This window comes from Lactuca saligna, chromosome 2 (assembly GCF_052625555.1).
Source record: "Lactuca saligna cultivar CGN05327 chromosome 2, ASM5262555v1, whole genome shotgun sequence".
Taxonomy (NCBI): Eukaryota; Viridiplantae; Streptophyta; class Magnoliopsida; order Asterales; family Asteraceae; genus Lactuca; species Lactuca saligna.
Genome location: NC_136418.1, coordinates 35,263,870 through 35,335,958, shown reverse-complemented (window position 1 = coordinate 35,335,958; position 72,089 = coordinate 35,263,870). Strand labels below are relative to the sequence as shown.

The 72,089-nt window shown below is 36.0% G+C and overlaps 2 protein-coding genes across 4 annotated transcripts; both read left to right on the top strand.

Moving 5' to 3' along the window:
• The first annotated feature begins 19,182 nt into the window (after positions 1 to 19,182).
• LOC145028833 (uncharacterized) lies at positions 19,183 to 24,385 on the top strand. 3 transcript variants are annotated; one of them, XR_013676205.1, is made up of 8 exons: positions 19,183 to 19,716; positions 20,158 to 20,242; positions 20,515 to 20,593; positions 20,686 to 20,768; positions 22,154 to 22,288; positions 22,753 to 23,511; positions 23,744 to 24,029; positions 24,187 to 24,385. XR_013676205.1 is itself a non-coding variant. In XM_078977558.1 (6 exons), exons 2-6 carry the CDS (start codon positions 20,240 to 20,242, stop codon positions 22,861 to 22,863), a joined length of 411 nt encoding a protein of 136 aa, XP_078833684.1. In that variant the 5' UTR covers positions 19,183 to 19,716; positions 20,158 to 20,239; the 3' UTR covers positions 22,864 to 23,735. The 3 variants fall into 3 exon arrangements, 1 of the variants encoding a protein (XP_078833684.1); XR_013676206.1 differs by lacking the exon at positions 19,183 to 19,716 and adding an exon at positions 19,732 to 20,075; XM_078977558.1 differs by lacking the exons at positions 23,744 to 24,029; positions 24,187 to 24,385 and having other exon boundaries at positions 22,753 to 23,735.
• Positions 24,386 to 31,610: 7,225 nt separating this feature from the next.
• LOC145029648 (uncharacterized) lies at positions 31,611 to 32,081 on the top strand. The gene has a single exon (XM_078978140.1). The coding sequence runs from the start codon at positions 31,611 to 31,613 to the stop codon at positions 32,079 to 32,081; it is 471 nt and encodes a 156-aa protein (XP_078834266.1).
• Positions 32,082 to 72,089: the final 40,008 nt, after the last annotated feature.

Sequence of the window (72,089 nt, the reverse complement as noted above, 5' to 3'; positions counted from 1 at the left end):
ACTATGTTTTCTAAACACTATTCATGCCATACACCAAGTATGCATACTATGTTTGTCTATGATCTTTACTTTGTGAAACAGATCAATTGAACATAACTCCAATGATCCTCTTTTCACAGTCCCAAATCCTTACTACAAATGCAAAAATTCCAAATTCATGCCATTTACTGAAATCTATTAGGTTCTAAACTTATATGCATTGACCCTCTTGTAATGATTATGCACAAAGTCAGAAAGACTTGACAACAACCATTACAGACCATTCCAAAGGAGATCATCTCCTTGGAAATATCCTTTTTGCATTAAGTTTCATAATCTTACACAGATTATATAATTTCTAACTTTAAAACACTTCCAGATTTCATTTTGACTATCACTTCTGAACATGAGTTACCTCCTTACAGATTATGTCAATATGGTCCTTCCAAAATTATCACTATACTTCCAACTGTCCTTGAGTAACCAATCTTTGGTAAACCTTAGATTGTCTTCGACAATTGTTTAATCCTTTTAGTCATATCCAATTCTAGACCTTTTCCTTTCTTAAATCCCCAGGAATTTGGAAATTTTTAGAAAGGATGAATATAGCACATGTAATCGATACTATATCTGAATCATATGGGACACGATTCATGATGTCTCACATAAAGACTAAACCAGTCTTTTGCAATAACATTTCCATTTCTATTTGCCATGTTCTCATAATTCAGATTATGAAAAGGGATGTCGTAATCATAATCAAAATTTAGAACGCAAATAATGGACCCATATACATAATTTCCTTATGTTGAGCCATTCCAACATGAAATTCATATATATATATATATATATATATATATATATATATATATATATATATATATATATATATATATATATATATCCTTGACTAAATACGATTAAAACCACAATCTAAGCTTTAGATTTGAGATGACGTATCATTTCCTCTCCCTTAATTATAGCAAAACAACTCTTTCCCAATTGAAACTTTTTGTTTTCTATAATTAACATTGCTAACTTGCAATACTAATCATAATTCTCATGCTCCCACTAACATGATGATTATTAGCATAACACTTATGCTCCCACTAGCTTTGACATGTACTCAGGAATCAACTGGACTTCTAGAAATTAATACTTTATTGACTTTCTTACCAAAGTTCAGATTTCTAATACTACATTGCTTTGATAAAACTTTATCATAATCATACACCTTATCTTAGATAGCTCACAGGTGTGTCTAAACAATTTTAATAACTATGAAAAGGGATGTCGTAATCATAGTCTTGATTGTTTAGACCTTTGCCACTTCTCATAAGTCCATGTTAGTGTGCCGGTAAACCACACACACTCCACTAACGACTTTGAGAATGCAAATATCACAATTGCTATCTAGCTAAAATCCACGTAGTGAAAGTGTTTCCTCACCATCATTTTCATGAATTGGAGAGAAACCTTATGACACTTAGATTTAATGGTGTATGTGTTATTATCCTTGTGAATTGTCAAAACCATAGTCACAAGACAAGGATAATGACAAATCCAAACTCATATGGACTGAACTCAATCTTAATTTCTTGCCACCTGGAAACTCAAGGGCCTGCCATTGCTTCCAAGTTGTTTTGCAACCAATTAAGAACTCTAAGAACTCATATGCAAAACCAACTTTAATTGGAATGGGCACAGAATATGTCAACATAATAGGTTATGAACCTCAATTCGTGTGCTAGTGAATAAATTTAGGTTTTATTCTTGATTAGTTCTTGATACTTTCAAGACCTTTAAGACTCCCACTGTTCTCTTGACATATAAGACTTTCTTGTTAGATATTCAAGAGAAAGTGTGTATTCTAATCAAAACAAACACTTCACACAATTGGCCTTGGTTGGTCTTTGTTTTATCCAAATGTAACATCCAGATTCCTAGGTATATTATTTTATTCATTTACTTTGGAGTTTGTAGAGGGACTCGGCGAGTTGGTGCTTAGACTTGTCGAGTAGGGTCGCGGATTCTCATCCGGGTTCATGACCAGACTCGGCGATTCCATGAGTGGACTCGGCGAGTCCACGCTGTTTAATGAAACCCTAATTTCCTGGGTTTGGCACCTATTTAAAGGCCCTTAGGGCCGTCATTTGCGGCTACCAAACCCCAGAGAGAGATCCTAAGAGATCTAGAGCGTTTGTGAGGGAGGAGAGGCCACTTTTGATCATTTTGTTGGTGTAATTTCAAAAAGGAGGTGACCAAGGCAGGAGGAGGTTGAAGGAGGAGCGGATCCGGCGATTTCAGAGTTTAGAGACTTCATCTTGAGGTGGAGGCTAGATTGTATTTCTACCGAGTCAGAGATTTACCGAGACATCTGAGGTGAGTCTTTTCACTATACTTTACCTTGAGGGGTAATTAGAGTCATGTGATAAAGTTATTGTATGCTATTATGTGATGTCTTGCACTACATTATGTCTATGTGATTTATGCCATGTGTATATTAGAGTATATCAGAGTTAGAACCGGAAGGTTCACAGAGCTAGGACCAGAGGGTCCACAGAGTTAGGTCCCATGGGCCCACAGAGTTATAGCATCGAGTGGCTAGTATGTGTTATGTATGGTATTTTGGGGAACTCATTAAGCTTTATGCTTACAGTGTTATGTGTTATGTGTTTCAGGTACCAGTGATGATCGCAGGAAGGCGCCAACATGATTCGTACACACGCATGGGTTTTATGTATGTTGATCTTGGGAAACATTTTGTGAAACAAAGTTATGATACAATTGGATTTTGTTTAAAAATGAGAAAAATTATTTTAAATTTTACGTTGTTACAATTTGGTATCAGAGCCTTGGTTTGAGGGATTCGGATGCATCTTCGGGCGTATCTGAACTCAAACTGAGGATTTGAGGAAAAATTTGATAATAAAGTAAATTGTTAAAAAGAGTAAAAAGAGTTTTGAGACAAACAGAGAGGAACCGTGTGTACGATCAACCAGCGCCCGAACGGTGATTTCCCAAAATACCCTTATAATAAGTTTTAAAAGAAACGTTATGATATGCTATATGATGAATTATATTATGCATGCTAGAGTATGACTAGGTATTCTTATTAGGACTAGAGTGGCTTGATATATGATGCCTTAGTCTAGGGGTTTTGCTACTAGGGATGCTTGAGAGTGTTTAGATAGCAGCAAGGAGCATATGAGAGATCTGCTAGTGAGTAGCACATGATTAGAGAGAATATGGTACTTGAGATTTGGGACTCTCGGAGGAGGAATTAGTGTGAATGCTGAGTCGGTGTGGTCGGTAGTATTGGGCCCGTACTACCAAAGGCCTTGGGTCGGTGCGCCACCCAAGTAAGAATCCTTAGGGTACCAGAGATCAAGTAGGGTTGGGATATCGAGTGTGTGTACATCCGAGCAAATTACTGATATCTTATGTTGTATTTCAGATAGGCATCATGATAGGGACACGCCACAGACCAGGGACCAGTGGAGGGGGTGTGAGTGACGAGGAGCTCCGCCAGATGATTCATGATGAGGTGGTTGCTGCCACCCGCGATGAGATTCCAGAGATGTTCGGCACATCTCATGTCTCTCAGTTGTGGAAGTGTTTGGTGGATAATTCCGCAATTGTACCATTGGGGGATATTCAGGTGGATGACCGCATGAATTAGATTGAGTGACACATGGTGATTTTTACCGGAAGATGAAGACCCTGAGAAACAAGGCTGTCGAATTGGTGAAGGTTAAGTGGTAGCACCACAAGGGGACGAAGTGAACTTAAGGACCCGGGGACAAGATGAGAGAGCACTATCCAGATTTGTTCGGGGCAGCGGACTTTAAGGACGAAGTCTGATTCTAGTGAGGGAGAATTGTAACGCCCAATAATTCTAAGGTATTTATTTAAATTTGCTTATTTAATAATTTTTATTTTGGGCCTTGAAGTCATTGGACTTATCCATTTTCGGCTTGGGTTGTACCATACATGCGACGTACCACCCCATATACGCAGCGCGTACTAGAGTAAAAGGAACGTGGATGTCATGCACGTACACACAACATATGATTTTGTACGCGCGGCGTATGTATCCAGAACCCAAAACCCTAATATTTAGGGTGTGAGCACTATTTAAAGAACATTATGTCCCAGTGATCTTTTCTATAAGCCTCCTTGAAGTCCCTAATCAACCTCTACGAAACCCTATCTCCATTTTTGAGTGTTCTTGAGCTTGGAAGGCCTTTTTGAGTGTAATTTGGTGTGTCAAAAGAAGGAGATCACATTGAAGCTTCATTGGAGGAGTGAGAGCTTGTAGATTCAGAACATCTTCATCATTTGGCACTCATTAGATGTATAAAGCTCTGAACTTGTTGTCTTATAGCTTAGATCTAGTTCTAGCTTGGTTTTGGTTAACTTTTGGTCCCATGAGAGAGATTTGATGGCTTGATGCAATTTTAGAAGTTATGAGTTGCCCCTTTGTTGTTTTAAGGTTTCTAAGCCTTAAGTTAGCATCTTTTGGGTTGAGAATCACCCATGCATGGGTTTAGACCCTTATTGTGGAAGTAGATTGCTATATTTTGAAGTTGGGACCTTTTAAGGCATGCAGAGTCAACAAGTCGGTGACTTTATGGTTTTAAAGGTCAATTAGGAGCTAGATACCTGATTTGGACATTTGGTATTAAGCATTAAGTGCTTAATGGACTTTTTGGCCTTTTGACGGTTACACCCAACGTAAATGGGAGTATGTTGTGCAAACTCGTGAGACTTCCCGATCCAGCAAAGCAGCCTGGTACGTGGGGCGTGCCAGGGTGGCGCCCAATGTAGCGCAATCAATGGGCTTTGATGTTGGGCTCGAGGTTTGGGTCGTGTTTTGGTATTAGAAGGTTGGGATTTAGATGAGCCATTTGAAATGTAGCTTTTGGGCAAGCCCCGATGATGGATTCGTATGTTATTGTTTTAAGATCAATATGTGATATGTATACTATATGTGAATAGTGGGTGGGGCCCGATGCTAGGTGGGCCCTAAGAATAACAGATACGTATACCAGGCAAGGCTCGAAGTTGGTCGGGGCTTGAAGCTGAGTGGGACTTGACACTAGGTGGGGCTCGGTGGAGGCTGGGGCCCAGTGTATAATTTATTATGTATGGTATGGGGTACTTTGGGAAACTAACTAAGCTTTGTGCTTATGGTTTTCAGTTTAGATTTCAGGTACTTCCGGTTCCAAGGGAAGAGCTCAGGATGACTATATCGCACACACGACATGGATTCCGAACTTGATATTTCACTTTGATTTTAGAATATTTGATAAACTTGTTTTAATTGGGATGTATGGATGATGAGGAAATACCTTTTTACTTAAATTAAAAATGAAATTTTGGATCATATTTTTGGGGACATTTCACGTTTAATGGAGCATTCGAGTTAATTGGAGCTTGGAAATTATGAAGGATTCTAAGCAACGCTTGGAAATTGTTTTGGTTAAAAAAATTTGATCGAATTGATCCTGTGCAGATAGATAGTTGCGTTCTAAAACCTAAAGGATGTTGTTGGTAGCTTTGACCCCTTTTGGACATTTTGACCATACCTCATGACCCGTAACTCCGATTGACAAGATTCAAAAGGTTCTCGAAACAAGAAAAAATTGTGGATAATGTTCATCTTTGTGAAAAAGAAAAAATGTGATCGTATTTCTACAAAAATGTGATCGCATTTCTACAAAAATGCAATCACATTAAGTGGTCGTGGTTTTGTGGGTCGAAAAAAATCAATCTGGGGGAAATTTTGGGAAATGTGTTCATACAACCACTATGATCAGTTTGAATGATAGACAAGTCTAGACAACGAAAAACCCTTCTGAATGCGATTTCTGATACTTTTCAGCATTTTCTGAAAATTCGAAGGCTGTGAATCATCTCCTACATTTAGTTTAGCAAGATTAATCAGTTAGTTTATCTTTTTATTAGTTTTAGTCAGATTTAAGCCATGATTGCCTAAAACCCCTAGTTTTCCTTTCTGCGATAGACTAGTACTTTTCATGTGATCAATTAACAGGTTTGATTTTCATTGTGTTCTTCTATCTACTTGTTTCAGTTTTGAGCTTAATGAATGTTTGATTTTTAATTCTTGGTAGTCTAATCCCTTAGCTAGGGTTTAATCAATCAAGTTAATCAGTTAATAAAATCCATAATTGTTCTTGTCAACTGGTAATAAGTAATAAGTATCAGATTGGTTATGTGTTGCGATTTAACTATGATATAAACTGAAATTTCATACCTTTACTTTTCCATGCTTGTGAGAAGTATTAGGTATTGTTGCGAATAGTACATATATCTTACTACAACTTTTCTAATCTTAATTAAGAACTTCTTTAATTACAAAGTAAAAAGTTAGGGTTAACTGAAGAGCTTGTTTTGGTTAATTTAACTAGGTAAAAGAGATCATACTAGAGCTTGTTAGTTTTTCCCAATACCAGATTAGATAGAACACATTTTGAATAACCAACTCCAAGTTGATTTCATGATTAGGAAATTGCAGTAGATCTGAATTCATTTTTATTACTAATTTCATTTGGTTTATTTCACTGTAATTTTTTGTTTTAGTTTTAAATCAAAATCCATGTTTTTTAGTTATTATTTTTTCTTAAATGACTACTATGTGCCTTTTTCAAAGGGGAATTGAACATTACGCTATGTCCATGAGGATTCGACCCTACTTTCATGTACTATCCTTTAGTGCAACCTAGCAGTCAAAATATTGTTTGCTTAAATCATACGTGATAGCGGTTTAAGCATCGTTGTCGGGGACGCGGTGCTTCTAATAGTTTGTATCCCAAGAACTTTTTATATATGTACACCTCTAGTTTCTTATCCAAAAACTGAGAAAACTAAAATAAAACTAAAGAAAGAAGCAACAAAGCAACAAAGCAGAAACAGTCAGTTGGTTTCTTTGGTTCATCATCTTCCTTAAATCCAGTGAACAGCTCACCACAAGACAGTCCCTTGTTGAATGAACCATATCCGAACTTTCCATTCTTTCTGAAAGTACCACCATCTTCATCTTCTAACATCCTGCATAAAAATATTCCCCACCATCCTCTGGAAAATCTGAAAGCACAGACTCTTCTGAAACTGAATATGAAATATCAGTCATTAGAGGAGACGAAGTAGAGAGAACTCTCAGAGAAAGGGAAACACAAGAGGTTAGTCAGCAACATCTCTTCATCACTTTTCCAAAATCCTATAACTTTGAACTCAAATATGGGCTGATACGTCTTCTTCCTACGTTTAGAGGCTTCGAAACGAAGACCCACTTAAATTCCTTAAAGAATTTTATGTGGTATGTTTCAGAATGAAGCAATATGTCATTACTAAAGACTAGATAAAGATAAGGGCATTCCCTTTTCTCACTTCCAGACTCAACAAGAGAATGGTTTTACAAGTTCCTATCTTGGTCGATAGCTTCATGGACTAAATTTGCAAAATTACTATGAGAAAAATATTTTCCAGAATCACGAGTTTCAATCCTTCACCGCGAGATCCTTGGTATCAAACAAGGAAAAAGAGAAGCTCTCCACACCTACTGGGAACATTTCAAGAAGCTACATCGTTGATGCCCATAACATAGGATAAGAAATTATCAGTTGTACAACTATTTTTGCGAACGGCTGACAACCATGGAGAGGCGTCTGATAAATGCTTCAAATGGCGGATATTTAGGAGATATGAAACCAACTAAAATCTGGGAGCCGATAAAAAATATAGGTATTGAGTTTAAGTTTTTCGGGAACGAAGACAAGTCATATGTTGATCAGCCAATGGGTGTTAAAGAAGTCAACTCGCATCATATGGATGCCTAAATCTCTGAATTGATAAAAGCAATTATGTTGCTAACAAAAGAAAAAGCAGTTGGGAAGAAGCAGTGTGGAATTTGCCTAAAAATTTACCATCCCCCTGACATGCGCCCAATATTGCAAGAGGATACAGTTGTAGTAAAACTTATTAAAGGCTATCAATAAAATTATCCGAACAATTTTCAGCAACGACAACAGTACCAAATTCCATCAGGATTTCAGTAGCAACAAAATTGTTAGTCGTCGGGTTTTCAGCAGCAAACTTACAGCATTTGAATCAACAAATTTATCAGGAACAACAATGTCAAAACCATCCTTCAAATCAACAAGTTAGTAGTTCCAACATGGGGTTGGAAGATATTGTTAAAAGCTTAGCCACCAACACCCATGCATTCCAAAATGAAACCACAACTAGTATCAAGAATTTGGACCAGCGGGTGTGTCAACTTTCCACTTATGTGGGTCGACTAGAGTCTCAAGGAAAATTATCGGCGCACATTGAAAAAAATATGAAGCACAATGTGAATGCAATTTCCTTGAAAAGCGGGATGAGTTATGAAGGCCCAAGCAGGTCTGAACCAGAAGATGAACAAGAAGAAGAATCTAAATTTTTTTGGATTATAGAGAAGCTAAGAAGATGGAATAAAAAGAAAATCCAAGACCACCTAAGCCAATTCTTAAGGAGTACAAGTTGGTGTTCCCATTCCCATCATGACTGAGAAGCACGAAAAATGAGCAACAGAACAAGGATATCATGGAAACCTTTCGTAAGGTGGAAGTAAATATTCCTCTTTGAGATATAACTAAACAAATTCCTTGTTATGCGAAGATTCTAAAATAATTGTGCACTTCAAAAAAAATTGAAGCATAACGAAACCATCAAAGTTAGCGAAAATATTTCTTCTATTTTGTAAAAAGGTTTGCCTCGAAAGTGCAAGGATCCGAGAATTCTCTTGATTCCTTGTATATTGGGAAACCTTACTTTTTCAAATGATAGGCTTTGATTTGGGTGATCAGTCATTGTCCTCCCATTTTCTATTTTTGAAAAATTAAAATTGGGATATTTACAAAAGACCAAGACAATCACTCAGTTGGCTGATCACTCGATATTAAACCCAAAAGTTTTATACTCTGGACATGGGCGATGTGGATGTTCTTCATAAAAACTACAAAAACTAAAATTGATGTTTTCAATGGCACATTTTTAATGATGTTTGATGGGGGCGTCGTAAATTTCAAAATAAATGAAGAAGAAACTCCAATAGATAAATTTTATATTAATTATCTAGGTACTAGTAGTCCTTTATGTGGGGACTGCTATGAGTATTCTAATGATTCTATGTAAGAAATATTTTTAGATAAGAAGTTATCTGACACATCAAAAGAGTTGGAGAAGGGTAAGCTTGGGGAAATAGAGGAGAAAGTGGCTAATATGCATATGGCAAAAGCAGATAAGCTTGGGGAAGAGAAGGGGAAGATGATTTATGTTGAGGAAAAATAAAAGAAAAACTAAAAAGGAAAAATCTTTTGGAAAAGAAAAGAACGTTGCTAGAAATAGAAGGATTAGAAAAAGGAAAAGATTTAAAAATATGAAGAAGGACTCAACTAATAAAAATTTGAAACTTTTTTGTGTTGAGCAATCTGGTTGGAGAAAGGCAAGTGAACGACTTTAAAAAATGGCAACTTTCTAGGAGGCAACCTACGGAGTTTTAGTTTATTTTACTACTTTCAATAGAGAGATGATCGCAATCCCAAGCAAGCTTGGGGAAATCATAGGATCTTCAAGGTTGCTGAAGTTCAGATTTTTCGCCAACATCTTCGTCAAAATCAGAAATTTCTACAAAACTTATCAGGTACATTCTTTCCTAACTGCAACCTTTTTTTATATGCTTTATTAAGTTGTAAATTCCTCTATGAGCACTAACAACAATGCATCGTTTTAAGCGTGGAGATGGGGGTTAGTATAAAAATTTGCATTTTTGTTAAAAATTTTAAAAATTGTAGTTTTTCATTTAAAAATTTTCAATTTCTTTTAAGCATTTTATTTTGTTAAAAATTTCATGTTTATGTTTTTACTTTTTTTGCTTTCATTAAGAAAATCAAAAAGATTTTTGTTTTCGATATGATGACATTCTTGTATTCGATAGTTCTATATAAATGGAAAATGAAAGAATGAAGTGATTAGATCGACATTGGTATGTTCAGTAATAGTTCTCATAACTAAGCGTCACAAAAGACCGTGATTTGAGACGTCGGATATAATACAAATAAATAAATAAATTACTGAGGCACTGCATGGGCGGTAATAAAAATTCAAAATTATTTGTTTTGGATTGTTTAAAAAGAACCTTGATCGACAAGTCTGCAGCCACAGCACACGGGCCTACATGTTGACATGCTCTACCTTTGCAATAACAAAAAAACTTATATCAGATCGACACACAAAAAAAAAAAAGCAAAGATACAAAAAAAAAAATCAAGTTGAATCAAATCAGAAGCCATATCAATGTCAAATCTGGCACTAATGAAGAATTGTGTGATATGATATTTTCCATTCTCAGAAAAGTGATAGCACATGAGTTGGGCCCCTACGGGTGTGGCCCACTGCTTCAACGAAAGTTGATTTGACGTGACACCTTCTTAAGGATGCGTTGAGCTTGGTTCTTAATTATCTAGTTTTGAGGTCATGAAATTATGAAATGTGTTATTTTTGCTTTCACGACTAATTAAGGTATAAAGTTTAAATAAAAGTTACAACTGATTTATTGATTCACACCATCAAGATTCTTCCAGAATTTGGGAATCTGCGAAAGATGGAAGGTATTGTGATGATCGTCTAGGTAGTGATTTCTTTGGAGCTTCCCTCGGTGTTAAGTATGATCATGTGAAAAAAAAAAAGAGTGAAGAGTTTTTAATTCAATTTTTTAGTTTCCATTTGTTTATTTAAGTTTTTATTTTAAATTGTTTTAGGTCATTTACATCTTTCCGTTTGTTTACAATGTTTAATCATTTTATTACGTGAGGCAAAGTAAGGTTCAAGTTTGGGGTGATTTGATAGATTCCATTTTATGTATATTTTTGGGTAGTTTTTATTAGCATTTAGCATCATAATTTGCACATTTGCATGACATTAGTTTAAATAATGTTTAGCTCGTGTCTTTCATCAGTATTCCCAAGCTACTAGTGTTTTTATGTCTTTTTTCAGATAATTAGAGAGGAGCAGTACTTTGGGAGTAGCTTTGGATGTGTTTAATAGAGAACTGGACTTAACTGGAGCTTGGAACTTATGAAGACTTATGAGGAATTCTTGGAAGCTGTATTGGTCAAGAAAAATTTGATCGAATTGATCCTACGAAGATAGATTGCTACATTCTAAATCCTAAAGGATGTGTTTGGCAACTTTGACCCTTTGTCAGTGTTTTGACTATATCTCATGACTCGTAACTCCGATTTACGAGATTAAAAATGTTCCACAAACAAGAAAAATTCCAGACGACTTTTGTGTTTGTGAAAAAGCAAAAATGATATCGCATTTCTCCAAAAATGTGATCGCATGAAGTGGTAGAGGTTTTTGTGGGTTGAAAAACAAATCTGATGAAGATTTGGGAAAATGTGATCATATAAACAAATATACGATTGCATTTTCTGATAAATTTGATCATGTTTCTCGATTTCTTGCTCCGAAAGCTTCTGATTTGCATATAAATACAACCTCTCTAATCATTTTGACGACATGCGATTCCAAACCATGAAAAAGCCTTTTGAAGGCGATTTTTTATACTTTTCAGCAATTTTTGAAGATCTTAAGGTTGTGTATCATCTCCTACATTTAGTTTACCAAGATTAATCAGTTAATTTGTCTTTTTGTTAGTTTTAATCATATTTTAGCCATGTCTAGCTAAAACCCTAGTTTTCAGTTCCACAATAGACTAGTACTTTTCATGCAATCATTTATCATATTTGTTTTTCATTGTGTGCTTCTATCTACTTGTTTCAGTTTTGAGCTTAATGAATGTTTGATTTTTAATTATTGTTAGTCTGATCACTTAGCTGCGGTTTAATTGTTCCAGTTAATCAGTTAATAAAATCCATAATTGTTCTTGTCAACTGATAATAACTAATAAGTGTCATATTGGTTCCGTGTTGAGATTTAACTCTGATATAAAACGGAAATTTCATACCTTTACCCTTATGAGCTTGTGATAAGGTTTGGGTATTGCTGAGAATTTCACACATATCTTAATGAAACTTTTCTAATCTTAATTAGGAACTTCTTTAGTTTGACGGTAAAAAGATAAGGTTAACTGAAGAGTTTCTTTTGGTTAATTTAACTAGGTAAAGATATTATACTAGAACTTGTTATTTTTCTCAGTACTAACTTAGATAGTAAACACTTTGAATAACCAGATCTGAGCTGATTGCATGAATAGGAAAGTCGCAACATAACTGAATTCGTTTTATTACTAATTTCGTTTAGTTTATTTCACTGCAATTTTTAGTTTTAGTTTTAAATCAAAATCCCCTTTTTTTTATTTTATGTTAAATGACTAGTATGCTCCTTACATAAAATGCCATTGACCATTAAACTGTATCACTGAGGATTCCACCCTATTTCCCTATGTTATCCTTCAGTGCAACCAAGCAGTGAAAAAATTATTTTCTTAGATTGTACGCGACAGTGGTTTGACAATGGCACTAACTAAAAAGGTAGACAAGACACCTTATGAGATGTGGTATGGAAAACATCCATCCTTATGTTATATGAAGGTTTGGGGTTGTGAACCTTATGTTAGACAAGAAAATTCAAGCAAACTCGAACCTAGATCTACAAAATGCATCTTTGTAGGATATCCTAAAGATTATTTAGGATATTACATCTACAACCCTTGTTAGAATAAGATCTTTATTTTAAAAAAAAACTTAATTCTTTGAAAGAAAATTTCTAATGGATGAAGCAAATGGGAGGCACGTGGAACTTGAAGAAGATTAAGAACCACAACCTGATGCAACTCTAGTTAGCACTAGTATTGAACAAGAGGTTGTTGAAAATGAAGACAATGTTGTTGTTTAACCTAATGAAACACAAGGCATTCACAGGTATGGTAGAAATTATCATGAACCTGAGAGATATGGATTTCTCATTGACAATTTCTTCATGATGATGAGCCCATCATCTATCGATACACAGTGACAGATCCTGAATCTGAAAAATGGCTTGAGGCGATGAATGCCGAAATGAAATCTATGAGAGAAAAGCATGTTTGGGATGTGGTTGAACTTCCTAGCTGGTGTAAGAATGTTGGTAGTAAGTAGGTCTTCAAGAAGAAGACTGCCATGGATGGCAATTTACACACATTTAAAGAAAGAATTATTGTTAAAGGATTCACTCAACCCCACGAAGTTAATTATGATGAAACCTTTTCACCAATCTTTACGATTAAATCCATTAGGTAACTACTTATCATAGCTGCATATTATGACTATCAAAATTGGAAAATGAATGTCAACACCATTTTTCTAAATAGACACTTGGATGAAGATGTCTATATAGTTCAACCAGAAGGTTTTGTTGATCAAAAGCATCCTAATAAAGTGTGTAAGCTCAAGAGATTCATATATAGCTCAATGAAAGCATGTCAAAATTGGAATCAAGGTTTCGATGATGAAATCGCAAAGTATGTCTGTGTTAGAAATGGAGATGAATCTTGTGTTTACATGACAACTAGTGGGAGCTCGGTGAACTTTGTGGCCCTATATATGGATGACATACTTATAGAAATCCTATTTCGACTTCACAAAGTTTATAGTCTTGGATTTGAAAGTATTTCTCAATGAAGGATCATAGTGAGGCAACATAAATTATTTGTATTAAAATATACAATAATAGAACAAAATTATTAATAGGTTTAAGCTATAATACATATAATAACAAAGTATTGAAATGATTCAAGATGGAAAACTCCAAGAGTGTATATGTACCAATGGCAAATGGTACAATACTAAGTTCATATAAATGTCGTAACACAATGGTTTAGCTAGAAAAAATGAATGATGTTCCATATGCTTCAATAGTTGGATCCATCATGTATGCTATGAATTATACCAGGCGTCATCTTGCTCGTGCTATGAAGATGACAAGAAAGTAACAAAAAATTCTAGGAGAGAGTCATTAGATAACTGTAAAGAACATCATTAAGTGTTTGTGAAGAACTAAGGATATGTTCCTTATCCAGGAGGCGTGCAAGAAAGCTTAAGTGTAAAGTGTTACACTGCTTCTTTCTTCACAATAGATCAAGATGATTGCAAATCAATATCAGGATATGTTTTCATTATTAATGGGGGTGCAATTTCTTGGAAAAGTTCCAAGAAAATTGTTGTATCACAATCCACTACAGATTCAGAATACATCATTGCTTCAGAAGTTGCTTGGATGAAGAAGTTCATTAGAGATCTAGGTGTTGTTCCTTCCATGCAGGATTCCCTAGAAATCTTTTGTGACAATGAGGGTGCTATTGCTTTGTCCGAAGAACTTGTTGGAGCTGGAAATGCTCTACAATGTTGAGTAATTTGTTAGGTTAGAATACTCGGACCACGCAGAATCCAACAAAAAAATAAATCCAAAATATAAAAATTTAGATAAACTTGAATCAGATTAGGAACCAGTTCAAAATAGAAACGAAACTAAAAGAAATTTGATGGTTTACACTTGGAATTATGGATCAACAAAAAAAGGTAATGTGTGTCCAAATAAGAAATAATTTTTATGAAAAGAGTTGATTCAAATCATGTGGATCCAAACTGAATCCAATCCTAAAAAAATAAGGTTGGAAAGAAATTGTCAGAAAAGGTGTAAACAGAGGGGAAAAAAATTAGTTGGTTGATATTTTTTATTAATGACAACTAAAAAAATATGTGAACGGCAATGTTTCTCGGTATGAGATTTTTGGTTATCAATTACTTTAGTTCAATAGTACGATTCTTCAACAACGTTTTATCAAATATATTCTATAGTGTTTGATCACTTTTGAAATACTTCACCAAGCCTACTTATGACCCATAAATAATATTCGTGTTTTTTACAGGTATCTACTCTAATCAAGGGGGAGTGTGCGATGCTCCAACATATCCGACATATTTTCTTGCCTAATTTTGTGATTATTTTTTATCTTTATTGCGTGTTAGATCAAAAATAAAGGGAGAATCATAAGCATCCACTGTGATTTTATTATTGGAGTTTGGATTTTAGAGACATTTGAAGACGGAGATCGATTTAGTAATGTGATGTGGCACTTTCTTATTTTTGGTCTTTATAGATCAATTTTTGGCATTACTAGATATTCTTCAGATTACGATTATTTATCTCTAGACTCTATATTTCAGGATCTCTTCTTTGTGATAAAATCTGGATCAGAATTTAAGTTTGTTCGACTTTGGATTTGCGATATTTTAAAGACGGAGATTCTTTTGGCAATGCAACGTGACATTGATTTTTTATCATTCCTAATCAAAATTTTGGAATTGCTAGACTTTTCTTTAGATCCATATTGTTCATTGTTCAGACATTAGTTTGGGATGATTTACATTTTCAGCAGATTATTCTTTAGAGATTGTTTGGTATACTATGATTAGAATTCTTAATAATGAAGTCTTCGTGTGATATGGCATTGAGATCTTCGGTTCATCAGTTGGGGGGGGGGGGATTGTGAGCATGATTGGTTGTTTGGGACTTATCAGATTTGAAGATTGGGACTTCGTATTTTTAGTCAAAGTTGGTTCGTCTATATGTTCTATGATGTTAAAGATTACATTGCTAGATTCCGAGATCATGCTCTTCCAAGATACTTTAGCGTTTTATCAATGCTTATTACCCTCATCATTTCCGATCATTTAGGGGAGATCGTTGGAGTAGGAAATGCACTACAACGTTGAGTGTTTTATTATGTTAGAATATTCCCTTTTATGAATAGCATATTCCTTCAACTAGTATATAAAGTGGAGGTGTGTGGTCATCTGTATGTGTGCACCATGTATATATTTGTTAGAGATAGAGAGTTGGTTGCGGAGTTTACATTAGCCATGAGTGTTCTTCATGTAATAATTTGTATCTCTCTCTCTCTCTCTCTCTCTCTATCTATCTATCTATCTATCTATCTATCTATCTATCTATCTATCTATCTATCTATACAATTTAGTTGACTCACATTTTCATGTTCATCACTGTTTATAAATGATTATCTTCTTGATTACTTCTATTCAGCACCAAACTGAGCATAAAATGGGTTACAGCATAACCCAATTTACCTAAGAAGACCATGCATATTAACTGGAGGCTCAACTACATTCAACATGAAGTAGAAAATGGTGGAATCGGTATTCATAAAGTTCACACTGATCAAATTTTGGTGGAACGCTTCACGAAGCCCCTTCCTCAAGCAAAGTTTGAAGGTCATGCTCAAGGGAAACGACTTCAATATTCTAGTGATTGGCTTTTATGTAACAACCATAAATTTTACGCCAAATTTAAACTTTTTCAATCATAAATAAAAACCAAATAGCATTGTTTACAAAATGTTTTCAAATCATTTTCCATCAGAGTGTCCCAAAAATCATAACATAAGGATGAGGAGCGGTACGGTCACTCCTTTTCCTTTCCATGATCTCCTAAAGTACCTAAAACAATAAACTGAAAACTGTAAGCCCGAGGGCTTAGTGAGCTACCCCCAAAATACCAATACCACACTAGCAATACCATAACAGTAATAATCAATCAATCAACATGCATACATGGCCATCGGCCTAACTGGACCGCCCTACCGGGCCTACAGTCTGTCTAAATCTATCCCGAGCCTTCGGCATGACTGGTCTGCCACGTCGGCCTACAATCTCCCCGGACCGCTCGTAAGGTATGTTGGCCTTCATCACAAAGCAGGACCGCCTCAACCCAACCATAAGTAAATAATCATGTGCGCATACTATAACATACTGGCATATACAAACATCAACATAACTGTCTCACTGATCATCAATCATAGAATATCTCCTGTAACTAGAGTACCGACCTAGCAGGTCGCTAACATACCAATCCCTATGGATCATAAGAGCATAACATATTGTCCACCTCGATTCCGAACTAACAGATCATAACCACATGCAACACCTCATAACAATAACAACTAGAGGGTCGGCCTTGGTGCCATAGACCCTATCAATATAGTGAGGATAACTCACCTTGCAAATTTCGACTCGGAAGATACACTCCAACTCTCGTATCACCCGATACCGACTCCACCACCTAAGTTTATAGTGCAATATACTCATAAGTCCGTAACCTTATAAGGCACCCCATAACCCGCCAGTCAACGCCTGGTCAAATTCAAAGTTCTTCGTTAAGGTCAACAGTCCATGTTGACCTTAACTCACCGAGTACCCTTGGGTACTCGTCGAGTTCTCTAAAGTACAATCTAACTCGCCGAGTCATCAGGTGACTCGTCGAGTTCCTTTGATTTTCGTTCGAACTTTAAAGCCACCCGTCGAGTTCCCTCCTTGCAACTCGACAGATACACACCCATACATTTCCAAGAGGAAACTCATCCGACTCGCCGAGTTGTTCTTCAACTCGTCGAGTCTTATGGCGATCTTCATCGGACTCGCCGAGTTGTTCATCAAGTCATCGAGTTCACGACCATCTTCATTGACTCGTTGTGTCAACTTTGCGACTCGCCGAGTCCATTCAATCATTTTATCATGCAGACAACTTTTAAGCCAAGGAAAGGCCCTAAATTGCAGATCCAACCTCCTTAGGCCTGCTTATCACGTTGCATGCAATGCTCCAATGACTCAAAAATCCCAAACTAAGATTGAAATGGGGTTTTACAGTTAGGGAGGGGCTCAAACTTGCCAAAGATAGTAACTTTATGGTCCTTCAATCCATAGGAGTTCATATCTGAAGTTACAACTTCAGATCTTGGCTCATACTCCAGGAAATGACTTTATAACCCAACCAAGAACCCTAATCTCCCACCAAGGAGGTCTAGAACGAAATAGAAAGGAGGATAACATCTTGATATATTCCCAGGAGATGACAACTAGAGTAGATCTGGATTTTCCCCAAGCTCCTTGCTTCAAACCACTTGCTTCCCAAGCTCTTTCCCACCAAAAATCCTCTTCCAAGGCTTCAAACACACAATGGGCACACACACACGTTTTAGGGTTTGTTAAGAGACTGCAAAGAGGTTGAAAGAGGTTTGTGTTCCCTTAAATAGGGTGCACAACCCTGGGATTTAGGGTTTCAGCTGTCGGCTCCTACTCTCCGAGTTCGAATATAGACTCGTCGAGTAGGTTACTTAACCCGCAATCCTTCCCGCTGCTACTTGACGAGTAGATCAACCAACTCGTCGAGTAGGGATTAACCCAATAACTCATATTTAGACAATACTTGAGAATCGAGGCGTTACATTTTATCTATGTTTTAGCATTAAATGTTGGAACATTGTAAAACATCATCTATTGTAATGAATATGATATATATATATATATATATATATATATATATATATATATATTGTATATGATCTTTTCATTAAATATTTGTTGTGTTCTTTATTGACATGTTTAATCCTTAAGTAAATTTATTCACTCTAAAATCCATAGTTAGTTATTATTGTGGGAGCAATAATGAAGTAAGACTAATATGAATTGTAATGGTTGACAAAGCGTTGTAACCAATTTCATAGGTACTTGCTAGAGAAAAAATATTCGATAGACCCGTTCAGGATCATTCCATGGATCGCACTCATAAATGATACTTGATAAAGGTAACATCTTTGTATCCTTAATAACCAAGATGCATATTTGGGACTTATGTATGGGGAATGTTGTTCCTTGATATAGTTAAATGTTGTTCTTTAAACTGACTATTATAAAGGCTATATTTAGGTATGATATGAGTCATGGAAGATGTGTATGTAGTCAAGATGATATTTGTTCCTCTTATTAATTGAGATTTGGACATCTATGACCTTATCAAAAGTTGAACACTTAAACACTAATAGAAAAACAGCCTTTTACGATGCGCAATCAATGGCACGCGCTAATAGAGGATACGCATTCGTGTGTGCCCTAAAAATCGATGTCAGTTTTCCAAAATTTGAAGGATAGAGGACACGCATTTGTTCGTGCCCTACAGTTAGTGTCAAACAAAGCAAAATTAAAAACACGGAGGGCGTTTATTTTAAGTGTGTGTCGTCTACAAATGTCACTTTATATTTTTTTTAACTAAACACGCGTTTTTAAATAGGGATCTAAAATTCTAAAATTTTGAATACCCCACTTCTCACTTAATCCTATGGGTCGCCTTATCTCTCACATAGAGCCATTCTCTCCCTCCTCTCTCTCTCTCTCTCTCTCTCTCTCTCTAACCCTAGACACAACCACTAGCCATTCACATTCCTTCTTCCCCGCCGCTATATTCTTCTTGCTCCATATAATAAAATATGCGACTAAACAATCATGCTCACATCTTATTTTGCTTCTCCATCTCCCACAAAAACCCTAGTTTCTATCACCACTTCTTTTTCCTCCCCGACGATCTCATCTAACCTCATTCTTACGTTCTCTTCTTATAATTCTTAAACCCCGCTTCAAAGAACTAGGGATGCGGGCCTCACAAACTCCTTCATAGAACTGGCGATTGGGGGTCTGCGACTCTTGACGTTGACAACACCCTACTGCAACTTACGGTGGGGCCCAACAAAGAAGCAATTACATAACATGGTTGATTGCTCTGGCGTCCTCACTTGTTCTATGTGGGAAGATGGTAAGAGGATGAAGAGGTGGAAGATTTTCAAAAGTCAAGGCTGAAGAAGGAGAAAAAGATTCAATGGTACATATTTATTTTCGTATTCATCTTCTTCCTCTCTATCTTCCCGTAAATACAAAATTAATCCCACTGTTGAATTAGTGAATTGGGGGTTAGGGTTTGGAGTGATTTGGGGAGAAGATGGGATTGGGTAGTCTTCTTCCTCTCTATCATCTTCCTCGGCATATAAATCCACCCCTCATCGTCATCTAAACACAAATTAACCTTCATACTTCTTCACTCAGAAGTGTTCAGAAACAAGCTCAAAGCCTCAACACAAGATCCCCATGATGTCCATATCTCGATCCAGCCTGCTTCTGAGCCTTCTGCTTTCTCTTGATTTTACTACAATATTCGTAGAAACACATAACTATGAGTTCAAAGTATGCCCTTATATTATACATAGTGTACCATAATCATCATATACATTTTTTGTGCAACTAATGTTCATGTTAATTTCAACAGTTATGCAAGATGGTATGACATCTTTTCTTTTACTTAGCCCTTGTGATGCATCTTAGACAACATGAGGAAACTGTAATGCAAGATGGTATGACATCTTTTCTTTTACTTAACTCAATCTTTAATTTCTATTTTAGTGAATATTTATGCTTTCTGCATCTATCTATACTTTGGGTTGGTTTCCTTTTTGTGTTATGTGCTCTGTTTCATAAAACTTGAAACATTGTGTCTACTATGGAATGATTGGGAAATGTTGGAATTTAAAATTACCTTAGTTGAGGTTCTACTGAGTTTTCCTCTTGTTGCTATTTGTTGGGAATTATGATGTTGATATTTACCTTTTCTACCCTCAAATTTCAGGTACATGATTACATCCATGTTGTAAATTTAGCAGATGGACACACTGCTGCGTTGAAGAAACTCTCGGACCATAAAATAGGTGTGTATTTCTTTCTGATTGCAGATGACATTTTTTAGTTTTGGAAATTTTGTTCTGTTTGACATTAAGTCAAACCATTATCTGTTTTTTAGGCTGTGAAGTCTACAACTTAGGAACGGGTAAAGGCACATCTGCGTTGGAGATGGTAGTAGCTTTTGAAAAGGCATCCGGAAAGGTATTACAATTACAATCTTGAAAATATGTTATCTAGTTTCTATCCAATGTTGATAAAGAAAATCTACTTGTATTTAGTTGTTTATTTTAAGAACATTTCCCCAATTATAGCAATCTCATCCAAATCCCAACAATTTTCACTGCTATAATAATAATAAAACTGAAAGTAGAATGGTATATATAACAGGGTAGATTTTGAATGATGAGTATAAAGGCTTACATGTAATGTTTGTGTTTGTCCAACGAATTCCTGTTGTGACAGCTGGGCGTCGACCTGGCAATGCTGAGGTGGTAAAAACCTTACACTAGCTTCTAGTAATCTTAAAACTGCAAGATCAAGTGAAAAATTTACAAATTAATTATAATTTTCAGAAACGGGTGGAAGGTTTGTTAATTTATAATCTAAATACTATTACTAAATGGGCTCTATAGCACAACCCAACCAGTTCTTAATCAAGCAGTCAGTACCATGTTAACTTTTTTTATAAATAAATTCAAATAAAGAAGTTTTTAATTAAGGAGAAACCAAGGAACTTGATTCCATTGGTATGTATACATGCCTTGCATATGCCTAGCAGAGCACCTGGTCAAAAATAAACTGAAATTATAAGACAATTGGATAACATAATTATTAATAGAGAAAGGCTTGAATGAAACACTAACACAATTCCATTAGTCTATGAACTGCATAGAATCAAACAAACTGATATATTACAAAGCATGATTTCGTCAAGCTTAAATTTTTACATTTTAAACTGAAAGTTGCAGCCAAGGCCACAAGCTCAAGAATTGCATACAATATATTTAAAAATCTATAACACAGAAAAAAGAAAATTGGAGTTGATTTTCAGATTTATATATATTTAGAAAATAGAAGTCACAAACAATATCTATGCTAATGACCAATGTAGTTAATCTAAATCGATAAATAGGACTAAGACAGCCTATTATAGAAGAGCCATCAGAATTAAACAAATAAAGAACAAACATGACATTTAAAGATAGTACAAATAGATAATGAAACAGAGGGCACTATGAACATGTTATAACTCAACTTTTGACCTGTGTTTACATAAATATAATTTAGAGTCAGGGTATTGTAGGTTGCAGTTTGTGTCAAAGGGACTTCTCCAGTTTTTTAAATATCCCACAAAAAGACACCTGATAGTAACAAATATATAAGGATTGATAGATCATCTTTCAAGTGCTAATTTTGCAAATAACCTATATTGGGTATTGGTTAAAAGAAAAAAAGAAATAATAATAACTACATGAAATAATGAACTTTTCAAAATGTCTCATTCCATTATAATATCTTTGTGACTTAATGTTTTGGAACTTGATTGCTTAGTGATAGTTGTTTGATTCTGGTGTTCTATTTTTCAGAGAAACTGGATGACTAGCCAATCCAAAGGCTTCCATTTACGGATTAGTCGCCTCTTCCTCTTTAAGAAAATTAGGGCTTTCATTAAGAAACCTTCCATTGCAGTTGATGACTCAATATTTAAGGGTCCTAATCAGGTATTTTGTTTTACCAAAACATGAAATTTTGTAAAGTGAGACTGAGAGCCACTTGGTATAAAAAAATACATCTTTTCTACTGCAGTGCCAAAGAGTGTAAAAAACAACTGACACTTTCAGTTATTTAGCTATAATTGGATGACATGGAAAGTTTATTACTAAACCCTAAACTGACCCTCAACTGTTCTTGATTTCTCTTGCCATGTGAAAATCAGGAAAGAAACAAATTGTAATTAGTTTTTCACTAAACCCTAAACACTACTTGGCTCAGTGAACTTGTATTTGTCATCATCCTATACAAAACAAAATAAAATATTAATTGAATTTGAAATAAATAAAATAAAGAAAAAAGATTGAACTTTGTAAGAGTTAAAGGACCTTCAAAAAGAGTGTTATTTCTGTTCCTCTACGAATCTATTTTTGAGGATCAGTTTCTTATCTAATTACATATGAACTACTTTCAGGTGCTGCTTCCCATATGTATTGCTTGTCTGACCTTGGACTCTTGGTGGAAACAATCACCTGTTTTTATAAAATATTTAGAATCATTTTTAACTGAGAAATTAAGAAATTAAGAAAATGGGAAAAGGGTATTAAGGACCTTTTCAGCAACCAGAAAAGCCGAATAGAACCCAACACCAAATTGACCAATCAAACTGTTATCATTTCCAAGATCCTTGTTCTCCTAAACAAAAAGATTCAACATTTTATACAATTAACCGATTAATGTAATGTATTACATATTTGCTAATGATTTATATGAAAGAAGGTAAAGTACCACTTTGAGAAATGGTTCCAAGGCAGTCTATTAGTTCTTCTTTGGTCATTCCAATACCAGTGTCTCTACAATAAGGGTAAAATAAGGTTTATGAATCTATTATAGAGTTGTATTTTATGAGGAAAGATTCAAGAATGAAGAAAAGTAAGTAATCTTACGATATTGTGATTGTCCCTTTTTCTGGATCAAGTTTAATTCAAATTTCAAGCTCACCAACATCTCCAAGTAATGAGGGATCCGTTACACTTACGGATATCAGCTTATCAAGAGCATCACTTGCATTACTGAAAGAAGGTTTCTTGTTAATAATTTTGTTTTTAAAAATGATAAAAGATGGAAATCAAGCATGAAACGTGTAGACTGTATAGATGTTTTTACCTCACAAGCTCCCTGAGGAAAATTTCTTTGTGGCTGCATACTATTGGTGCAAGTTTTTGGGCAACAGGTACCGTTCAAGTTATACTCCCATTTTACTAGTCTGTTACTGGTTTCAATGCTAAAGTACCTAGAAAAATGCATACTATTGTTCACCTCAATCATTACTCTTATGTGCATATAATAAATCATCTTGTTTATAGTATAGGAAGTGAAAAGTATTTTCGGAGTTTGTAGGACATATGCATAACAATACTGACTTCAAATTTGATTGCTAATTTTAAACTGTTACTACTGTATAGGTATATATTCACAGCTGATCCTAAAGGAAGATATGCAAATCTTTTCGTATCTGGGAAGTTCTTAATCTACTAAATCATTTTCTTAATTTCAAAATTTCTTGAAATACAATAAGATTTTATTTTAATTTACTAAATCATTTTCTTGATTTCAAGATTTCTTTTCTCTTTCCCAATATTATTTCGAAGATAGGTATGATTTGGTGAAGTTAATTAAGTTGATTAAGAAAGCTGGACTCTATGTTCATCTCAGAGTTGGTCCTTATGCATTTGCTGAATGGAATTTAAGGTAATTAAATTTTTTTGTTTTACAGAAATAATAAAATCTTTACTTGTAATTTTTAACAATTTCACAAATAAGTTACACTTCCTATTAGCTTGTTATTTTATGCATTCAATATGTTCTTGCTATATATAAACATTAAATCTTTGTTGTTTTTTTCAAGTTCTTTGCAGGTATACAAGTGTTGTATTTTTCATTTCAATTGTTAGTTGTTCTACTGATGATGGAAACTGCTAATAAAGGAAATGGAAGAAGCCGCATGAAATAGATTTTTTGTATGAAACACAAAGTAGATTAGATGAATGTAAATTTATATATTGTAAGAAATAGAATTGTATGACATTAAATTTTATGAAATGGATTATATTTTTTTGTATATGATATTTTATTTTCTATTATGAGGCATTAAATGCAAATATAATTTGAAAATTAGTAAATCAACAAAAAATAATTTTTTTAAACATTTAAAATTATGATACGCAAAAATGTGTGTCATCTTCATTTATGACATGGCCTTTCTTGACAGAGGCTTTCTTGATACGCATTGTGTGTCATTAACACGCGTGTCGTAAGGTTACAACACACGAATGTGTGTCGTCTTTCTTTATGACAGGGTCTTCCTTGATACGCATTGCATGTCGTAAACGAGCGTCGTAACTGCGCGTCGTAAATGAGCGTCGTAAATGCACGTCGTCTATAGACAACGGACAGAAGCGCGTCGTCTCTCTTTATGACAGGGCCGTCGTAAAAGGCTGTTTTTCTAGTAGTGAAATGAGATTGACTAGGATCTATATCTCATGTTCAATACGAAGTCTGTAACAAAGGGATAATTGATTACTTACCTTATACACCAATTGTAGCTTTAAGCTTATGGGGGATAAGATCTTGATACAATGGCACAAAGTCATATGTTGTTGGGCGTAGTGAAATGTTGCTAGACGTTCACCCCTGTCTATATCATTATAATATGAGTCTTCCGTAAGTAGGAGATTGAAAGATTTTGTATACTCAAGAGTCATATTACTAATTAACATAGGGTCCTAAATGGTCACACTAACAACAACTTCATAGAATTGATTATTTGTTAGAAATTCATTTTAATAAATATTCAAAAACTCTTATAATTAAATAAAAATTATTTATTTCATGAAAATGATACTTTTCAATGATAACATTATATATCATATGATATGATTTATTAAGTCATGTACAATATTTTGAACTAGAAAGTCTTTTTTGTATTTTACTAAAAATTAAAGGTTTATATTTTATAATAGAGTTTGTGAAATTTATAAAGTTTGCATTCTTTTTTTTCTCTTAAAAACCTTAGGTAGTTAAGAGACAAAGGGAATAGGATTTTTATTTAATTAATCTAAAGAAAACACCTCTAGAAAGCATGCATGCACAACATGATGAAGTAGGAACATGGTAGATCAGAAGTGTTAAGATCTTATTGTTAATATCTTTGATTTAAGTCTTGCACGAGGTTTGCATTTTTGGTCAAGAAAACTGTATTCTCTTCTCCGCACTTTCTCATCCCTCTCTTGCATGAAGTGTTAAAGTTTTGCTCAGTTAATTTTGTTCTCTTTGATTCATACTTAGTTTTGAATCAAAGCTTAATATTTTACAAGACTAGCATCTTGTTCAAGTTGGCTTCTTGTTGGTTTCAATCTAAGGAAAAGAATTCATCCACATTCTTGTATAACTTCCAAGCCTTCCCTTGAGAAATCAAATGCTACAAATGTTGTTACTTTTTATACCTTCTATGGTTTTTTTTTTCCATTTCTTGCAAGATGATCCTTAGTGGCTATAAACTTGTTTATGTTTGTTTAGATTTATAAGTATTTAGTTTGCTAAATCTTAAGTTTTTTAAATATTTTTAAATAAAAAACCAACAATATCCACTATATACTTTTTTTTTCCACCATATGGTACTCAAAACCTTTACATTAATAAAAAATAAAGTTTATTCTATTCACGTATAAATTCTCATTATATGTTTGATTAGTTCGTAATATTTTCCACATTGATGTCATTTCATCATGCTATTATTGTCATATATTTTTATTTATTTCTCAACAAAGTTCAATTCTATTAAGAAAATATGCCACTACAAAGCGGTGGATGAAGCCCAATCAACATCTCCCCAATTAATATTTAGCCAAATGGTGAGATGTAATGTCCGCGTTTTTGGTTAAGCATTGGTATGATTATCTAATAGTTAAGGTCAACAATTGTAATCTATTTTGAAGTAATGAAGATAAATTATTAAAGTATTATATGATTTATGTGATTTATGTGCAATATACGTGCTTATTGAGTATTATATGATTTATGTGATTTTCATTGTGGATCAACTTGTAAAAAAAGTTTGGCAAAACTAGCATAAAATTGATAATTGATAGTTGGTAGTTGAAAGTTGAAACTAAAACTTTTATTTATGCAAATTTATTAAATAAGAGTAGTTGTTAGTTTTTAAATAGGTAAAATTATATAAAAATAAAAAACTAAAAGCTTTCAAAAGTTACTTGAAAGCTAAAAGCTCCTACTAGCGAACGGATTATTTTTAACTTAAAAGTTAAAAGCTACTTTGGCGAACGGATTTTCTTTTCCAAACTTTTTATAAAAAGTTAAAGCTCATATGTAAAGGCTAGTAGTTATTTACAAAATTTCAAACAATTTTTCGCAATTAATTAATTATTAAAATATTGTTAATATTTCGTGATAAAACATTCCCAAGGTGCCTAACATGACGTGAAGTAGGCTGCTCAAAAGATTATACAATGAGTTTTTGCAGGAAAAGACTTTGACATCAAACGTTTCTTCAATAATTTCATATAATATAATTGACTTTTTTTATTTTAACCCAACAAATAAAACCTTAAAACCGATAAAATTACATTGTTAAAAGTTTAAAACTATGAGGTAATTTTATTTGTCTAAAAAGTTTGATGTTGGTTTTTTCAATGATTTAAATTGAATGGTTTCGCTGTATTTAACCTTTACTAATAAGAGAATAAAGCATAATGACGAAAATAAGTATCTAGCCTAATTTGTTCGCATTTGCATTCTAAGTTAACACTTTTAAAACATTTATTCAATCTCATTTATGGGTTGAGTATGACGTTGCCATGGCAACTAAATGTTATGTTTCTTATCCTTCCGACCAAGAAAGATTACGTTGTCAATTATATGTATTTTGTTTGTTTGACGCCGATTCTAGAAAGTATCTATTTTTCATGTTTTTCTATTTTATAAAAAAATTGATATTTTAAATATAATTGTCTTATTAAAATAATAAGTAGTTTATTTACCATATGTAAGGCAAACTAGAAGAAAATAGTGATGCATTTTGCTTTTATTTTGTTGGAGTGAATTAAAATGGGTTAACGTCGTCTAATATCAACCAACTATTTGTTTTGGCTTCCTTTGATCCCTATTTTTTATTTTTTAGTTTTTTTATTTATTTTGTATCGCAAATCATTAAGGGACCGTTTAATAGTTGCTAACTGGGTTAAAACGAACTAGGTTACGACTGTATCCATATCTAACTGAGTTTATTTGTTTAATTATTTATGTGACTGATTATGGTGAATGATGAAAAATAATCATATTACCCTTACACTGTGCTTGATAAAATAATTAAAAAAAATACACAAGTGTCACATAAAATTTAAATAAAACATACATCATTTAAAATCCAAATACAAGTTGTCATATAAAATACAAATAAAAAACAGCATAGTAACTTGCATAGATATTTAGCATTCACTATTTAAAAATAGTTTATTAGCAATCGGGTTATATAAAGTAGCCATATATTCAACGATTCTCAACCCCATTGTATGCCTTATATATTTTGGCTCTCACTTCTTCTGCCTTGCAAGTTCAGATTATTCATATTGTTTTGTTCAAAGTTATTAAATAAGTCATCATTGAATATTAAATTTCCCTATACACGTATACATCAATATACACACAAATATTTCCGCTATGGTAAATCCTTTTTTATTCTTTTATTTTAGTTAGACTTTCGATATGCCAAAGTAATCAAGTGTATCATCGTTACGTATTTTTATTTACTTGAGAAACTAGACAATGCTTGTCTTAGGCACAAATATAATTTGTTATTATTGATTTTTCCCTTTAATTTTTTTAGTTTTTATTTGAAGTATCTTACATGATAATATTACTTGTAGAAGAAGCTTTAACAATCACCCATGGTGACTTCTCTTTCACAAATTCTATCATAGGATTTTAAAAAAAAAAATACAATGTAGAAGTCCAGCTATATCCTCCTAATATAATACTAACATCCAAAAAATCATAAATCTAGTTTTTGATCTCCCCTGCATCAGGTACTTGGTCCAGTTTTCACGATCACAAGGAAGAGATATTGAGTATATGCAATGCCTCAAAGATCAATTACACAGGTCATTCAATGAAAAAATCTGGAACGAGAAGGAAGGAAGAAAGGAAGAAACTATTATCTGTGTCGTGGCTCCTGTTGATCGTCTACTACTATTGTGTCGCCGAGGGAAACAAATCGTCGGCAAGGGATAATGTCAAAAGCAGTCGTACGAAATTAATAGGGAAATGTGGGTATTGCTTGTTTTTTTGTTGCCCGTGCATCAAATGGAAAGCAAGGACAAAGTTTTGTCAAATTGTTGGACCGAGTCCATATCTTAGATAGAGTCCCCTGCACTATAATCCCTATCAAACATGCCAATTTGTTTTTATTGGACCCAATATCTCTTTGTTAATGCTATGTTAATTAGGCCAATAATCCATTTGGTTTTTAAGATCAATGTGACAATGTGGCAAAATGGGTTCATCCTATGTGGCAAGAAAAGGCCAGATCATTTTGCAAGTGGCTATATTAAAATTTAAAACCAAAAATATTTATTTTTTATATGAAATTTTATATTCAGTTATTATGGTCGACAAAAGCATCATTACATGTCTGTATGATAATTTTTTAAATACATACGATCCTTGTCGTACCAAAAATATCTACTGTACGTTCTTATAATCTTGTTAGAAACCTACCCTTCCTTTGAAATTGTTAGAAACCTACCCTTCATCCCCTAAAGTTTTATGTCGAGCTCAAGATATCAAGCCTTATTGTGTAATTGGAGCTAATATGTCAGATAAGAAAATTATTATTTACACAATATATTATATGCTTGGTGAATGCAAAGTGTATGTATATACCATACATTCTTATAATCTTGTTAGAAACCCGCCCTTCCTTTGACCTTGTTAAAAACCTACCCTTCATCCCCTAAATTTTTATGTCAGAGCTCAATAAATCACGCCTTACTGTGTAATTGGAACTAATATGTAAGCTAAGATACTTATTATTTACACTATTCCGTCCATGTTTTTTAAAAGTTCGAGAAAAACCACAGAGTCGAATTTAGGATCCGTCGGTACCTAAAATTTCGGCTTTAAGTCTATGTCCATGATTTTTCCTTGACCTGATGTTGGCTCTATCTAGGGTGAAAATACTCATTTTCACATACTGGTCAAAAATTAGTTGCATTGATATCCCATTTTATAAAATCCCACACCACATGCAACTAACTAACTAGTGTACCTGACTAATAGCGTACCATAATATAAACACATCCCATCCTAGAAACGATACATACTACAATATAAAGTATAATAAAGAAAACTTAATTGAGCTAAACAGCAGAACTTCCAAAGCAAATTCAATTTCCATAGCAAATTCAGCAACAGAACAACTCACACAAGCTACATAATATTATATCGAGACTTATCCTTAGTCAAATACTCAATTCTATCAAAATATAACCAAAAGTCAAACTGGTCAAAAAGTCAACGGTCAACTGTCAACCATCACTCACCATTGCAGCGCGACCAAACCCCTTGACGACGTCATGGTCACAAAAGCACAAAACAGATGTAATACAATGTGTAACTACACCACATACCACCCTTGATTGTGCCATGTTTCCAGTCAGAATCCATCTCCTCATTAAGTGTTTAATCCTTACATATAAAGGCTCATAAATTTAGATCAGAATCACTCAAGGAGATTAATGGATAAAGTTTCCAGCTTTATCCAATTAGATATCACCACAATGGAAGATCTTAAACCCTAAGTCTATTATGCTATCTAAAGATCAAATCTTTCTTTAAGGGCTCAAGAAAACCCGCACTTGGTCCTTTTTATCACTAAGCAGTAGTCCAATAACCATAAAAGTGTCATAACAAACTCTGGAGTCACTCAAACTCCAAGAGTATCCATAAAGGGGACCAAAATGATATTATGACTCACCCAAGTACATAAATATATGAAAATGCTAGATCTAAGCTAGAGCAACACTCTTTTCACCAAAAGCTCAAAACTTGGAAAGGGGTTGAGAGGGAACAATATGGAGGCTATGGTTTGTTCACAAGAAGCTCTCTGGTGTGATGGAGGATGTAAATGACCTAAAACATGAGGATAAATACTCTAAATATAGATGAAAACCTAATTTTATGGGCTTGGGCTGCACAACTCATTGTGATGTGGTAACCGTCTGACTGCGCCATGGTGATACATTTGATAGATTCCATTCCAACTTCAAACAATCACTACTTCATTCTAAATTCATTTCCAGTGATCTTTATATGCACCTGGATGTATTAACAAGCCCCAGCTTTCTATCTAATTACTTTTTTCTTAATGCAACAGAACTTAACTCATTAATACATACAAAAAGTCCAAAATATCATTTTTTTTTTCCATTTTACACAATTAAGGGGCTTAAATCTTTTAACCAATATTATCAACATATAATAAGATCCAAACTTTATCCATTGATGTCAGAGAAATTTACTTGATCAAATTACGGTCTACTATCCCCGAATAATAAACATCCCGAAACTGGATGTTATAGATTTTGTTAATATTATTTATATTCATTTTTTTACAATGTATATATAAATTCAAAATCCTTTTGAAATGAAATATTGTAGTGTTAATGTACAACCGAAAGTGAAGAATATCATGACTTATTCAATTACTATTACTATAACACCACGTTTTCTGATATTAGTTTTTTATTGTATTTAATAATAATAATAATAATAATAATAATAATAATAATAATAATTGTTAGATTATATTGTTCTGTTTATTCATCTGAATAGTATGGGGGCTTTTATGTAAATATGTATCGATTTATATTGTTATCAATACATGCATCCCTAACGGGGGGTTTCCACAATACTAAACAAGGTATCAAGCCAACCCTAAATCGATCGGCACTTCTACCCTCATCAGTAACGATTTTTTTTACTGGTGAAATCGTCTCTGGTCATTCCTGTTCTTCTGCGCTGCCTTCTGCGACAATACTATCTTTGTTGCAAGTTTTGTTTTGTCTTCAGTCTTTTTTCTGTTGATGCACCTACTGTGTGTCTGTCCCTACCTCTTGTTGTTGTTGTTCTTGCTTATCTACAATTCAGATCCAGCATCACTGGGCTCATTGGTTTCCGCCTTTTCCTGGTAAAACTTCCATCCTATTAATTTTTTGTTCTTTTTAGCTTTGTTTTTGGTTTTTTCATTGGTTCACAATGTCCATACCTACTGATTCCTATGCTGCCATGGGCTCGACACCCTCTGCAAAGAAATTGGCTTTTGCTCTCACTAATGTCTACTCACAGTTCAACTTTAAGCTCTCTGTGGATGGCTCCAGATATAAGTTATGGCGCAAGATTTTTATGGACATGTGCAAAGGTGCTAAAGTATATGGGCATATCATTGGTAAATCAAAACCTACAACTGATGATGATGAAGATTGGCATTCCATTGACTCTCGAATAAAATCATGGTTTTACACCACCTGTGATGCAAGTCTTTTACAGATAATCTCCAGTGATGACTGCACTGCGAAAGATCTTTGGGATAATCTCTCCGAGTTTTTTCTTAACAATAAAATGTCACGTATGCTACAACTTCAGGAACAATTCCGCAACACAAAGAAAGGATCCTCCAATATCACTGAATTTTGTCCTAATTTCAAGAATTTAAATAATGGTAAATAATTTGATATTAGATTGTTATCCTGGTTATCACATGATGATATGCTTAGTGATCTATTAGATATGTATCATGGTATATAGGATGGTGCTATGTTTAGTTATCCATTAGATTGGTGTCCTGGTGTATAGGATGATACTATGATTAGTGATGTGTTAGATCTGTAGGAATGTGTGTACATGGTAGCTAGCATTTGATATCTGTATGCTGATTGTGTGTTTGCAGGAGGGTTGAGGCGGTCCTGCTTTGTGCTCTAGGCCAGCAGACCCATGGTGGCCCGGATAGACTGAAGGTCCGGAGAACGGTCCAGAGTGGCTGAAGGCACAGTAGGGAGGACCAGACATGCTGAAGGTTCTCAGAGTGGGCCAGTTAAACTGAAGGCCCACTGAGGGCGGTCCAGTCATACTGAAGACTCTATATGCATGATGTTCGTTATGATATTGTTTTGGTTTGTATGTCATTGGTATTTTTGGGGAACTCACTAAGCTTCGGGCTTACAGTTTTAGATTTTGTTTAAGGTACTTCGGATGATCGTGGGAAGGCGAAGTCTTGATCGTGCACCTCCTCACAGTCTATGCTTTTGATTCAGGGATTCTCTGATATGAAACTACTTTGAAAACATTTTGTAATAACTAATGGCTTTTTGATGTTTGAAATTTTTTTAAATTTTTATGAAGTTTATGGATGTTACATTGATACTTGTTTCTTTCCTGTTGTTGTGGTTTAACATAGTTACATGTAGCTTGACCTTGATGGCCTGGTGAGGTTGGGATCTTTTGAGTAGTTATAAGTCGATACAAGTAATGATATCCGTTGATGTGATGTTTCATTTACATTTAGTTTGGTATTAGTTTTGGTATGAATTTTACAACTTTGAATTGTGAAGGGTTTTTGTAAAACATTTTCAATTACCACTGGTAGTGTTTTCTTAATAAAAATTTCGCTAACATTTTCTGATTAAATTTTGTTAAAAGTAAAAGAAAAATGTTGGCTGAAAAGTCATGGTGTTACACCTAATGCGTCGAGCTCCAGTAGAAAGGAAGAAATGCACTTTGAGCAGAAGTAAATTCTAGAAAATCAACCGTTTGTTCATCCATAAAGGCCTCCATTTTAGAAACACACCCATTGGCAAAAGAGTGACGAGAAAAATCTATTGCTACATATTGATATGAAATATGGGAATCCTCAATAAGATTGCACTTGGTGGAAAAACATTTTGGGAACATTGATTCTTGCCTTGTAGACAAGCAATAAGCTCATCATAATCATACATCTCCGAAGCAGGTGGATATTTCTGATAGGCCACTCCATGAGGTTGATCCTGAGCGCTCATCACTAGTACTTTAGAAACAACAGGCTGCTCCTTTTCCCTTCGCATTCCTTCAGTCTGGTCAACGTCATCATCAAGAATGCATATCTCGTCAACACTAGAGGGTAACAACTTGGCAATGAAGTTGGTTGTAGGTTTCCTCCTGCGAGAACATTTAACAACAAAGGTTCCTCCCACACTACCAACAACACACTCGATACTCAATCACCTAGACTTCCTCTACCGATGAGAAACAACACCAGTTAAGATATTATCCTTATTGACCTCCATGTATTATGGTCCTCTAGGATTGTCAGAAGTAGGAGGTTCAAGGGAAGGAACGTATAGTGGCATATCAGATGATAGGGCATCTAGCTGGGAATAGGTAGAGTGTCATATCAAGAAACATGGAAAAATTATAGATCCCTTTTGAACCTCTTGGTCAGCACATCGAAAAAGCACAACACTCGTTCCTCTCATATGGTGTTATTACCATTTAAAAAAAAGGGGGGGGGGGTGGATAAGGAAATAAAGATAAGAGTAACGGTAGGAATTTTAACACCATTGACAACAAAGAATTTGGGCTTTTCTTGGCGGCAACACCAATCGGTACTCATCGCAACGCCAACAAAAATGTGTCCAGGAAACTCTTTAGGAACAACAGTGAAGTTGTTAAAAATCCGAACAACCTCTAGATCATAGGGGTGCTGTCAAAAGATGGATTGGTGCTATTGTTAGGGTCGCCGACATGGGAAACATCGACCCAAAACCATGGGTTTTGCTAATTTTTGGGCTACTTTTTCCATCAGGAACATGAATATGAGCATTCTTCTATGCATAGAAAGTGAACTTGTCACCAACAGTGGAGAACTGAAAGTAGTTTTTGAACACCCAAATATTTAGGAGAAAGTGTTAGGATCGACAGAGCACTTCGAATGCTACAATCTTGGTCACTACATTAGGAGTAAGCTCGTAGATGTTAACACCATTCTTGCACAACACTTCATCCAAACAGTTAGTTGTCAGAAGTCGATAACCAACATCAAAGGTTTTAACAAATTCACTGAAATTCCCCTGATGGGGCTCCAAAGATGAAGCTCATTACAAAAGAATCACGACCATATCTTTCGGGTGAAAGTCGTATTCCTCACGAAGACCATTAACATACTCTGGTGTGCGAGTCACACCGACGGAAGAAACCATATTCACAAAAAGGGTCGTTTTGAGAAAAACTAAACTCAGGCAAAGAAGAAAAATAAACAAGATAAAAAGAAAGGAGGTATTTATGGAAGATATTGCAAGGATCCGCAAATGTCCCGGAAAAGCGATCACAACTGCATAATCATAAATACCTAACGGTTAATAAGATAACACGTGTAACTAATAGTCTAGAACATAATGCTTAATTGCGCTACACCATCATTAATTAACTAGGAGATTTTTGACGTACCCTATGTTGGTTCATCATGACACGACTAATGAAGCAAAATTTAGTCTCATGAGACGACAGAAGAGCACATGCCAAGAATGTGTAGCCTTACCAGGTTGACTAGGGTAATAATCAAAAGGATCGTCGCGACAGGCTCCTAACTGGCCAGGGAATGAGGTGTCATGGCCCGTAACAGAATTTGTAGCATCCGAGTCACCAAGTATGAGTTAATGATTCATTCTATTTAAATTCAAGTAAAATGGTGGTGGAGGACTCGTGAGTATGATGTGTAACGCCAGTAGATCCGGGCTAGTCAATTTAGAGGCAATAAGTGTCGAAAATGACTTTTCGGCAAAATATTATTTAGAATAAATAATGTTAACCAAGTTGTAGTATATGTTACAAGGTTTTTGTACATATAAAGACCGCCGATATCCGAGTTATAACGAAGAAGTTATGACTCGTCGAAGTTTGGCGACGGAACCGACACGATACCGGGAAACGTAAATAGTGAATTTATGATAGAGCGAGATTTAGCCTTAGAGATCTAAACAAAAGTCGAAGAATACGTTAAACCGAAAGCTTCCATAAAAAGAACACCCAAATTTGACTTCGTATAAGGAAGTTATGATTTTTCGAAGTTTCGGATTAGCAATGTACAACCCGAAATTCAAATTTTAGATCGAGCGGTTTTTAGCCGACACAACCTAAACGAGAATCAAAGATCTTGTTATTAGTAGCGTAACGATAAAAAGACAAATGGAAATGGACATCGGATGAAGAAGTAATGAGATTTTAACGGTCCAATCCTGTCCCGGCCTGTTAAAAATATAACTTTAAAAATAAATTCAAAATTACCCGACAGAGTCTAAACGAAAGTTGTAAAGTACGTCTCGACCTACGCGTGGATATAAATAACGTCAAAAATGGATTTCGTATGAGCGAGTTACAAATTATAATAGCATATTTACGTATTCAAATAAAGTATAAATCATATATATGTACACATATATATACATATGTATATATCATTAGAAAGGTATCGACAATGCGGTCATTATAAGACTAATGTTGAGTTCTTTCGACATTAGTTTAGTACAAATATCGTTAAATCTATTTGAAATAGTATTATAAATGGGTGTTTGGTTGTTTATATAAATAAAAGGTCATTAACTAATTATGGAGGGTAGTTTTTGAAAATTTAATTAGTATAAATAAGAGCCTTGGGCTCTCATATTTCTTGCACCATTTCAAGAGTCTTTCTCTCATTATCCCCGAGCATTTTGGTCCCTCGTGATTCGACTTCTCTTTCTACCCTGCAGAACCCAAATCCTAACTAAAATCCCCTTGTAAGTAATTTATTTTCATTATAGTTTCCCTTATAACATATTTCACTTATAATTATTTATTAATAATTATTTATAATTATATAATATTTTTTTATTAAATCAATTTACATAGGTTTATGAACGTGTTTATTTATATTTTAGTTGATTTGTTTTTTATTACTTCTTTAAAATATTTATAATTTATTTAAATACAATGTTATTTATTATTGAATTAATATACATTAAAAGATAAAATATATTTTCTTTAACATATTTAAAATTACATAATATTTAGTTTTTACACATATATTTATATAAAAAAAATCCTATATATAAAATGAGATGTATTAACTTTTTTTTTCATATTTTTGTTATATATTAAAAACATCACATCACTCATCTAGGGGTGGATATTAAATGGATAGAGGAGAGGCTGAATATTGGGAGCCTTATATTTACCCTATTTTAAATATAGTTTATATTTAAAATTAGTATTGTTATTATAAATTTATAATAAATATTTGAGCTATTATTATGACTTATATAAGTATCGTTGTAATATCTTTTTAACTACTCGCGGTACGGGGAATCTGGTTTAAAGGGCCGCATAGGGTTGTTGGATTTCAGAAGTGTTATACGCCAAACTGGTCCTGCCCTCCGGTGTTTTATGTCTGGCCCCTGTCTGTACATAGTGGTTGAAAATTATTGTTTAAACGCTTATATAATAATAGTAATAAGACTAATAATTAGTCACGGTAAATATTAGACTAAAATCTAATGGTAATAATACTAGGTTTCGTTGAAGGAAATTATTTTAAAGTAAACGAAGCACTGTCCGAGTACCGAGTCACCACCTTCTCAGGTGAGTACATAGTTACTTTCATCTTACACATAGATATGAAGTATTTTATATAAACTACGTGCTATGTGTGCAGATTATCTGAATACTTGTTGTCTATGCTGGATGAACGCTTTTTTTATACATGTTTTAAATGATTTGATTTGTATACGTATTCTAAATATACAAGTATGTTGGGTATGAGATGGGTAGATGAATAATGAGAGATAAAAGATGATGTGAGTAAACATTGACAACTATAGACTTAGTGCCTAACAAATAACATCTGCAACTATGGACTTAGTGCCTATTGGACAAACACTAGTAGCTATGGACTTACTACCTGTTAGGAATTGGTAGCTATGGACTTAGTACCTATTAGACAAACACTGGTAGCTATGGATTTAGTACCCAGTAGCTATGGAATTAGTGCTTTACGAACGAGCATTGACAGCTATGGATTTAGTGTAAGTCCTATAACTCTGGAAGCAAAGGACTTTAGAATGAACGAATGTGTAACAACGAAATTTTTGAAAACAAAAATATTATTTTTGTCACAACCATTTTCACATAAAATATTTCCAAAAAATATCCAAAAATAATTATCAAAACATATCGTATCCCAAGATCACAAAAATCAAATCCTTTCTCTGGTGTGTATGAATCACGCTGGCGCCTTCCTACGGTCCTCGCTAGTACCTCAAACACATAACACAACAACTGTAGGCATAAATGCTTAGTGAGTTCCCCAATATACCACTTACACACATACGCTCTTCCAGGCCATGACCTTCCGGTCCATGTGTCTCAGGGGACTTCCGTCCCAACCTAGTAAACCTTCCGGTCCTACCCGTGTCGACCTTCCGGCCCATGACTCCCCGACCTTCCGGTCTACCTCATAATGCCTTCCGACCCATAACATAATGCCTTCCGGCCCATATCAAGCATAGCATACATAACACATATAAAACAGGTAACTAATCACATACAATGCATATATCCTATAGCATACCAGACCTTCTGGTCACACATAGGTACCCTTCCAAGTACAGTATAGTGAGAAGACTCACCTCAGATGTTCCGGTAAATCACTGACTTGGTAGAAATACGATCTAGCCTCCGCCTAAACACATAAAGTAATACTCTCATAAATATAACTCGCAGAACTAGACTCTACTTTCTCTAAGCTCCCTCAGAAGGGTAAAAGACCATTTTACCCCTCCTTTGGCTCAAAGGCCCTCGCTGTTGACCAAACCCTAAAATTCAACCATAGTCAACGGTTAAACTTTGACCCGACTCGGCGAGTGTACTTAGGCAACTCGGCGAGCCCACCTGAGTCCACTGAACTCTTTAGTCCCGTTTAACACGTCGAGTCCCTCCCTTTACTCATCGAGTCCCCAGGTAAGAATCGCAGGGATACCCCGACTCAACTCGCCGAGTCTCAAGAACAACTCGGTGAGTATATGCCATGCACAAACTCCATTAACCTCCTGAGGTCAGATCTGTTCTTCAAATCCATAGATCTGTCCTTCCCATGCATAATAATCACGTAAAGTCCAGACCTTAACACTTATATATCACCTTGATGGTATCATTTGGGGATTTAGCCCTAAAAATGGCATCCTAAGCTCATAACTCCCATGATAACTCATAAAGCTCGAAGGGATAGGGTCTCTGGACCTCTTTGAGTCCAGATCCAAAGCATAAACTCGATAGGGACCAAATGCTCCACCTAAACATCCTCAAAAGTGGATAGAAAACCCTAACTCTAAGTATCAGTACCAAAACTGAAGAAGGTCCGAATAAATACCTCAAGTTGAAGTCTTTGAACTCTACAACCACTAGAACCACACCTCCTTCAGTCTCCTCTTGCTCTTGATCACCTTCTTCTTGCTAAACCAAAGATAGAAAGGTCAAATATGGTTTCTCCTTCCTCCCAAACGATATATCTCACTTAGGGTGCTCTCAAGGGACTGGTAGCCGCAATGGAAGGCTAAGAGTGCCCTTTAATAGGCTCCAACCCCGGAGGATTAGGGTTTTATTAAAGAGCATGGACTCGCCGAGTCCACTCATGGACTCGCCGAGTCCAACGCGAACCCAGATGATCAACCACGACCCTACTCGGCGAGTCTAAGCATCAACTCACCGACTTCCTTCACAAATTTCAAAAATAAAATATTAGAATATTATACCTGGGATTCCGGATGTTACAATTCTCCTCCACTAGAATCAGACTTCGCCTTCGAAGTCTCATTCTGCAAAAAACTCTGGATGCTGTTCACGCATCTCACGTTCTAGCTCCCAAGTCAGCTCTGACCCCTTCCTACATTGCCACTGCACTTGCACCAGAGGCAATTCCTTGTTCGTCAGAACTTTGACCTTCCGATCCTTAATTGCCACCGGTCTCTCAACATAGTTCAAGCCTACATCCACCTGAATATCCTCTAATGGTACCACTTCCGACTCGTCGGTTGTACATTTTCTCAACTGCGACACGTGAAAAGTGTCGAGAATCTGACCCAACTCCGCAGGTAGCTCCAAACGATAGGCTACCCCTTCCTACCCTCGCGATTACCCTGAAAGGTCCAATATATCGAGGCCCCAACTTGCCCCTCTTCCTAAATTGGATCACTCCTTTCGAAGGAGAGACCTTTAAGAGTATGAAGTCACCGACCTGAAACTCGAGCTCGGACCGACGCCTGTCCGCATATCTCTTCTGATGACTCTGGACGGACAACAACCTTTGCTTGACCTGCTGTATCTGCTCTGTCATCTGAAGCACGATCTCCGTACTACCCATTACACGTTGCCCCACCTCTCCCTAGCAAATGGGGGTCCGACACCTTCTCCCATACAACAGCTCAAAGGGTGGCATACCAATGCTCGAATGATGGCTGTTGTTGTACGGAAACTCTGCCAAGGGAAAATATGTGTCCCAACTCCCGCCAAAATCCAAAACACATGCTCAGAGCATATCCTCGAGTGTTTGAATTATCCGCTTGCTCTGCCCGTTAGTCTGTGGGTGATATGTGGTACTAAAATGCAACCGCGTACCCAACTCCTCGTGAAATTTTTCCAGAACCTGGAAGTGAAATGCACATCTCGATCCGAGACAATCGAGATCAGAACTCCATGCCGCGAGACCACCTCTCTCACATACAATTCTGCCAGTTTCTCCGCAGAAGAGCTCTCGCTAATGACAAGGAAGTGAGCGCTCTTCGTCAACCGGTTTATAATCACCCAAATTGTATCGACACCCCTCGCAGTCCTTGGCAATTTGGTGATAAAGTCCATAGCAATCTGTTCCCACTTCCACTCGGAAACCGCTAACGGCTGCAACTTACCATGCAGTCTCTGGTTCTCGGCCTTAACCCGACGACAGGTTAGGCACCTCTCAACGAACCATGCAATATCCCTTTTCATACAGGGCCACCAATACTCCTTCTTTAGGTCCAGATACATCATAGTGGCCCCAGGATGGACTGAGAACTTCGATCGATGTGCCTCTTCCATCAAAATGGTACGCGTCCCGCCCACAAACGGTACCCAAATCTAACCCTAAAATGTCATAAGTCCCCGACTATCAGCAACGAACTCCGATACCTGCCCGACAACTCGCTCCCTCTGTTGGTTTTTTGGTCTCACAGCCTCGGCCTAGGCCCCTCGAATGGTGTCGAACACCGGAGTCATCACTCACAATCTCATACAAACATCTCGTATTGGGAAGATCTCCGTCCTACGGCTCAGGGCATCGGCTACCATGTTACCCTTACCCGGGTGTGCATAGATCCTATCACAACTAGGTGTAGGTGCGCAACTACACTTTATTATGATCAGATCATATGCACTATTTAATTTGGGAGAAATATTTGATAGACTAAACTCTTGGTGATCCAAAATGTATAGGAATCCGACATGGCAGATTCACGAGAGTGGATAATCATCGAGGATACAGATGAAGAAGAGGAACTTTCATTCCCTATGATGGTAGGTGATCCTTACTACCCTGTAACTCCAACCACCTTTCATCCAATACCTTTTGACGATGGAGCACCTTTACCTTCCAATGAATGAAAAGAGAGTGAACCAATGGAAGAGAGCGAACCAATGGAGGAGACAAAATCGGTGGCATCATCTCTACCACCACTGAACACTCTTTATCATCAAGTTCGAGGAGGAGCAAAGATGAAACACACAGCATGTAAATCCATACCAATATGGAAAAAGATTAAGAAGAATCAGAAGGCGACATCTTTAGGAAGTCATAGAGTTCAAGATGAACCTGCACGGATAGCCCAAACCATCGATAGGTGGGTGTCAGAAGAAAGAGCTGCTAAGATGTATGAGACTGGTCAATCATCTTGACCACATCCCCCACATTCTTCTGAAGTGAACGCCTTATCGCAATTGTTTGAGAAAAGTGTGCAAATTGAAGATAAGATGGAAATTGTCGAAAGGAGGGCTACTATCTCCCTAGAAGAGTGCGAAGACTAGAAGGACAAAGGACACGAGATCAGGAATCGGTGATGGATGTCCATCATCGTATAAATTTCGCTTATAACGATATGATTACTCACGATGCAAGGATAGCAGAGTTAGAGCTATACAATCAAACCACGAGAAACGAGGAGCACATAGGAGGTCTTCAGCAGAGAACTCAAGCACTTGAAGAGCAAGTGGTTAATGTCACTGACGTGTTGGGATATCACTTGGGTTTCTGGTAGATAAGCTAAAACTAGTGGTTGTGTAAATATAGAAAATCAGACTAGTTAAGGAAAGAAGAGTAAAACTTATAGCAAGGATGTAGAAAACCTTGCAAATTTTGTAATGTTTATAGAAACTTTTCTCCTATATGCCTAAATAAACTGATGTAACCACTTGTAATAATATGAAGCATACATTATAGTAATTATTATGCTATCTATTATATTTTACGGTGTGAATAATAACTAGAGTATTTAGTACTCGTGTATTAAATGATCAACAAAACTCATAAAAATTCTTATTATTTATAATAGGAACTAAAACAAAATGCCTAGAAGGAGTAATCGGCTAAACCCTAACCGACCATCAGCACCACAACAACAACCACAACCACCGCCAGAAATAAACCCCTCAATAAGTACAATGCAACTTGAAGAAATCATAGCTCAAAGAATTGTTGTGGATCTATCTAATTTCACAAGTGATGGAATTAGAAATGAAGGCCATTTTGGGACCGCTAGAACATGTACCTAATAAGATTTTATGAATTGTTGGCCAAAAATCTTTCATGGAAATGAAGAGGTGGTTAATTTGACGAGGTGGATAGAAAAGACAGAGTTCGTCTTTCAAATAAGCTTTTGTCCAGACAATTGTAAAGTACGATTTGCAGCATGTACTTTCGCTGATGCAGCACTTACATGGTGGAATAGCCATGTGAATATAATGGGGATTGATACTGCAAATTCCATGAAATGGGAAGAGCTAAAAATAATGCTAGAAGAGGAGTATTGTCCTAGGGAGGAAATACATAAGCTGGAACAAGAACTGTGGACCCTAACCATTAAGGGTTCAGAGATAAAATCTTATACTGCTAGATTCAATGACCTTGCAGTAATGTATCCAACACTTGTAACTCCTGAATATAAGAAGACTGAGCGATATATATGGGGTTTAGCATCGCAAATCAAAGGAATGGTGATCGCATCAAAGCCTACGACTTATGACAACACCAAGAGGATATCTCATCAGCTAACCCTCACAGAGATCCAAGGAACGGAAGTGGTCTCAAGAGCTGAGTCTCCCAAAGTTAGAACAAACAAGCGCAACTTTAATAAGAAGAATCCCAAACAATCATCTGAGAAAAGACAAGAAGTGGCAACCAACTACGCAGCCACAAAAGCAGTACCTACTTAACCAAAGTCTGCATGGTGCAACCACTGCAACCGTCATGACCCAGGTGAGTGTTTTGTTTGCACGAAATGCAAGAAAAAGGGGCGTACCGTTAGTTACTGCAGGAGCACAACACCTGCAACAATCAATCAACAAACCAATAATGGGACAGGCCATGGTGAAGGAAGAAAATGCTATGAGTGTGGGGAAGTTGGACATATCAAGAAAGAATGTCCATAGTTAAGGAGTCAAGGAGGCATAGGACGTGGCAGGGCGTTTGTGATCGGAAGCGGAGAAGCTATCCAGGACCCTTCAGTTGTATCTGGTACGTTTCTCATAGATAATTTGTACGCTAGCATACTCTTCGACTCTAGAGCAGATCGAAGTTTTATAACTCCGAAATTTAGACAATTGTTAAGTCATAAGTATAGCATATTAAAAGAAATCTATGAAGTAGAAATCTCTAACGGTCAAACCGAGAGAATACATGAAATCCTAGAAAATTGTCTGTTAACTCTTAATAACTACCTTTTTCACATCAACCTCATGCCAATGCCTATCGATAGTTTTGATGTCATAATTGGCATGGATTGGTTATCTTCACACCACGCCGAAATTCTATGTCATCAGAAAGCCATACAACTACCCTTACCAAACGGCGAAGACCTGATTATCTATGGTGATAAATCTGGGAAGAACCTCAAAGTCATCTCTTGTACAAAGACCCAGAAATTTCTACATAAGAAATGTAGCGCATTCTTAGACCACATTGTAGATAAGAGAAGAAAGATAAAAGAAATCAAGGACATACCTCAAGTATGTGATTTCCCTGACGTATTTCCTAAAGATCTACTTGGAATACCTCCCATCCGACAAGTCGAGTTTCGAATCGACTTAATTCCAGGAGCAGTACCAGTAGCGAAATCTCCTTATCGGTTGGCTCCATCTGAAATGCAAGAATTATCTAGCCAACTACAAGAACTTCTTGACAAAGGCTTTATCAGACCAACTTTTTCATCTTAGGGAGCACCAATCTTGTTTGTCAAGAAGAAGGACGGATCCTTTCGAATGAGTATTGATTATCGGGAGCTGAACAAGCTAACGATCAAGAATCATTATCCGCTTCCAAGAATTGATGATCTATTCGATCAACTGCAAGGATCTAGCTAATACTCAAAGATAGATCATAGATCATTATACCATCAACTCAGAGTACAAGAAGATGATATTCCAAAAACAACATTTAGAACTCGTTATGGTCATTATGAGTTGTTAGTTATGTCTTTTGGATTGACCAACGCCCCAGCAGTGTTAATGGATCTCATGAATCGCGTTTGCAAACCATACTTGGATACATTTGCGATCGTATTTATCGATGATATATTGATATATTCACGAACCAAGGAAGAACATGGTAAACACCTGCAATTAATCTTGGAGCTACTATGAAAATAAAAGTTGTATGCTAAATTCTCCAAATGCGAGTTTTGGATTAGAGAAGTACAATTTTTAGGTCATGTATTTAGCGACGAAGGAATTCATGTTGACCCATCCAAAGTTGAAGCAATCAGGAATTGGGAAGCTCCAAAGACACCAATAGAGGTGCATTAGTTTCTAGGACTTGATGGCTATTACAACAGATTCGTAGAGAATTTCTCCAAAATAGCCATGCCGCTTACAACACTAGCCCAGAAGGATACGAAGTTCAACTGGGAAGACACACAAGAAGCTGCTTTTCAGAAACTGAAGCAAATGTTGTGTAGTGCCTTAATCCTATCCCTTCCAGACGGGACAGAAGATTTCGTCGTGTACTGCGACGCATCAAATCAAGGATTGGGATGTGTGTTGATGCAAAGAGGAAAAGTTATCGCCTATGCATCACGAAAACTTAAGGTGCATGAGAATAATTACACTACCCATGATCTTGAATTGGGAGCTATAGTTTTTGCACTAAAAATCCGGAGACATTACCTATACGGTACTAAGTGTAATATTTTTACCGACCGCAAGAGTCTCCAGCACATATTTGACCAAAAAGATATTAATATGAGACAATGAAGATGGGTCGAATTGTTGAATGATTACGAATGTGAGATTCGTTATCATCCTGGAAAGGAAAACGTGGTTGCAGATGCCTTGAGCCAAAAAGAATATAATAAACCCCGACAAGTACGAGAATTAACTATAACTATCCATTCTAACTTCACCGCACAAATTAGAGAAGCTCAACTTGAGGCTCTAATAGAAGAAAACATCAAGTATGAAGCTTTGCGAGGAATGGAAAATCAACTTATACAAAAAGATGAAGGAACGCGACACTTTATGAACTGAATTTGGATATCTAAGTTCGGTGGAATCAGGGACTTGGTCTTAGAAGAAGCCCACAAGTCCAGATATTCTGTGCATCTAGGCTCTGACAAAATGTACTTGGATTTAAAAGTACATTATTTGTGGCCAAACATGAAGGAAGAAATTGCTACTTATGTGAACAAATGTTTGACGTGTTCTAGAGTAAAGGCAGAACATCAAAACCCTTCAGGTTTACTTCAACAACCGGAAATATCAAAATGGAAATGGGAGCAGATTTCAATGGACTTCATCACTAAGTTACCCAAAACTCCTAGTAGGTTTGATACTATTTGGGTAATAGTCGATAGATTGACAAAGGCCGCTCATTTCTTACCAATTAAGGAGAACGACAAGATGGAGAAGTTGACTAGAGTTTATCTTAAGGAAATTGTTAGATTGCATGGAGTTCCAAGTTCTATTATTTCTGACCGAGATAGTAGATTCACTTCACGATTTTGGCAATCTCTACAAAAATCCTTAGGAACACGTCTAGACATGAGTACAACTTACCATCCATAGACCGATGGTCAGAGTGAGAGAACCATTCAGACTTTAGAAGATATGCTCCAAGCCTGTGTAATAGACTTTGGAAGTGCATGGGATACTCATATACCATTAATTGAGTTTTCCTACAACAATAGTCATCACACCAGCATCAGGGCTGCACCATTTGAGGCTCTTTATGGACGAAAATGTGGTTCCCCAGTATGTTGGGCAGAAGTTGGAGATACACAGATGGCCAGAGAACATATAGGCGATACCTTACTGTTGGATTAATGTTTAAGTCCATAACTATAATTGGTAAGACTTGACCCGACCCGGCATGGTCCATTTGGGTTGCATGGCATCATGCACTTGGATAGACTATAATGAGAGAAATAAGAAACTTATGGTTATTAATATATTATAAGTTCTAGTATATTAATAATAAGAATAATAAGATTATTTAATTAGTATTGATCAAGAATTAATCTAGGATTAATTAAGTGATCAAAAGAAGACTAATTAAATATATGGGTTGATTGTGTAAATCATCCATACTTATATAGTGGGCTAATGCTCCATGGATTATCTAGTTGGGCCAAAACTCATATGATGCTCCATGGATGCTCCATGGTGTATTTGAACCCATGGATCCAAGGAAATGGAAAGTCATGACAATTAGAGTTTACCCTAATTGTATAACTATATAAGCATCCTATTCTTGACCAAAATCGGCCACTAGATTATTCTAGAGAGGGCTAGTCGATTTCATGAAGTGTAGAATTCTCTCTAAGTTATTCCAATTGTTTACGGTGTTGTGTGAACCATTTGAGGTGTCACACTTGGGGCACTAGGCACTCAAGCTTCATGAAGACATTCTACATCAAAGAGGTATGTATTCTATCTTGCTTTATTGATTGTTTTGTATGCTAGATTAGGATAATACCTTGGATGCTCATATTTGCATGTATAATAGAGAAAACATAGATCCAAGGTATTTAGGGTTGCATGTACACTTAGGAGTGTTAGAATGCTCATAACCCAACAGTGGTATCAGAGCCTAGGCTTGTTTTCTTGTTATACTTGCAATAGAAGTTGAAAAATCGAAATTGGTGCTGTCAGCCCAGCAGACTCGCCGAGTCCATGAAGGGACTCGAAGAGTCCAAGGCAAAATGCATCCAAATCGCCGAGTTGTGTTCATGCACTCGACGAGTTGGACCCCAAACAGCATATCTTCGAGGTTTTTGGCTAGAAATGGACTAGGAACATTACCCTAAGTTGTTTTTGAACTTATAAACTTGTTTTTAATGTGGTAATGTTCATGCTAATCCATTTTCAAAGATAATTGTCAATATATTCATGTTTTGTATTAGTTTAAAGGTTAGACTAATTACATGAAAAAGTTTGATTTGAATTATCTTGTTCTTATGAGTTTCTTAGATTAATTGAAAAGTTGAATGAAATAGTTGTTTTCAATCCATTTTAATCTAAGAGTTGAGTATAAAATGTGTTTGTGTAACTTATCCTCAAGTTACATGAAGAGTCACATTAAAGACTCATAAAACTCATAAAGTTGGCAAAGGTTACAAAAATGAAGAGTCTAGTTCTAATTAATTGGAGTTATGACTCCATAATTTGTCCTCAAGTTATGGAGGACCAAGAGTCTCTTCATTAAATAAATATAAAAAAATAATGTAACCTTAATTAATTTCATAAGTTATAAAATAAAGAAAAAGTTAATTCTTTATTAGTTTAAAGTCTTCCATAATTTGTCCTCAAGTTATGGAACTTGAAGAGTTTTTGGATTAAAACTACTTTAAACACATAAGTTATGGAATTAATTAGTTTTGAATAGTTTCAAAACTTGCCCTCAAGTTTTGGAATTTGTAAAGTTTTCTCTTATGAATACTTTAATTCCAAGTTAGCCCTTAGAATTTTAAAAGTTAAAATTCAACCCTTATACTTTATAATATTATAAGTTAATAATATATATATATATATATATATATATATATATATATATATATATATATATATATATATATGTATAAGAGTAAAGTCGGTCTTACCACTAGTACGCCTCATTCACGAAGCCGGTCTATAAGGTGGGTATAAGGTTGTTGCCTATAAAATGGCAACTTAATGGGTGTCCACTTTCACCCACCGCTTGCTTGACCGGTGGAGGGTTGTTAGCTGAACGGGTTTGACATGACTATAATTCTCCCTTCATTAAAAGTATTAATGATAAATACTAAGTAACTAAACTCTAAATAATACCCAATCTTAGTTACTTAGGAAAATGTGAATAAGGTGCTAATCCATGAAATTACACTTTGCACTTTGTTTAAGTCGGTTAGTGCAGCGTGTGTGGTTAACCGACACACTAACTCGAATTTAAGAAGGTAGGCAAAGGGTAACTTAATGTTTATCATAGTATCGATGGAGCGTGTGTGGTTAATCGGCACATCGATTGAGGGGTAAATACTTAAGGGTACCAAGTAATTTGCATGGTTACTTCACACCTTGTTTTGTGATCCTCAGCATCCCAGTCACAAAACCTGAAGGGCACACTCGAGATTGAAACATGCCATTGAACAGTTCAATGAATCTCAAAAGATCTAGGAGTTTCAAATCCAATTAAAACCTAATAATACATTTCGTTTATCTTGGTGGAAATTGGTGAATCGTCATTCACCTACCTTCAAATTGTTTTATAGCGTGGATTACGGCATACCTCTTCTAAGTTATAAAATAGTTTGTTGGGTCCTAGCCTTAATATTTTATATTGGGTGTCATATTAAGGACTTTAGATCAACTATCTTGAATATCTCCCAAAAACATGTCTGTTTTAGACATTTATGATCTTCCCAAATCTCTTGAAACAAGCTTTCCTAAATGAAGATGATATCCCATGGAAATCATACTTCTTTCACCTCCTCCAATTATTCTCCCTACCCCACAAGTTCTTGAAAAGTTCAAGGTCACTCAAGCCCTATTGGCAAGGCAAGGTATTGGTGTGATCACATCTTGGAGATGTAGTCACATATTAACAAGCCAGGAGAGTTGGGTGTCAAAGTCTTGAGAAAGTTAGTGGCTCAATTACTTTCTAAGTCACATAGTGAGTTCTTTTGGAACACCTATGAAACAGACTATGACAAGACCCTTAATGATCTTATCTATTGTTAAGATCAACTTCCTGAAACTTTATGGACATTGACAATGGTGACACTGGAAATACAGGAAAAAAAAAGAACATTCTCTTCCCAAGGAAAAGGATTGACCATAGTCAACTAGGTTGACCAAATGGTAAAGAGAAAAAGGCTAAGTCTGTAATAGTCATGTGTACCATTATCAAAGGGTCCATATGTTTATATTGCCAAAGTAAGGGTAATTAGTTGCGAAGCTGCCAAATTTACTTAAGGATGTTAAAGTCAATAAGGTTGACTCTACTTCAGGTAAAGTCCACTACTCTAACTCTGTTAAGTTTCTATTATGAGATTCTTGATACATGATGTGACTGGGTCACATGGTAATGTTTTAAGAATCAAAGAAAAGTAAAGGAACTCAAAGAAAGAATATGCTGAATCTGATCGCATAGATGGATTTCTATCGTGTAGTTTGAAAAATCGGATTCTTGAGCTAATTCTTAGGAGTTATAAGATATTGCTAAGGAATAGATAACAACAAGTTTTTCATATGGGTTGTAAGGATAAGTTTTTCCGCATAGTTTTAAAATAAAAGAAATTTTTGATTTTATTTATTTTAAAATATCCTTACAATGGCATTTGAGGAAAAATTGTTGCTTATATGATTCCATTAATAGCAAGAGTGGAAATATGAAATTGATTCTTTCATTAGTGGTAATGTCTAAATTTATCAAATAAAGGAAAGATTCTCATCACCCAAGTTTCAGTTGGACCGGAACTTGGAATCATGCAAGTTGTATAACATGATGAATGAGAACTTTCAAGTATTGGAAAAATTAAGACTAATTACCTATTCACATGGATGTGTGAGTAAAGTAATGGACTAAGGGATCGAGTACACATTCTTGTGCACTGGTCAAGTCCATCACTAAAGATTGATAAGACTATTCGTCATAGTTTACTAAAGCTCAGTAAATATGATTATACTTACAGGCTTAAGTGTAACTCTGAGACATTGGAAAAGGTTCCAATGTAAGGCAGAGCGAATAAAAGAATCAACTTAGGCAGAAGGATAAAAGTTTCTCAAATCTGAAAAGATGGGAGAGTACTTTAGTATCAGTTTTGTGATCATCTTAATGATTAAGAAACCATATCAAAATTAGTTCTCTAAGGAAGTCTTAGTTCATTCTTATGACTAAGAAGAAGGGATCTTGAATTGTTGAAATGGTTAAATCAAGAAGATGAGTCATACTTCGTTCCAATACAAGTCTTAGAGTCATACTCCAAGATTGTAACTTGAGTGACATGTCTTTAAGAAGGTTTAAAAACACGTGTCAAATGTAAGAGTAAAAGTTTTCTACTCTTGTACATTTGAAATTGGTAAGTTGTGATGTTTTGGATAAAAACAAAGATCAACTTAGGCCAATTATGTGAAGTGTTTGTCTTGATTAGAATCCACACTATCTCTTGAATGTTTGACAAGGAAGTCTTATATGTCAAGAGGACAGTGGGAGTCTTAAAGGTCTTGAAAGTCTCAAGAACTAATCAAGAATAAAACCTAAAGTTCTTCACTAGCACACGACTTAAGGTTTATAACCTATCGTGTTGACATATTCTGTGCCCATCCCAGTTAAAGTTGGCTTTGCATATGAGTTCTTAGAGTTCTCAATGTGTTGCACAACAACTTGGAAGTAATGGTAGGCCCTTGAGCTACCAGGTGGCAAGAAATTAAGATTGAGTTCAGTCCATATGAGTTTGGATTTTTCATTATCCTTGTCTTGTGACTATGGTTTTGACAATTCACATGGATAAGAATACATACACCATTAAATCTAAGTGTCATAGAGTTTCTCTCCGATTCATGAAAATGATGGTGAGGAAACACTTCCACTAAGTAGATTTTAGCTAGATAGCAATTGTAATATTTGCATTCTCAAAGTCGTTAGTGGAGCGTGTGTGGTTTACCGGCACACTAACCTGGACTTGTGAGAAGTGGCAAAAAGGTCTAACCATTATGATTACGGCATCCCTCTTCATAATTGTTTAGACACACAAGTGTGCTATCTAAGGGAAGGTGTATGTTTTTGATAAAGTCTTATCAAAACAATCTAGTATCAGAAATCTGAACTTTGGTAAGAAAGTCAATAAAGTATTGATTTCTAGAAGTCCAGCTGATTTCTGAGTACATGTCAAAGCTAGTGGGAGCATAAGTGTTATGCTAATAATCATCATGTTAGTGGGAGTATGATAATTATGATAAGTATTGCAAGCTAGCAATGTTAATTATAGAAAACAAAAGGTTTCAATTGGGAAAAAGTTGTTTTGCTATAATTAAGGGAGAGGAAATTATACTTCATCTCAAATCTATAAGCTTAGATCGTGAGGTTTTAATCATTTAGTCAAGGATATATATGAATTTCATGTTGGAATGGCTCAACATAAGGAAATTCTGTATATGGGTCCATTATTTGCGTTCTTAAATTCGATTATGATTACGGCATCCCTTTTCATAATCTGAATTATGAGAACTTGGCAAATAGAAATGGAAACGTTATAGCAAAAGACTGGTTTAGTCTTTATGTGAGACATCATGAATCGTATCCCATATGCTTCGGATATAGGATCGATTACATGTGCTATATTCATCCTTTCTAAAATTTTCCAAATGCCTAGGGCATTAAGAAGGGAAAAGGTTTAGAACTGGATATGACTAAAATGATTAAACAATTGTCGAGGACAATCTAAGGTTTACCAAAGATTGGTTGCTCAAGGACAGTTGGAAGTGTAGTGATAATTCTGGAAGGACCATATTGACATAATCTGTAAGGAGGCAACTCTTGTTCAGAAGTGATAGTCAAAATGGAATCTGGAAATGTTTCAAAGTTAGAATTTTTCCAATCTGTTTAAGATTAGGAAACTTAATGCAAGAAGGATGTTTCTAAGGAGCTGATCTCCTTTGGAATACTCTATAATGATTGTTGCCAAGTCTTTCTGACTTTGTGCATAATCATTACAAGAGGATCAATGCATATAAGTTTAGAATCTAACAGATTTCAGTAAATGGCATGAATTTGGAATTCTTGCATTTGCAGTAAGGATTTGGGAGTGTGAAAAGAGAATCATTGAAGTTATGTTCAATTGATCTAGTTCACAAAGTAAAGATCATAGACAAACATATTATGCATACTTGGTGTATGGCATGACTAGTGTTTAGAAAACATAGTGTACATGCTTGGAGCATGGGACAACTATTGTTTTAAATTCAAGAATAATGTTGATAGCTGAAACAGTATACAATGAATAATGTGTAATCATATGGTGATAAATAAAAGGTGTTTTATTTATATTCATAAGTTCTGAGACCATATTAGATTCAATTATTATTGTGTTTCACTTTGCATGTTTTGACTTCCCGAATAAACTAGGTTATTCTTCCGGAATGACTAAGTTATTCAAACCATCCACAGTCGGTCATATGTTGGAAGTAGATATGAATTAAGACTGTCATGGGTTGGCTTGTAGAGGTCTAAGGTGTTGGACAAATGGCTACAACACTCATGAGTGCTCATAAGTTCTGAGTATTGGATTCAACCCGCGCTCATTGGAATCACTTCATGGGTTTTATCACGAGTGATCATGAGACGATAATATCTTATATTCTTCAAACCTAGAGATATGAGTTGTTACTATGAGTTGATAGTAAATTGATTACACGAAATGCATTGGTAACTCGATGTTATAAAACGTGTCTTTGTGTATGATTCAATAAGTAGTAGAACAAGACATATGAGTCGAAGTTTATCCATTCCTTTTATCTTCGGGATAAAAGCGATATCTGTGGGCCCCTCGATGATTTGATGATGACAAATGGAAGTGCTCGGTCGGGCCAAGACTGATTTGATTTGTTCAATTAGTCAGTCGTCATAAATCGGAAACCGGGAAACAACAAATGGACAGAGAGAATGATAATAATCCATGTCTCAGTCCATATGATATCTAGAATGGAGGAATATATGATCCCTTATCTAATGGACAAGTCATTGACAAGATCAGAGTTCATCTACAAGGTCAGAGTTCGACAGAAGCTTTTGAGAGCTACGATTGCCAGTTGGTTCCTGAAGTCATACGCAAAAATAGTTTTAGACTTATCTAAGTGGGAGACTGTTGGATTAATGTCTAAGTCCATAACTATAATTGGTAAGACTTGACCCGACCCGGCGTGGTCCATTTGGGTTGCATGGCATCATGCACTTGGATAGACTATAATGAGAGAAATAAGACACTTATGGTTATTAATATATTATAAGTTCTAGTATATTAATAATAAGAATAATAAGATTATTTAATCAGTATTGATCAAGAATTAATCTAGGATTAATTAAGTGATCAAAAGAAGACTAATTAAATATATGGGTTGATTGTATAAATCATCCATACTTGTATAGTGGGCTAATGCTCCATGGATTATCTAGTTGGGCCAAAACCCATATGATGCTCCTTGGATGCTCCATGGTGTATTTGAACCCATGGATCCAAGGAAATGGAAAGTCATGACAATTAGGGTTTGCCCTAATTGTAACACTATATAAAGATCTTATTCTTGACAAAATCAGACACTAGATTATTCTAGAGAGGGCTAGTCGATTTCATGAAGTGTAGAATTCTCTCTAAGTTATTCCAAGTGTTTATGGTGTTGTGTGAACCATTTGAGGTGTCACACTTGGGGCACTAGGCACTCAAGCTTCATGAAGACATTCTACATCAAAGAGGTATGTATTCTATCTTGCTTTATTGATTGTTTTGTATGCTAGATTAGGATAATACCCTGGATGCTCATATTTGCATGTATAATAGAGAAAACATAGATCCAAGGTATTTAGGGTTGCATGTACACTTAGGAGTGTTAGAATGCTCATAACCCAACACTTACGTACTGGACCAGAAATAATCCATGAGACAACTGAAAATATTGTGCAAATTAAGGATCGATTAAAGGCTTCACGTGATCATCAAAAGAGCTATGCTGACGTAAGACGTAAGCCTTTAGAATTCCAAGTTGCAAATAAAGTAATGCTGAAGGTCTCTCCTTGGAAAGGTGTAATTCGATTCGGTAAGCGAGGCAAACTAAACCCACAGTATATAGGACCTTTTGAAATTCTAGCTAGAATTGGTTTTGTCGCATACCAACTCAAGTTGCCTCAAGAGCTATGTAATGTACACGATGTTTTTCACGTATCAAATATCAAAATATGTCTATCCAATGACACTCTTGTGGTACCTATTGATGAGATACAAGTCAATACCAAACTCAACTTTGTAGAAGAACCTGTTGATATCATGGATCGAGAATTCAAAATATTAAAGCAAAGTCGTATTCCCATATTGAAAGCTCGATGGAACTCTTTGCAAGGACCTGAATTTACTTAAGAACGTGAAGATCAGATGAAAGAAAAATACCCCCAACTACTTGACAAAACCTAACCACAAGATAAATTTTGGGACGAAATTGTTCTAACGGGGGGAGAATGTAACACTAGTCAAAATAGGTCAATAGACAATCACATGTGATTATGCCAATCATGTAATGTGATTATGTTAACCTAGTAATGTGGTAAGAATGTTATGTAGTTCATGATAAATTCTAATACAAATATGAACTTTCTTTATAATACAACTCAAAGTATACGTCCATACGATTCCAAAAATATAGAGAACGTCTGAATCTGAATTCGCATGAAGATGTTATAATAACCGAATACTATAAATCTCTATGATAAGAGAAATTTAAAATAGAATTAGAATTAGCTATTTAAGTCTAAAAGATAGTTGTATTACTCATAAATACCTACGCATGCATATAAAGAACATCAAAAACAGAGTTCATATGCAAAAGTTATGGCCTTCCAAAGATTTAGCTTTTAAAAACCCCTAAACTAGCTAATTCACGATGTGAGTTTTATGACACTCACGACGTGAGGGGTCATTCTATCATAATTCGCAATCTAGAAGCTGTGTGAGGATAGGATCTAAATTCACGACGTGAGCTTTATGACACTCACGACGTGAGGAGTCACGGCCACCTTCCGAAGCTAGGGACGCAAATCGCAAGTCTACGGAGTGAATCAGGCAGACTCATGACGTGAGCCTTATGACACTCATGACGTGAGTGTCATAAATTCTTACTATAAATAGCAAGATCAACCCCATTCATTCTTACACCTGATCTCCATTCTCCTTTCTCATTTGCTAAAGCCCTCTTGCATCCCAAGCCCCAACGTTCTCGCACGCTGACCGTTTTGCTTAGATATCATAAAATAACGCTACTAGGGTGAGTTTCACGACCCCACTTTATAATATTTCGGGGGGAAACGCATGCTAGTCAATGTATGTATGTTATTATTATGTCTATATGATAGTATATAGTTATGATAATCAAGATATGATTGTTCGAAATATAACATTTTGAATACATACAACTATTATTTATCAGTATGTTAATTTACTAATGTAGATCTTGAATTATACTTTGGATTCTATATATATGTTGTGTGCGATATAATACTGAAGTAATATTCGAAAGTTCTAAATGTTAAGTTATATAGTATGTTACTATTAATAGTTTTATGTCAAGATAAAACTGGATATGTTATATGTTGTTATTGTTAGTTTTATGTCAAGATAAAACTTGGTATTGTTATTGATAGTTTTACGTCAAGATAAAACTAGAAACATTATATGTTTTTATTATTGGTTTTAGGTCAAGATAAAACCTGGTTTTTACTTCAAGATGTAGCTGTTATACTGCCTAAATATTATGATGTTAGGAGTAATGTTTAAAAGCATAGTCTAGTAACGTATGGTTTTAGACATGAAGATGCTTTTGTTGTTAGAGCTATAGGAAGTCGTCAAAGTCTACATGAGTAATTGTATTCATCAACTAAGATTGGGGATCTTAGTGGAAATCCTCTAAACTATAACCGTTAATCCTGTGTGAGCGAGGAAGTCGTGTATAATTAGTATACAGGCTGACCACCCCATTTGCGACTGTTGTCAACCAAAAGCAAGTGATGAACTATCCTTTTATTTGTTATTATTCTGGTGTCGATGAAGCGTACTGTGTTGTTTCTCATGTTAAATCATGAGAGTATTTGTTCTCATGGTAAATCATGAGTGTATGTTCTATCAGAGGTATTATGTCATAGCAGCAGTTACAGGCTCATGGTAGCACATTGTTAGAAACATTATACCTTGTCGTATACAAGTATTAATGGTAAGTATATGTTTTCCCCTATTATACCTTTAGATTAAGAAATGTTTAGGTATAGAACTTAATTGATAAGTATACAATTATACCTAATGTTGAAGAGTCAAAATGATACTTTCAAAACTTTACTTTTGAATGTGTAAAAATGTATTATTTTATGGAGACAAAACCGATGGACTCACCAACTCTATGTTGATGTATTTTAAAATGCATGTGTTTTCAGGAACTTGAAAAGTTGGTATGTATTCGAGCAGAAGAAGTTTTACTATAATCTTTCTTTTAATTAAGAAGTATGTTATAGTCGGATAGTATGTAATAAATACTAGGAAAACAATAATTTAACTTTCAAACATCAATAAAGGTATGTACTTTCTTTAAGTATTGTTCAATGTATGTTATATAACTGTGAAACGAAAAATGATGTTACACTACCCGGTGTTTCCGCCGACGGTCGGGGTGTGACAGATTGGTATCAGAGCTATTAACTATAGTGAACTAGTACTTTCTTAGGAAAGCACGTCTATAGTTTATATTTAACTATAGTGAACCAGTACTTTCTTAGAAAATAACGTTACACTACCCGGTGTTTCCGCTGACGGCCGGGGTGTGACAATTTTTAATATAGTTTATATTTAAAATTAGTATTGTTATTATAAATTTATAATAAATATTTGAGCTATTATTATGACTTAAATAAGTGTCATTGTATTATCTTTTTAACTACTCGCGGTACAGGGAATCTAGTTTAAAGGACTTCAGAATGAACAAATATGGGATACATGACTCTTAGGATAGATCCTTAAGAGTAAAGAAGATAATGGGGATGGGTAATTGGGTCGATTGTTTGATTGTTTAAACATAATAATTATATTATTGTGCATTGAAAACCCTATGTACTCACCAGGTTGCCCAACCTGAACCACTCAGTTTAATTATATTACAGGTGTTGAGATGAAGTCACATTACACTGCGAGATTAAGGAGATGTAGATCACTAGTGTAAATAAATGTAAGTTCTGGTTATGCTTATGTTTTTGTATTGACGATGACATCCCAAATATTTTAAAAGGAATTAAAAATACTTTTCTTCGGAATTGCTTTGATAACGTATTTATCATGTTTTACTAGGAACAAATTCTGCAACATTTTTATTAAAAGAGGTACTCTGATTTTTATAAAGCATAAACAAAATCGGTCTTTTCTGGCCGTGAAAATGGGGATGTCACATGATGGGTGTATATTCGGTATGCACAGCGTACTACTTGCATGCGCATCATCGGGGGATCCCTGGCGTACGTTGGGCGTACCCATGCATATGTCGGGCGTAATCAAGCCAAGGGCAAACTCTAATCTTTAGAGTTTGCACCCTATTTAAAGACCTTAAGTCCCTCAAATCTTTGACCCTCTCAGCCTCCACTGCCCTTTTAGTGTCAATCTCGAACCCTATATTTCTTGAGTGAATCTTTGAGCTTACCTTTAGTATTTTGGTGTTCTTTAGTGGTTTTGAAAAAGAAGGTGGTTTGGGAAGAAGAAAATGTGAAGAAGGAGCTTGTAGATATAGAGTTTGTGCAACATTTCTAGCCTATTGAAGTTATAAAGTTTGAACCTTGATAATTACAAACTTAGATCTAGGTTTAGGGTACATTATGGCATTTTTTGGTCCCTTAGCTTGGTTTCCTAGAGTATGAGCAACTCCAGGTCATTTGAGTTGTCCTTTTGGAATCTTGGAAGTGTTTTGAGTTATAAAAATTGTATCTTGGTGGTTAAGACTCAACCACGCAAGTTTTAGTAACCATTCAAGTGAGTTAATGGACTTAATTCATGGTTTGAGCCTCATCCATGCAAGCAAAAGCATAAAGTTTGCAACTTTATGGATTAAGATGTTATTTTGGGCTTGGATCTAAGTTTTGGACATAAAGGCTAAATGGATTAAGACATGAGAATGAGTTTTAGCTGACTGTCAAGTACGTTGGGCGTACTCTAGAGCATGTTGCATGTACTGGATCAGTGTCGTGACTCCGAATGGTCATCAGCATACGCGGGGTGTACGAGCCATGTACACCATGTGTATGTAGTCTATGGGCTTAAATAATTTTTGGGATCAATTAGTGTTGGGCTTTGGACTTGTTTAAGTTGGGACTCAAGCCCACATGATTGTAGCAGGTCATTTTTAGTCGTAAGGCCATGTTGGAGGTTCTTGGGCCATATTAGGCCTTAAATGCCTTATATTTGGGGTTGGATGACTTTTAGACTTTGTTTCGATTTGGGGCTTGGAAGGAGGGAGATCCAATGAGGTAAGGGTAAAGAAGCCATTTTTTCCTTAACTCAAGAATTAGGGTTTTAACCTTTGAGTTAGATATGGCCTGATTTCTCGAGTCATCAACCGATTGCAATGTGATATCTTCAGTCTAAGGTGAGTCTTCCTTCACAGTATCTGGGGGTTGAAGGAACCAATGCCCGCGCACTAGTTTTTGATGTAGTGTGATGATGTCTCTGTGACAATTTTCAGTTCTGCTTGTATTAAATTGATGAACTATGATTTTGTTATGATATTATGTGGTAGTAGTAGGGTTGAAATGGACTCGATATCTGGTTAAAATAAACTGAAGGGATTGCAAGCACCCATATATGCTTGATAGTATCTAGTTGAAATAGACTGAAGGGGTAGGCAAGCACCCATATATGCTTTATAGTATCCTGTTGAAATAGACCAAAGGGATTGGCAAGCACCCATATATGCTTGGCAGAATGTTTGTTTAGTTTATGGTATGTTGAGGGAACTCAATAAGCTTTGTTCTTATAGTTTTCAGTTTATATTTCAGGTACTTTCAGTTTGAAGGGGAAGAGCCTAGCCTGATCGCACCGCATCACCCTATGATTTATGCATTTAGAGATATTGGGAATTTGTACTCTGATAACATGTTACTATGATACTCTTTTGACTATTTTGATATTAATGTCAAGTGATTTGAATGAAATTATAAACAAAATTTTATTTGTATTTTTGGTATGTTACAAAATTTTGTGTTTCTCATGCATGCAAACCACTTCCCACACAAGGGAAGACGTCAACTGATAGGTGCACGTGCCACTACCAATATTCCCTCTACACCAATCACGATGGGGGAAGATTAAGACGAGGATAGCTAGACCAATCTCATGTAGATACTTAGGATATCATTGCAATGTTCCCCCTCTATAAGACACAGAACCCTAACTATAAAAGAGGAGGACTGATCTCATCACAGGGGAGCACTCTCTAGATCCCTCTCTCTACTCACACATTCATTTGTTTTCCCCTATCTAACTTGACCATCGGAGTGTCGTCTCTGGACTGACTCCCGGGAAGCGACTGACGTACAATTTGAATGTGGCTACAACTTCCCTACGGACACCAATCACATCATTGGTATCTCACCTTTAGAACGATGCCACAATATTGGTGTCATCCATTGTGTGCAAACTCGAACGAAAAACCACACAACAGACTAACATCGGTAATGGCCAATAAATAGGTGAAGGAACTCCTTGATGGAAGTGGATTTGACTAGAGCTCGATTCATCTGATGCAACCACTATAACACCCCATAGTGACAAAACCTGAACCAACTTTGTGTCAACCACCACAACGATGCCTTCAAAATAGCCAAACACGATATGGAGACATGGGCTAACGTACACCTTATCACCACCACTTTTCTGTCCGATACATACAACACATACCTCAAACCACAATTCAACTAATATTACAACTCATCCAAGCATAGAGACAATAGAGGATATGTTTCTAAATCCGCAAAAGAATGTTCAAATGTCACTATTCATATCAACAATACCACCAATGTCCAACGTACATAATACTATAATACCACCAACATATAGTGCACTGCTACATGTAACAAATCACAAACCCATTAACTACACCATTGCTTTTCAATAATATGCAAGGAAATACCTATATAGCACTACATGGTAGTGGAAAAACCAATCCAATACAAAACACTATTCTGCAAATACCTTTCCAAACATCGTATGTGCCTCTCCAAGCTCTATATATGTCCTTCCAAATTCCATATGTACCTCCCCTACAATCATATGCAACTCAGCACAAAATGGGGGGAAGTGTTGTCTCATCTGATACGACAAATTCGTTGAATTATGACATTCCAAACACATCGAAGTTACCAAATTTAAAAACATACAATGGCATGACAAATCCCGATAGTCATATCAACATTTATGAGTGGACCATGACGTCTCTAAAACTAGACAAGCAATTTTGGTGTACATATTTCCCAACCACGTTGGACGGGAATGCAGGAACATAGTTTAAACCGTTAGCCCTAGGAAATCATCATCAACATAGCACAACTAAAATATGCATTCCTTATGAATCTCATGCAACTATGAAGATACAAAGGAGATACACATGCCATAACTGGATGCAAACAAAAAGAAGGAGAGGCGGAGAAGGAATATTTTGATAGGTTCACCAAAGCAAACTTTGGTACACCAGAACAAGGATAATCAATGGAAGAGAGATGACATGCCAAAGGAAAAATAAATAATTAACAACAACTACCCTGATAAACAAATAAGAATAGGGGCGGATTAACTCTCAGACATACGGGAAGAGCTGATAGAGTTGTTGAGAAAAATACAAACATGTATTTGCATGGACACCAACAGACATGATGGGAATAAAAAGGAAGATAACCAAGCACAGGCTAAACATACAATAAGGAGTAATTAGCATCAAGTAGAAAAAGCATGGCCAAGAAGGGGAAAGAAATAGGGCAATTAATTTAGAGGTGGAAAACTTGTAGATGAAAAAATACTACATGAACCCTTTTTTACCATATAGATTGTCAGTCCAATTATGGTAAAAAAGAGTGACGAATTTTGGAGGATGTGTATAGATTACTTGGATCTAAAAAAATATTTCCCCAAAGACTCATACTCGTTACCGGAAATATATCAAAATGTTGAATCATTACATGGCTTCAAATTAAAATGTTTCCTTGATGCATATAAAGGCTACCATCAAGTTTTGATAAAGAAAGAAGAGAAATAGAAAAAAACATTCTACACTGATCATGAAACATTCTGCTACATGAAAATGCCCTTTTGGCCTCAAGAATGTTGGAGCAACCTATCAATGCCTTTTATATATGGTCTTAACAGATCATATTAGCATAAACATATAAGTTTACATAGATGATATGGTAATCAAAATCCAGAATGGCGAGGCACTGCTAAAAGACATTGAGGAGATGCACAAAAACCTTGAAAAAGTAGACATGAAGTTAAACCTGGCAAAGTGCACTTTCAGTGTACAATAAGGAAAGTTCTTGGGGTATTACATGACAAACGAGGGAATCCATTTAAGCCTATAAAAGTAGTTAAATTACTTGGCACGGTAGAACTGAGATGTTTAAAAGAAATGCAAGCCCTGAAAGGAAAAATTACTACAACAGGATGCTTCATTGCATGATTAGTCGACAATGAAATGTCGTTCTTCCTAACATTGTAAGGGTGTGTTGAAAAGCATAATTTTTGGTGGACACCTGAAGCTGAATGTGCCCTCTATGAATTAAAGAAAGCACTTCAACAAATTCCAACATTTGCAAGTCTTATCCCAGGAGAGACTCTATCGGTATACCTATCTGCCACAAGTGAAGCAATATTAGCTGTACTTATAGTAGAAAGACAAGAATAGAGGTCCTAAAGACCCAACCACTCAAAAGCATCTTCCTAAAACAAAAACATCTTCCTAAAACCAAAAAAAAATCCAAAAGGTTAATAAAATAGGACATTGAATTGGGGGAGCATGACATAGACTACCACCACTGCAAAAGCATAAAGGGACAAGCCTAGCGAATTTCTTGACAAAGGTACCAAACAAGGAATGCATACTAATTTCCACATGTCTTGGAGAAAGAAATAGAATCTCAACATAGAGTACCGTTTCAGTATTACATACCGACAGAGCTACAAGTAAGGAAAGATAAGGAGCATGATTCATACTCACCAATCCTGAGGGTAACAAAGTAACTTACACATTGTGTTCCAATTCTGAAACATCCAATAACGAGGCTGAGTACGAGGCAGTATTGGTGGGATTAAGGATAGCTCACAAAATGGAAATAAAAAACTTGAAAGTAATGACTGATTCAATGATGGTCACAAACCAAGTTAGTGGAACATATATCATGAAAAACACAAGAATGAAAAAATGCATGACCGCAGTAAATCACTTGGCAGCATCATTCAAAAGCTTGACGATATAACAAATCGAAAGAAGTGAGAACAAATGTGCAGACAGGTTGTGCAAACTAGCAATAAAAATGTATAGTCACATGTCGAAAAAAGTATTAATATAAATACTCAACTTTTGCAACATAGACGAAATTCACGTACACGCTATCTCCTCAGAAGAAAAAGGATGGGTGGCCCCCTTCTATGATTATTTGTTGCATGGCTTACTACCAAATAATCCAAATGGGTCATGAAAAGTGAAAGTCAAAGCACCACAATTCATCACTAGAAACAATCAGTTATACAAAAAAGGGTATTTGATGCCATGGTTAGAATGCATAACAACAAAAGAAAGAAGGAAAATCATTCAAGAAGCACATAAGGGAAAATCGGGAGCACACGAGGGTGCAAGAGCTCTAACAAGGAAGGTATTACGCATGGGTTTCTATTGGCTAAGCCTATACAAATAGGCATAAGTGATCACCCAGAAATGCATTGAATGCAAAACATTCTCCCCAGTACAACGAGTACCATCCGCAACACAAAAAAGCATCTTCGACCCTTATCCATTTCACTAATGGGGAATCGATATAGTGGGGCCTTTCGCGGATGCCCTAGGAATAGTAAAAAATTTGGTAGTTATTGTTGATTACTTCACAAAATGAATAGAGGTAGAACCAGTGGTAAGTATCATAGGAAGATACTTGATCAAGTTCATGTGGAAGAACATTCTGAATCATTGCAGAACACCAAAAATTCTAATCAGCGACAACAGGCTGCAGTTTGATAAAAATCCATTTTGAGGGTGGTGCCAAGACATATATATATAAAAACAAACGCTTCAACTCAATGGTTCATCCACAGGAGAACGGTCAGACATAGATATCCAATGAAACGTTGGTAAATGGAATCAACAAGCAATTGGGAAAAGCCAAAGGTAACTGGGTTGAAGAGCTCCTCAACGTGATGTGGTCCTATTGCCCGACCCCACCAACAAGTACAAATAAAAGGCCTTTCATCCTTATATAAGGCACATAAGTGGTCTTGCCACTAGAATTTAGTGTAGAACGATGTGTTTGATAGAATTCAGGGAAGAGACATCCAACAAAAATCTTCGGCATAACGTGGATCGTCTTGATGAAAAAAAGGAAAGAACTCAACTACACCAAGCACTATACAAGTCCCAAATTGAAAACTAATTGTTAAACCACTGTCATAAACGATTTAAGAAAATAGTATTTCACTACTCGAATTAAAGGATAGCATAGGGAAGTGGGGTCAAATGCTCAGGGACACAATCTAATAGTCATTTCCTATTTGCGTAAGGCACAAACTAGACATTTAACAAAAAATAACAAAAGGGGAATTTTGATTATCAAGCAAAACTAAAAACTGTAGTGAAATAAACAAAATAAAATTAAGTAATAGAAAGCGAAATCAGTTCTACAGCGACTTTCCTAATTACGTAATCAGCATCAACCTCGTTATTCAAAATGTGTTATATCTAAGTTGTTGGTGAGAACAAATAATGAGTTCTAGTACATTCTCTTTTACATAATTAGTTAATCAAAACAAACTCTTTAGTCAACCCAAGCTTTTTACTGATCTAATTAAACAAGTTCTTTATTAAATTCACAAAAGTTGCATTAAGATCTATATAAAATTCCCAACAATATCCACTACTTCTCATAAGCTCGAAAGCATAAATATATGAAATTTAAATTTATAATAAAGTCAATTCAAAGAACAAAATCGATTTATTACTTGTTACTTATTATCAAATTGTCAAAACAATTAAGAATTTCAATAACTGATTAGCTGGAATGATTAAACCCTAGCTAGATGATCAGACTAACAAGAATTAAATTCAAACACTCATTAATCACAAAAATGAAATTACGAAATAGAAACACATAATGAAAAGCAAATATGATAACTGATCACATAAAAAGTACTAGTCTTTTGCAGAACTAAAAACTAGAGTTTTAGCTAGACATGGCTAAAATCGAAATAAAACTAATGAAAAGAGAAACTAAATGATTAATCTCACTAATCTAACTGACATATATGATCCACAACTCTCAAATTTTCAAAAAGTGATAAAAAGTGCATAAAATCCTTTTAAAAGTTGTTTTCATCGTTTGGGAACATCTAGGCTTCAAACTGATCATAACGGTCGAATTTATATGCAAGCCAATAACTTTTGGAGCAAGAAACAGAAAATTCGATCGAATTATTCAAAAACACTATTAAATTTATTTGCATTTGATCGAATTTAGCTCTAAATTGATTTTTTGGGAACTTCTAAAACCTCAACATGTTTATTTGATCGAATTTTTGAGAAGATTTTGATCGAATTTTTGATAATTATTTTCCTAGAATTTCAAGATAAGGAAAACAAACTTCATGGATTAATTCAATCAAATTTCTTGAGAAACAAGATCGAATTTGTGGGTTTTCCTTGACAAATGTTCATTTTTCCTTGACCAAAACTATTTCCAAGCACTCCTCAACATCCTTCATAAGTTTCCAGCTCAAGTTAGGCTCCAATGTTGCATTAAATGCATCCAACGTTGCTCCTAAAATATTGCTCTACTCAAATTATCTGAAAATGACATAAAACACGAGCAATATGAGAATTTTGATAAAAGACATGAGTTGATCATTATTTAAACTAATGCACATGAAATAACATAAAATATGATGTGAAATGTTAATAAAAACTAGCCTAAAAGGTGCATAAAAAGAATTTTAAGGCTACTACAACAAGTGAATGAACGGGCAAGACATAAAAGTCAAAGACTTAGTCTTGAGAGAAAATGAAGTCAGACATAGTGAGTCAAGAGGAAAGCTAGGCCCAACATAAGAAGAGAACCATACATGATACCCACAACACTTCGCAATGGTTCTAACAAACTAAAAACTAAGGATGTACAATCCCCCGCACTTGGCACATTTAGTTCCCCCACAAGTTTTTCTTTTAATGAAGAAAGGGGGAAGAAGGAGTGTAGGCGAGGTAAGAAAAAAGGATGCAAAGGTAGTTTGATGCTCTAAGAAGAAGTCAATTTTCTTAAAAGTGCTACTCCATTATACTATATTTTCAATATCATAATATTATGAAAACTAACAGCACAAGGTAGATCACCATGGGCAGTCTTCTTTCATGTTCATTCTATTAGGTTTTATATAGACAATCCTATGTGTGCATGCAACCCTAATTTGGATTTATGTTTTCACTATTAGACATATAAAAAATGAACACAAAAGGAAATCCTAGAAAGCATCTAATATTTCAAAAATCTAAAACAAAAGGGATTAGAATACATACCTTTGTTTCTATATAGTAATAACACCTAAATATTGAAGTCCTTTTGCTCTTGAGAACAAGTACCACAAATGTAGTACCTCTAATGGCTCACTAAAACACAAGAGTGAAAGGATGAATATGAGGGAGAGGAGAGAATGTAACTAACTCTAGAAATCATCTCTTATGGGGTTTCTCAAGGGGTGGGACAAATTCTTAAGACTAGGGGTCCTATTTATACTTGAGGCAACGCAAAAGGACCATGCTACTATCAGGTCAAGTACATCCTAATTATAGTTATGGGCTTAGACACCTAATCGAATAGTCTCCCACTTGGATATGTCTAATAACTATAACTACCTATGTAACTTCAAAATCTGATTAGCAATTGTAGGTCTCAATAGCCACTGTCGAATTCTGACCTAGTTAATGACACGTCCTTTAGATAAGGGATAATATAGTCCTCTACTCTCAAGATATCATGTGGAAAAATACATGGAACATAGTCATACTTATTGTCTAACATTTTGTTTCTTGATCTCTGATTTGTCTGACATATAACTTAATTGAAAACATCAATTCAGTCCTAACCAGGATCGACACATAAGTCAAACCAAATCATCCAGGGGCCCAAGAAATGCTTTTAGCCTCGTAGGGTAAAAGGAACAGATAAACTTCGACTTATATGCTTCTACGATTTACTCATCAAATCGTACACAACAATGCATTTTATAACATCAAGTTACTGATTCGTTAACGCATTATCAATACACAACCAACTAGTAAAAAACAAATCATATATCTAGGTTTAAGGTTTAAAGACTACATGATATTATCATCTCAAAATCACTCGTGATTAAATTCCATGAAGTGATTCACGTGAGGGCGGGTTTAATCCAATACTCAAATCTTATTTTAGGAGCACTCATGAACGTTACGGCAAACTTTTGCTATGTCTAAACGCTTAGACAATCTACAAGCCAATTTATGACAGTCTTCTTTCATACTTACTTCCAATGTATGATCGACTGTGGATAGTTTAAATAATCCTATTATTTTATAAGTCAAAACATGCAAAGTGAAACAATAGTAAATAATGGATATAAGAAAGTAACAGTACTTATAAATAAAACACCTTTATTTATTCATCAAAAGGTCAATTAATATTTATCTATTACAAGTTTCTAAGGCTACGTAATTACTAAAACTAATATCGTCCTTTAGCCTAATCCTCCTAACGTGCTGCAAGTGCTTAAACCGTACTCAGTCCCTTCTTAAGGGGTCTGCTGGGTTATCCTGTGATGATACCCTCTTAACCACGAGGAGTCCCTCTTGTACCTAATGCCTAATGAAATGATATTTCCTGTCGATATGTATAAATCTACCATATAGGCTCCTTTATGGCTAGCACAAATCCAAGGTCTCTGATGAAGTTATTTAGCCATATTGCCTCCTATGATGCTTCACTCACTGTTATGTACTCTGATTTGCACGTTCAATCAGCTACGGTCTCGTGTTTGGAACTCTTCCAAGTCACTGTTCCTCTATTCAGGGTAAAGACCTAGCCCGACTGAGAGCAGAAGTTGGCTCAGCTGGTCTAAAAACCGGCATCACTATACCCTTGCACCCGTAAGTGATCACTCCACGGAGGATAAAAAACCATTCCTTATTCCTCCAAAGGTACTTAAGAATATTCTTTACTACAGTCCAGTGTGCTCTACCAAGGTTCCCTTGATATCTGTTGACCATGCTCAAAGCGAAGGCCACATCATGGCGAGTACACATCATAGCATACATGATTGAGCCAACAATAGAGCATAAGGTACTCGGCTCATCTCTGCTATCTCAGCTTTGATACTCAGGCTTTGAGTCTTACTCAAATTGGTATTGCTTTTGATTGAGTAAAGCCCTTTGCATAGTCAACTCTAGGAGTCTGATTAAAGCCCTTTGGAACCAATTGTGCCTTATAAGTATGTACTTTCCCATCCATGTTGGTCTTCTTCTTGAAGTTCCATTTGCACCCGACCGTCTTACAACCTGCCATGGATTCCTTGTTGTTGTTAGGTTCATCCAAATTTATTAGTATATACTATCACTAATAAACATATCACTCTCAGCTGTTATATGGAAACCATATAATATGGTCGGAACACTAACTCTACTGGAACGTCTAAGAGATAGGGACTCCTCAATCGGTTCAATAGGAGTTTCCTCCTTGGGTTAAATTCTAGTGTTAGAAGTTCCTTATTCGCTTGACTCTTGAACCTCTTCAAGATCAATTTGCCTCCCACTGTCCTCTTGGCTTATCAGTTCTCGCTCTTAGAAAACCCCTCTCCTCGTAATGAAGACAACATTGTCACTCGGTCTATAGAAGAGATATCCAAAGTAATTATGTGGATAGCCGATGAAAATACACCGCTCACTACAAGGTTAGAGCTTTTCGTGAGTCTTTTGTCTTATGAAAGCCTCGCAACCCCAAACCTTGATATGTGCCAACGAGGGAGCTTTCCCTATCCACATCTCGTGAGGTGTTTTGGCAACCTTCTTAGTCATGACTAGATTAAGGATATGGGTGGCAATATCTAAGGCATATCCCCAAAATGAGATAGGTAACGAAGCACAAATCATCATGGAATCTCAGCCACGCCATTCAAATGCGGTGTCCAAGGTGGCATCAATTGCGAAACAATTCTGCATTCCTTGAAGTAGTTGTGGAATTCAAGACTAAGGTACTCACCACCTCGATCAGATCGGAGCATCTTAATTTTCCTGACCAGATGATTCTCCACTTCTTGCTTAAACTCTTTGAAATTTTCAAAGGTTTCTAACCTGTGCTTGATTAAGTAGATATACCCATATTTGCTATAATCATTGGTGAAAGTCACATAGAAACCGCTTGCATCCCTTGTGGTGGATCTAAAGGGACCACACACATCGGTATGTATGAGATCCAATAAACCCTCACCCCTTTCATAAGTACCAATGAAGGGTGACTTGGTCATCTTTCCATGTAAACAAGACTCGCACACATCATCGTCCCTAAGGTCGAATGACTCAAGATGACAATGCCATAAGCATGCCTTATCCAAACTATTGGAAGAATCGATATGCAACACATCATTTCCTAAGTTGTCCAATCCATCACAGTTTCATATATACCATTACAAGGCAATGCTTCAAAATAGAAAGTACCAGTAAAGAAAGCATTAATAGAACCAATTTCATTATTGAATGAAAATATATAACCATGTTTATACAAACCATGAAAAAAAGAATGTTTCGTGTCATTTCTGATGAATAGCAACAGTTATTCAAATCTAAACTTAACCTACGACTAAGCACTAAAGAGTAAACTCCAATCTTGGTGACAAATGTGAAAACAACACCCTGTATCGAGGACCCAAGACATAGCATGTGATGACTTATTAGATTGAATAATATAAATACCTGAGAAGGATAGATTTATCTTCCCATCCTTGATGTCCTGCAGGTACTTCGGGCAGCTTCATTTCCAATGCCCTTTGTCGTGGTAGTGGAAACACTCTGCATCCTTGAGGTTTGAAGAGGGAGTAGCGGAACCAACTTTGGTGCCACTAGAAGAGGTAACATCATGGGACTTTCCCTTGTGGATCTTAGAAGGAGCCTTCCTCTTATTTCCCTTTCCTTTCCCAATAGCCAAGACAAAGACAACAGCAGCAGGAGTAGATGCAATAGATTTTCCTTTCAAACTACTCTTAGCAGTCCTTAGCAGGCCTTGAAGCTTGCTCAAAGTGACCTCCTCCTTGTTCATATAGAAGGTCATACGAAACTGGTCGTAGCAAGGAAGTAAGGAGTGTAGAATAATATCTATGGTCAGCTCCTCATTGAAGTGAACATTTAACTTCAGCAAGCAGTCCATGTGTAACAGCCCGGAATTTCAGGTATTGCTTTAAAATTATTTTTGGGGCATTCTAGGAAGGGACTCGGCGAGTTGGTGCCTGACTCTCCGAGTAGGACCACAGGCTTGGTCACGGGTTCGCGACTGGACTCGACGAGTCCAGATATGGACTCGGCGAGTCGACGCTGTTCAGCAGAAACCCTAGCCGTTTAGCTTGGATCGTTTATAACGCCTCTTAGGCCGTCATTGTTCGTCTTTTGGCCGATTGAGAAGAACCCTAATCGTTTGTGGACGTCTAGAGCAGGAGGGAAAGCTATTGGAACTTTGAGGAATTTGTTAGGCAAGAAGAAGAAGAGTTTTGGCCAAAGGAATATCAAGGAGGATCGAGTCCTGAGGTTTGGAGACACAAAGAGTGCGTTTTCAGGTAATACTCGGACCATTTCTGTTATTTTGATGTGTACACGAATCTAGGGTTTATGAAACCCATTTGGTGATTAGATAGATTATAATGTTGTTACCCAAACATTTAAACCCCAGTAATGGGATGTTTAGAGGTCCAGAAAGTCCCATGATTGCGTATTTCGGGACCATGCGTATTTCAGGAAGCAGTTGATCGACTGCATGGCATGGACTCGCCGAGTCCAATGATCAGACTCGGCGAGTAGCTTGAAGATCCAATGGGACTTGCCGAGTTGTTCTTCGGACTCGGCGAGTAGCTTGAAGATTCACTGGGACTCACCGAGTTGTTCTTCAGACGCGGCGAGTGGAGTCGGGGTGGCCCCGCGATTCTTCCACGAGGACCTCGTCGAGTCAAGAGGGATACTCGACGAGTAGAAAGGGGAACAACAGGGAAAGTTGGGGAGGACGTCTAGACTCGCCGAGTCGCCTTTGCACTCGACGAGTCCGGTCAAGTTGACCGTTGACCAGAGTTGACCTGCATGTAAATTCTTAGGGTCAGTTGTCTTGAATGATAAGAGTATTAATAAGGGTATATGGTATTATAGGGAGTCTGCAGATCGGCGGATCGAGTGCGAGTAGTTTCAAGAGTTGATAGCTTACATTACCATAAGGTGAGTCTTCTCACTATACTTCACCCGGAAGGGTTTGACTATAAGACCGGAAGGTCGTATGTGATATGTGTTATTTATGCTATAAATAGAAAGGTAGTTGCTATGCATGATATGTATGTTTATACGGGCCGGAAGGCGATATGTTATGTGACAGAAAGGACAGGTATGATGTATGATATATGTGCTATGTGTTATATTAAATGTATTATATGTTGTAAATGTTATGGGCCGGAAGGCAATATACTATGGGCCGGAAGGCAATATACTATGGGCCGGAAGGCAATATGATACGGGCCGGAAGGCAACATGTTATGGGCCGGAAGGCGATTATGTCACGGGCCGGAAGGCAAAGTGTTGTGGACCGGAAGGTCAGGGCCTGGAAAGGCGTATATGTGTAAGTTGTATACTGGGGAACTCACTAAGCATTTATGCTTACAAGTTGTTATGTATGTGTTTCAGGTACTAGCGAGGACCGTGGGAAGGCGCCGACATGATGCATACACACTGCTGCTATTTGAGATCTTGGGGATTTTTATATATGTATTTGATATGGAACATGGAATAAATACTTTTGGTTGAATGAAATCACTTTATTTTAAATTGAAAATTTATTTGAAAATTTGCGTTGTTACAATTGGTATCAGAGCCTTGGTTTGAGAGATTCGGGTGTACCTTCGGGTGTAACTGAACTCAAACCGAGGATTTGAGGAAAAAAATCTTTTAAAAATAATAAAGACATAAATTTTTATAAAGGGTAAAGTGGTAAACAAGAACGGAGCAGTGTGTACGATCAGCCAGCGCCCGAACGGTAAAGATCCCCAGAATACCTTACAATGTTACGATATGCACTGAGTTATGAATTGTTATGCATGCTAGAAGACTAGGTATTCATGATAGGACTAGAATGGCCTGTTTTGTGATGCCTTAGTCTAGGGAGGTTGCTTGTATGAGATATTCGGTAGCGTGCAGGTAGATAGTGCATACGAGAAGTAGAGTACTCACTATTCGGGGTTTGGGGAGGAAGATTTGGGACGAATACTGACATGGTGTGGTCGGTAGTATTGGGCCTGTACTACCGAAGACACCGGGTCGGTGGAAGACCCAAGTAAGAATCCCTGGATATCGGAGACTGAGTAGGGTTGCGTTATCGAGTACAATTGTACTTGATGGAGTCTCTGATAATTTTATGTTGTATTTCAGAGACATCATGGTTACCACACGTCATGGGGCGAGTTCGAGCAGTGTGAGTGACGAGGATATTCGTCAGATGATCCAGGAGGAGGTAGGTGCAGCGATCCGGGCTGAGATCCCGGAGATGTTTGGGTCTATTAAGACCACACTGATGGAGCCGTTCGAGGAGCGGTACGCCGCACTGACTGATGTTGCAGCCGCTGCCGCTACCGCAGCTGTGGCCGCTGCCAGGCCGCAAGGGGGCGATTCGTTGTTGTTCCGGGAATTCAGCAACACGAAACCCCCTGAGTTTGA

Excerpts from the sequence above, each read along its gene's own strand:
- LOC145028833 (XM_078977558.1), top strand. Across the intron at positions 20,769-22,153 it reads TTGAAAAGGCATCCGGAAAG|AGAAACTGGATGACTAGCCA; the intron begins GTATTACAATTA and ends TCTATTTTTCAG. Across the intron at positions 22,289-22,752 it reads TATTTAAGGGTCCTAATCAG|GTGCTGCTTCCCATATGTAT; the intron begins GTATTTTGTTTT and ends AACTACTTTCAG.
- LOC145029648 (XM_078978140.1), top strand. The coding sequence starts at position 31,611 with ATGTCCATACCTACTGATTCCTATGCTGCCATGGGCTCGACACCCTCT.